The 72,089-nt window shown below is 44.5% G+C and overlaps 1 protein-coding gene across 1 annotated transcript; it reads right to left on the bottom strand.

Moving 5' to 3' along the window:
• Positions 1–1,267: 1,267 nt before the first annotated feature.
• On the bottom strand, positions 1,268–23,398 carry LOC120931585 (outer dense fiber protein 3). The gene is made up of 7 exons (XM_040343170.1): positions 23,198–23,398; positions 12,258–12,413; positions 9,211–9,414; positions 8,995–9,096; positions 6,341–6,462; positions 6,096–6,236; positions 1,268–1,904 (listed from the first exon to the last, which is right to left on the bottom strand). Exons 2-7 carry the CDS (start codon positions 12,364–12,366, stop codon positions 1,812–1,814), a joined length of 771 nt encoding a protein of 256 aa, XP_040199104.1. The 5' UTR covers positions 12,367–12,413; positions 23,198–23,398; the 3' UTR covers positions 1,268–1,811.
• Between the last annotated feature and the right edge of the window lie 48,691 nt (positions 23,399–72,089).

A 72,089-nucleotide genomic window follows, 5' to 3' on the forward strand; every position in this document is an offset into this window, starting at 1 on the left:
GGGTTCACATCTAATACCGATGTGGCTCACAGCAAGGGTCCGGTGTGTCCCTGTTCTCTATTTCAGGGACAAATACGGCCCCAATTTTTGCCTGAATTTGGACCTGAAACAGAGCCAAAAACGCACAGGACCCAATGCAATTCGCTTCACAGCCGCCCATGAGATGTATGAACCAGCTCTCAAAATCCATTGAGAGCCGGTCAGAATCTCCTGTCATGCGAATTGGATGCAAGGAAATCCGCATCCATTTTGCACTAGTGTGAACCCAGCCGAATACTAATTTTTAGCCTTAGGAGAGTGGGTTGGTGGCACTGGAACCCTGGTTTAATGGTTTAGATTGTTTGGACAATGGGCTGGCAGTTTCTGCACACCAAGGGGGCTCTTTGGTCACCTTGAGCAGCTGTGACTGGAATTAACCTCTTGGTGTCGGCCACACGCAAAAATGCAGCCTCATAACAGGTTGGCCTTGGTCCTGAGCGGCCACATATTTGCATGCATTAGTGTAAATACAGCTGTGCTGAGAACGTGCGGCCTGCACACTCCTGGCACAGTTTCTAGCAGCTAACGGAAAGTTCCCAATCGTTCCTTGAGATCGTAAGCTTTCCGATCATGTGACCGATGTGACAGCCAATCACGGCGGTCACATGATCATAAACCCCATCCTGCCTTCGGGCATCTTAAACCCCATCCTGCCTCCGGGCATCCTAAACACCTGAAGGGCTGGGAGGCACCCGCTCCAGGGGACCTCAATTGTGGCTGCCACAACCAGTTCCCGCCAAGCAGCAACACACCGCCAATATGAAATTACCAGTTTCAATTTAAGTCAATATATATATGTCTCCTAAAAATCTGGAGGCAGGGGGCATGTGTTGACCCCCAAAAGGCTCTGGACATTATCAGCAACAGTCTGGCACTTTTTAGTCCAATCAACTCCAGTTGTATATGAAAAGGGTTACATTGCCAAAGTGAATCAAGGGGCTCAACTATAGTTTACTGTACACACTCTCCAGTGATGTCTGTGTAGGCTTTTTCTTCTTCATGAAAGTTGCATTTAATGGAGAATTATGGTGTATAAATTCCTGAGTAATATGTCATAAGTAATACGTGACTTCCTAATAAGATTCTTGTGTTGAACTGGCAGATGCTAATGTTTTTGCCATCTCAGAACAGATTGGTGATATTAGATATTGCCAACATAAAATTATATAAAAGCAGGGTAGTTATCTGCAGAAAAAAAGTTAAATAATGGATTGCTCTGCTGATAGTATATGTTACCAGAGATTTTTGACCTTTATTTATGTTAAATAGGAAATTCTTAACCTTATTTAAACATACACGATATGATATTATGCATTTGATTCCAAAGGGCATTTTTTTCAGTTGAAACTGTGCAAACATTAGTTTGGCACTCCAAAAACATATTCTGCAATTCCAGGTTTCTGACACACAGGTAATTAAAATACAAAACAAGATTTTTTTTTTACAAATTGGTCGGTCAACTTTAATTCTTAGTAGTCAAACATTGCAAAAATGCACAGCGCGCTTTCATCATTTTGGGGAATCTTGTAAAGGATTGTGAAATGTGAACTGCATATAAATGAATTTAAACATGGAGACATAATAAAACTTATCCTATGACCTTCCAGAGGACCACACACCAAGGTGCATGTCTGAGTTGTTGCATTGTACTGTGTTGCAGAGCTACCACACAGCGAAGGACATTACAGTATGTCTACAGAGTGCGAAAACGCAGACAGAGCCATCCTCTTTTCTGAAGGTAGATCTGTGATGGACTGGTAGATTTTTGCTGCTTAGTCTACTACATCCACAATCAATGGTGCCACATAATCGGAGTGTCTGATTCCAAAAGAAAAATTAGGGGCTTGGGGTCTAGACATGACCACCTAAAGAGAAAGAACAAATGTCAAACACACTTAACATCTACTGCTACAATCCAGCAATGAGCACATACATGTGATCCCAAATATGGTACATCATTTAGTTTGCATCTGCAGTACAGTGCTAAAGTTTTCTTTTACTTTTGTGTATTTTATATTCCACTGAAAATATACCAGCAAAACAACATCCATTGCTAGAAATCCTTAAAGTACTTAACATATAATTTTTTTATTTGTTGTGTGTATGTGGATCCAATGTTGGTTTAGAGAAAAAAGAAACTGCAGAGAAAGGTGCAACACAAAAAGGCATGTCTGACCTGGCACTAACACAAAAAAGGAAAACTGTTGCCTAAAAGAAATCTGTAGGATAGAAATATGTCAGCTGCCATCCCTTAAAGAATATCTAAAGGTTCATTGTTTTTTTTGGGGTCCCTCTTCTGGGGTCCCTCAGTGGCGCTCCTGGCTCCTCCTCTTCTCAAGTGCCCCGTTGGAGAGCCACTATCCCTCAGTGGACTCGTGTGGGCAAGCGCCCGTGTCCTGCTGCTGCGTCCATTGACACAGACAGCAGAACTCCCGCATCATTGCATTTGATTGACAGCAGCGGGAGCAAATGGCTGCACTGCTATCAATCTATCCAATCAGGACCTGAGACACCGGCTGGAGCTGGTGTGCTCGTCCCAGTCACTGGAAAGACCGGGTTCAGGTAAGTAAAAGGGGGGCTCTGGGGGGCAGCTGAATCACAGGACATTTTTCACCTTAATGCATAAGCATTAAGGTGAAAAATCTTGAGGGTTTACAACCAACCCCTTTACGCTTGCCATACATTAAACAATTTTCTTGTTCAATTTCCTTTAGATTCATTTTTAACTATGTAGTACAAGGCCTTGCCTAGTTGCATACAAATTGAAAGTGTTTAAGTTTGACCTTGTATTAAATTATATGGTTTTGGTAAATCTAAAAGAAAGCTTTAGAAGACAATTGTATAATAGGGTCAGTTGACATATGACGTTTGACAATTCATGGCCTGTTCATTGCGTGTTAATGTAACTATGTGGTTATAATAATTAAAGACAGAATAATCAGATTCCATTTCTCAGGCTCTTTTGACACAGGTGGCCAGAGTGTGGTAAAAACTGGCATTTTTTAACCTATATAATGAGGCTCCTAATCTTTCTGATTATATGAGTAGTAGGATTAGAAAAGGATAAACACATCTCATTAGAAAAAGAATCATGTATGTTAGAGTAGAAACCCACCATTGATTTTTAAACTAGTAATATATATGACAGCAGGGCTCAAGTCCTGCGGGAACGCGTGGGAACGGAGTCCCTGCACTTTTTTCACAGCAGGAACGCAGTTCCCTTTGCAGGACTAGAGCAGCTGAGCCGCCCGAGCCAATCCTTCACTAAGCGGCGATGCCCAGCTTGAGTCACTTGCTTAAAGTTCTTTCTAAATCCCGCGATCACTAGCGGCCGGCCTCCGCAATGTCTCCTGGGAACAATGACAAAAGCTCCCAGGAGACATTGCGGCATCGAGGAAGTGACGGAATACCCGCACACTACCCGATGAATCCATATACAGGAAGCGGCCAGTAACATAAAGGGTTACTAAGGTATAGTGGATTGAAAAAAAACATGCGGTTTAGTAATTATGCAAATGAGCGTATAATTTTTTATTTTTTTTGGTTGGGGAGTGGATCTTGGATGGGAGTTCCCACACTTTTTTCCCCAGGACTTGACCCCTGTATGACAGCATTGCTAAGATGATGTGTCCCATATAAATAAGTGTTGCAACATAACCAGTCTGTATGCTTAAGAAAGTCCAAATGGACAAAACGCATCTGAGTGGAGTTTGGTGGCATTACCAATATGGCTGGTGGAGTTCCTGCAAACCTTTTATGACAATGCTAGTGGAAGACACAATTAGAGAGCGAGATACAGACAGGCTGCTAGAAAGGAACAGGAGGGTATAGGAAATTATACCGGCTGTTCCTGGATTCTTATATATAGTGCTAATGGGCACTCATGAAATGTGAGTGCAATTCTATAGATACTTTTAATACATTTAAAAAGGTTTTTACACTTTCATTGTATTGAATGTGACTATATAAATGACAAAGGATATATTTTGTAAAGAAGAAACGGGAGATAGAAGCAGACATCTATGATATATCTTGTGGAGTAAAAGTGGTAGTCTACAGTCTGGAGGAACGGTATCCCCATGTAGCAAAAAAGCTGGTGAATGCAGTGTCATTATTTTAGGTGGAGGGATCACTGTGTCTGGCAGAATTTATGATTTCTTGGCCATTTTTCGGAGAATATGAATGATAGCACAAAAACATTTCTTTCACTCATGGTTAGTGTTTGGCTGAAGCAATTTATTATCAATCAACTGTGTTTACTGGTTTTAAATCATAATCACAACAGAAACTATCCAAATGACCCTGATCAAAAATGTACATACCCTGGTGATTTTGGCCTGATAACATGCACACAAGTTGACACAAAGGGGTTTGAATTGCTATTAAAGGTAACCGTCCTCACCCGTGATCTGTTTGCTTGTAATTAGTGTGTGTGTATAAAAGGTCAATGAGTTTATGGACTCCTGACAGACCCTTGCATTTTTCATCCAGTTCTGCACTTCTGGATTCTGAGTCATGGGGAAAGCAAAATAATTGTCAAAGGATCTGCGGGAAAAGATAGTTGAACTGTATAAAACAGGAAATGGATATAAAAAGATATCCAAGGTAGTGAGAATGCCAATCAGCAGTGTTCAAACTCTAATCAAGAAGTGGAAAATGAGGGGTTCTGTTGAAACCAAGCCACGGTCAGGTAGACCAACAAAAATTTCAGCCAGAAATGCAAGGAAAATAGTTTGGGATGCAAAGAAAAACCCACAAATAATTTCAGGTGAAAATACAGGACTCTCTGAAAACATGTGGTGTGGCTGTTTCAAGATGCACAATAAGGAGGCACTTGAAGAAAGATGGGCTGCTTGGTCGAGTCGGCAGAAGAAAGCCATTACTACGCAAATGCCACAAAGTATCCCGCTTGCAATATGCCAAACAGCACAGGGACAAGCCACAACCTTCTGGCACAAAGTCATTTGGAGTGATGAGATTAAAATGTAGCTTTCTGGTCACAACCATAAACGCTACATTTGGAGAGGAGTTAACAAGACCTGTAATGAACGGTACGAAGGTGGATCGCTGATGTTTTGGGAATGTGTGAGCTACAAAGGCACAGGAAATTTGGTCAAAATTGATGGCAAGATGAATGCAGTATGTTATCAAAAAATACTGGAGGAACATTTGCATTCATCGGCCAAGAAGTTGCGCATGGGATGTACATGGACATTCCAACATGACAATGATCCAAAACACAAGGCCAAGTTGACCTGTCATTGGCTACAGCAGAATAAAGTGAAGGTTCTGGAGTGGCCATCTCAGTCTCCTGACCTCAATATCATTGAGCCCCTCTGGGGAGATCTCAAATGTGCAGTTTATGCAAGACAGCCCAAGAACTTACAGGAACTGGAGGCTTGTTGCCAAGAGGAATGGGCAGCTTTACCAGATAAAGAGCCTCATCCACAAATACAACAAAAGACTTCAAGCTGTCATTGATGTTAAAGGGGGCAATACACTGTATTAAGAACTGGGGTATGTAAACTTTTGATCAGGGTAATTTGGGTAGTTTCTGTTGTCATAATGATTTAAAAAGAGTAAACACAGTTGATTGATAATAAATGGCTTCAGCCAAACACTAACCATGAGTGAAAGAAATGTTTTTGTGTTATTCATATTCTCTGAAAAATGGCCAGGAAATCAGAAATTCTGCCAGGGTATGTAAGCTGTATGTAATGCACAACTGTATGTGATGATTTGTGGTTAAGATTTAAAACACTAAATTTAATTTACAAAGGACTTTGGATTGTACATGTTGTATATATGATGAATTGTCACAAGGGAAATTTAGTTAAAAGTTTAGAATTTGCTGAAGTGGATTACTTCTATGTTGGATATATTTTTCTGGTTACTATGGTTATACCACAAAATAAGAGCTGCATATTTATTGATATATCTTTTACAGCATTATTCACACTTTAAAATTGCAAGTTTTTCTTAGGATGTACAGCTGATACAAGAACATGATTCCATTGTAGCATATTGGTTAATCTCAATCTCATTAAGAATCTTACCCTTTCTGGGCTATATGCTCCTGGACCTGGTTTTTGTGTGGTGTCTCCAGGCAGGGAGTTTCTGGCGGTCATACTGTATTGTGGAGATTTAAATCTATATGTTGATGGCTCAACAACGCGGTAGGTTCCAGGTCCTGGTGTCTGAGATTGGAGAGGTTACATATATTTTTAGTATATAGATGGCAATAAAAATGGAGCTTGAATATAAGAACTATTACTACAGACAGAAAAATAAGACCACTTACTTTCTGCAGATCTTCATGGAAGCTTCCTATCTTGCTTCGTCCAGTCATAGAGAAGTTTGGTGCTGATGATCTGTTAACAATTTTTGGCCCAAGCACAGATGGAAGCATATATGCTGCAGGGCCTAAAATACAAAAGGTATAGCAATTGTGACAAACAGTGCAAGAAAGCACAGTATGGCCTGAGACAGCAGGTACGTGTGTCCCAGGCTGGTGCTTTTGTTGGGGTAAAAGGGCTTCAGAGGAAAAAAGCTTTGGCCAGGAGCCTGGATACCTGTAATTTGAGGGTTCTGGGGTTTGGCTACTAAAAGAATGAATTAGTTCCCAGGCCACCACACTGCCCATCCAAATAAAGGTTTTGTTTCAGCTGGATCATAAAAATGTCTCCCCCTTTCCACTTTTTGCTTCCTCACAATTAAAGATGAGCTCTGGCGTGTTTGCATGCTACACGTGCAGAGCCCCGCCAGGAAGTGTGCACGGCGCTGTGTTAATCACAGCCAGGGAGACATTTCCCGATCTCATTGGGACAATGTCTCCCTGGCTGTGATTAGCGCAGCGCCGTGCACACTTCCTGGCGGGCTCTGCATGTGTAGCATGCGAACACGCCAGAGCTCATCCTTACTCACAAGCAAATTGTTACCCCGCTCTTTGGTGAACTGGATTACAAAGTTTTATAATTTATCATTTTTGGTGGTATACAGGTTGGTGTTCGCATCAGTGATATTACAGGAAACCCTAGGAGAACACCTCCCCAGTGTTCTCTGTGCACATAAAATATATTCTTGCCTGAGATCCCCTTTACTACTTAGCAGAAGGACATCCCAGCCAGGATAGACAAAGAGAAGACCTGTTGCAGGACTATTTTAGAAATTACTGAATGCAGTGGCAAGGTACATTTCATATCCACATTCACTGGTTGGTGGGTTAGGGTCCCAAAAGAGCCGTGTACCTGTATATAAAACTGATTACAGGGGCATGTCCACAGGGTGGTGATAAATAATGAGTACTCAGAATGGGCTGGGGTGGTAAGTGGGGTCCCTCAAGGATCTGTCTAGAAACCCATTCTGTTTACCTTATTCATAAATGATATAGAGGTTGGTTAACATAGCTCAATCTCAGTATTTGCTAATAATACTAGTTTTGTATTATTAGCAAATACTGAGATTGAGCTATGTTAACCAACCTCTATATCAGGGCAATAACTTCACAACAAGATGTTGATAACTTACAAGAAGACCTAAATAAAATAATGGGGTGGGCAACTTCATGGCTAATGAGTTTTAATGTTGAAAAAAGTAATGGATTTGGGTGCTAAAAATATGAATGCAAGTTACTCGCAAGGGGGAGAACCACTGGGAGAATCCAGGATGGAAAAAGATCTTGGAGTCCTAGAAGATGACAGGCTCAGCAAAGGCATGCAATGCCAAGCTGCTGCAAGCAAAGCCAGCAGAATATTAGCATGCATCAAAAAGTAGATTTACTCGAGAGATAAAACTGTAATTCTCCTGCTCTACAAAACTCTGGTCTGGCTGCATCTTGAGTATGCCGGCCAGTTTTGGGCACCAGGATGTGCTGGAACTAGAGAAAGTCCAGAGAAAAATAACAATGCTAATAAAGGGACAAGAGAACCTCAGCTATGAAGAATGACTACAAGCATTAAACATATTCTCTCTGGAGAAGAGACGCTCGAAAGGAGATATGATAGCGATGTACAAATACCTTACTGATGGCCCTAGGATAGGGAAAAAACTCTTTAGTGGGAGGGAGTTTAAAAAGACACGCAGCCCTTTCATTGAAACTGGAAGTCAGAGAAGCGGTTTACCAAAAACTGCGTAGAGGGTTCTTAACTGTCAGAGCGGTAAGAAGAATGTGGAACTCCCTTCCACAAGCAGTGGTATCAGCAGGGAGCATTGATAGTTTAAAAAAACTATTAGATGGGGACCTTAACGATCGTGACATTCAGGGATATAAGAATTACTTCTGACATAAACTCACACACAGCACAGGTTGAACTGGATGGACTGGTGTCTTTATTCAAACCTTACCAACTATGTAAAAACAAAAATGTTTATTCAGGGCTGCACATCAGTCCTGAAGAGCCCACTACCCCTCAGAACTGGACATGGGTGCTTTGGTAAGGGTATCTCTTATATTGGGGACTATTTTGTAATCACAACGCCAATGCTGATGGCATACAGACATGTATTAGCATGGCTGGGAGTCTGGACTGCATGTAACATGCCAACTTTTAATGGGAATACCAATTATTTTGGTTGTTGTGATAGGCTATTAGCACTGGGACCAATTTTTTTTATTTAAAATAAAATTAACAGGGCTGAACAAAGGAAGACTGACAGCAGCACATTCACTGATCTCACATTAGCTTCTAAGAATGTGCTTCAGATATTCTCCAGGTTGAACATGTGCCAAAAACACAACTGCTGCAATATAATATAGGGACTGCTCTGCCTGTACTGAGTGTAAAAACTTTTCCTGTAGAACTGACAAGTAAAGCAGTCAGAGTTGTCTTTGCAATGGTAATCTATATTGCACGCTTCAGATATTTTGTTACCTCCAATTCCCCAGTACCCCAACTGGTACACGTTGGCTAGTGGTCATTTTAACTGATATTTTGCGTAATTAAATGTCACACTTACCAGGTGTTTGGTCATTGCTAAAGGTCTTTGTTCTTGCCCCTAGTGAATATATTGGAACTGATCGATAAGCAGATTTTCCAGCACGCTCAGGAGAGTAACTACCTGTTAAAAAGACATAAACACACACATAGGTGAATTTGGAGGATTTTTCAAACAAAAGCTCTATATCACAAACAGGTGGTTTTCCTGCATACAATTATCTTATTACTTATTTACCTGGTCCTGGAGTTCTGAAAATATTTAGATCCTTTGGTCTTCCATAGAGTGAATATGCGGGTGTGCCATCTCTGCCCCTCATGGTGATATTAGCTGGCACCAAATACCCAGGTCCTGGGGAGCAGTTATCAACAAACTTGAAGCGACGGCTACCAAAGCTATATGCAGGTGCTCTGTATTTACTAGGATCATGCTGGTTGTAACCTGCAAAGAGATCCATTCTGTAAATTAAAGCAGTTTCAGGGAAAATACTTCATAATCATGGTAATGTAATTTCTTCATACTGTATTTGCCTATTGAAGCCCGTCAACATTTTTTTTTTTCTAACTGCAAGATAAGTAGCCTTAGCCTTGAGAGGTTGAAGAGGGCATGGTCAAGTCCAAACATTATAGGAAAACAGGATATATACATTTAAATCTAGCTACTTATATCTCTGGGTCTACTGATTTTTAGGCCGCATGCACGCAGAATGTAAATATGCAAGTGTTTGACTTTTTTTTTCTCAGTCTGTAAAGCACAGCATTAAACCCCTATTTTCAATGCATATTGTTGGAAAGGTCAATTCGGTCGGTCGCAGGCTGGTCCGTAAGTTGAGCTTGGAAATGTCATTGGTTTTGTTTGACATACGTCGCCCTTCCAGGGCTCCTCCTTGCTGCAAAGACCAGTTATAGGTGGGGGCAGTGGCCACTTGTTTGCACCTCTATGTTAGCCTATGTGGCTATGGACAGATACAGTATTGTGCAGAAGTTTTAGGCAGATGTAAAGAAATGCTGTAAAGTAAGAATGCTTTCAAAAATATGTATTTTAATTGTTTAATTTTATCAATTTATAAAATGCAAAGTGAGTGAACAGAAGAAAAATCTAAATCTAATCAATGTTTGGTATAACTACCCTTTGGCTTCAAACCAGCATCAATTCTTACACTTGTTCACTTTGTACATTTGCACAAAGACAGAGATTTTGTATTTTTACTTAGTGTAACCAATTATACCAAGAAGCTAATGATCATCAATTTCACATGTAGGTTGAAACACAGTCATTAACTGAAACAACTATGTAGGAGGCTTAAAACTGGGTGAAGAACAGCCAAACTCTGCTACTAAGGTAAGGTTGTGGAAGACGGTTTCATTTGACAGGTCATACATCATGGCAAGACTAAGCACCTCAACAAGACTAATGCCGCGTACACATAATCGGAAATTCAGACAGAAAAAAATTGAGAGCTGGTTCTCAATTTTTCAGACAGGAAGAGTTCTTGGAGGAAATTCTGATCATCTGTATGCAATTCCGACACGCAAAAAAAACATGCATGCTCGAAATCATTGAACTTAATTTTTCTCTGCTCATTGTAGTGTGGTACGTCGCCGTGTTCTTGACAGTCGGAATTTGGTGTGACCGTGTGTATGCAAGACAAGTTTGAGCCGAAATTCCATTGGAAAAAAAATCCACGGATTTCTTGTCGGATTTTCCGATTGTGTGTACGTGGCATAAAAGTAGTTATACTGCATCAGCAAGGTCTCTCCCAGGCAAAGATTTCAAAGCAGACTGGGGTTTCAAGATGTGCTGTTCAAGCTTTTTTGAAGAAGCACAAAGAAATGGGCAATGATAGGGTCGTAGATCCAGTGGTCAGCCAAGGAAACATAATGCAGCTGACGAAAGGCACATCATGCTTACTTCTCTTTGACATTGGAAGATGTCCAGCAGTGGCATCAGCACAACACTAGCAGAAACAAGTGGGACCCAGGTACACCCATCTACTGTCTGTAAAATTCTGGCCTGAAATTTTTCCTGAAAGAATTGTGGCCAAAAAGCCATACCTCCAATGTGGAAACAGGGCTAAGCGACTTAACTATGCATGAAAACATAGAAATTGGGGTGCCGAAAAATGGCAGCAGGTGCGCTGTCCAAATGTGAAATATTTGGCTATAGTAGGAGGCACTACACTAAAATGTAATATTCTGGAAAAATGAAATCAATGAATGACCAAATGGTTGATGCGCTTAAATGCATGTGCAGCTTTATTCTGCCAGGAGCAAAGACAGGGAAAGTGGCCTTAAAATGCATATTTTCGTTGGTTCAGCTTGGACCAATGTTAGTATGCCTATGCTATACCTGACACCATTACTTCATGGATCTACGCTGTCCTATGGATCCTGTCCCATGGGGGTCGCTCATATGGCACGGACAGCATTTACAGAATGACATTTTTCTCAGTAAATGCAATTTGTTCTCTAATTGGCCGAGGTGGAGAGAAGGGGCACTAACATTACGATCCCCCAACTCTTACAATCAGAGAATAATTGCATTAAATGAGACAATTCTGTGAATGGGGCGCCCCCCTGGGTTTACTATGCAGCAAGGTAGCCACTCAGCACAGGGCCAGTAAGACAGTAGTGACTCCTACAGTTAATCTCCACTTCTACGGCATCTCTCTATTATTTATGCAATAATACCTAGAATTTAGCTTTAACCACTTACCAACCAGGATATAGCCAAAAGATGTCTACAGTGCAGTCGTCCAGTTCTGGGAGGGCGTCCATGGATGTCCTCTCAGAACCCCACCCCCTGGGGTATGCATCAGACATGCTTTGTTACTGGTCTGTTCTTTGGACACAGCTGATCACAGATCAGAGTAAAGGGCTAATTACAGCGGCCCTTTACCATGTGATCATCTGTGTCTAATCACAGCTGATCACATTTAAACAGACTTGATGAATATCAACAGTCCTTTCCCGACACACGCTGTGTCTGTGTAAGGAAAGGAGAGCCAATAACCGGGAAGACTGTCAGTACATATTTTACACTGATCTTTAAGGCATTGATCAATCAATGTAACCCTTCTTATACATTTTCTGCATATATTCAGCTTGCAACAGATGTAAAAGTCATTAATTGTTTGTCCCAATACAGCACAAGTGATTGCAAAAAAAGGCGTTTGCAGTTTCTGCTTTTCTTTCCTTTTTTACTATTTAGACAGACACAAAAATACAGTTGCAAGTTTCCAAACTAACAAGGCCCTACTAACCCTGTATAGCTTCAGCATTTACCTGTGTTCCCTGGCAATCCATATTTAGGTCCCGGGCTGCTATAAAGAGCTGCAATTGGCCCTCGGGGTCTGTGGGGCTTCCAGGGTCCAACCTGAACTTCGGCCGTCATAGTGAGCTTACGATCGGGATGTCACCATACACAAAGACGTTGAATAACTAAAGAGAAACAAATGTTTATTGATAAACTATACTACAGTGGTCAGATATATACAGTGTGTGATTCAGAGGAATTCTAATTTTCTTCTTGTAATAATCAAGACTGATTACATAATGTGGGCACGTTTACACAAAGGCCCCGTCACAAGGACATTCCATCAGTCAGTTTTTGACTTATGATTACATAGATCAAAAATGACTACTGTACAATGTATCCTATTGCGCACAGGGTGTGCCATGTGTCCGGGCACACCCTAATCACCCAGTGTGGCTCAAATTCCCCCTGTGTAGACCCCTGAAATTTCATCAAAGCCCCCCAATGGGGCTTGCAATAAAAAAATAATTGTAAAAAATAATAAAAACATTTAATAATAAAAATACAAAAGTACTGACACCAATATCTGCCCTACTGACACCATCCATTGCTCTGCTGACACTGTCAGTGTATATATATATATATATATATATATATATAAATGGATCCACATCTGTTTACATTTGGCCACCAATCAGGATTACATGGGTCTGTTTTTCTTGCATTACAAGATGGAGAAAAAAACGAAACAGAATTGGAATGAACATGAATATCACACATGTTTCATGTGCTGATCTGATTCAGAAGGGATATCGTGGATAGATTCTCTACTGACATGAAATGGATGAGTCCGTGTGAAAAAGGTCTACACACGATCGGAAAAAAATAAAGTTCAATGATTTTGAGCATGCGTCAAATTGATTTCCCGAGCATGTGTTTTTTTTGTGCATCAGAATTGCATACAGACGATCAGAATTTCGATCGTTTTCTTGTCAAAATTTCCGATCGTGTGTACGCGGCATTACTGTGTGCCCCTACAGCAAATTACAGTTATTTTCTGATCCAAGGTCTGTTACATATCATATGTGGAATATATTATAATATATATTGTTACACTGAATTAATGTAAATATACATTAACTCAAACTTTGTAGCTAATGAAGTAATTAATAGTCATGAATAAAGCATTTGCAAAATTTACGTACTTTAACACACTAAAAAGTAATGCATCTCATCTATACTGTAAATATTAACTGTTAGCTTTGTAGGTGTTATGAATAAAAAATCCCAGCATGCACTACCAGTCAGTGTGACAATTTTTTTTTTAATTAACAGCTTCTTTTTAAAGTTAATATCTAGGCTTTTTTTTTTTCCTTTTGGATAGAGCGGGGAAGAGTAATTACGCGTACAAACCGATGAGAACGGTCTGATGGACCGTTTTCATCGGACCAAACCGATCGTGTGTGGGCCCCATCGGTTATTTATCCATAGTTTAAAAAAAATCAATCTTGTTTTAAATTTAACCGATGGATACCTAACCGATAGAAAAAAAATGATCGTTAGTAGGCACGTCCATCGGTTAAAAATCCACGCATGCTCAGAATCAAGTCGACGCATGCTTGGAAGCATTGAACTTTTTTTCAGCACGTCGTTGTGTTTTACGTCACCGCGTTCTGACGCGATCATTTTTTTAACCAATGGTGTGTGGGCGCGACGGACCATCAGTCAGCTTCATCGGTTAACCGATGAAAACGGTCCATCAGACCGTTCTCATCGGATGGACCGATCGTGTGTACGTGGCATCAGACTCTCTCCCTGGAATTCATAAATTCATATCACAACTGCGGAAGGGAGTTTAAAAAGATACGTGGCCACTCATTAAAATTAGAAGAAAAGAGATTTAACCTTAAACTACGTAGATGGTTCTTTACAGTAAGAGTGGCAAGGATGTGGAATTCCCTTCCACAGGCGGTGGTCTCAGCGGGGCATTAATGGTTTCAAGAAACTATTAGATAAGCACCTGAATGACCACAACATACTGGGATATATATTACAAGGTAATACTGACATACACATAGGTTGGACTTGATAGACTTGATGGACTTGTGTCTTTTTTCAACCTCACCTACTATGTAACTATGTAATTGTTGGCTTTTTGTGACAGATACATCTACCCAGTGCCGATCCTGACCTCCCTGGGGCCCTAAGCAAAATGTCACATTAAAGTTGAGAAGCAGGGGGGGGGGTTGGCGCTGCCGACAGTGACATGTCACATTAAAGTTGAGAATCGGCAGGTGGGAGTGTTCTGCTGTCGGATATTATATCTTACATTAAAGTGAGAAGCTGGGGGTGCTGACTTCTTGCTTCTTCTCCGATGCAGCCAGAAGCGTGGTGGGGGGCCCGAAAATGACTTCTCACAAGGCGGGGCCTCTAGTAATTTGGGGGGCCCTCCACAGCTTTGCGGGGCCCTAAGCGGCTTGCATAGTGAGCCTATAGGATGGATCGGCCCTGCATCTACCTGTCTGAAACAGGTACATGAATCTGTCGCATGGATGCCAGCACTGAGTCTGGAGTGTCCATACCAGACATTCCTTCCTCAGTGCAGCTCAGCAATGCTAGGCTCGCTATTTAAGCCAATGGCAGCTATGGAATCTGCCCACTGACGTCCACTGTCAATCACAAAGGAGGTGGACCTCATGGAGAACTAGTATTTCATAGTTCCCCTTTGGGCTCTACCCACCTATCTTGCACAGTGTCCATGGAGTTGAGATTGTTGGATGGGCAGAACCTGATGAGGAACATGAGGTCACATGGAGTGGGCAGATTGCATAGCTGCTATTCAACACAATAGCGGCTACAGAATCTGCAAACTGCGGTCTGCTGTCAATCAAAAAGAGGGCAAACCTGATGGGCAACCAGTCTCTCGGCATTGGTGGCCTGTATCCAAACAACCAATGAAGTAAATACAAAACAGATTGCACAACCCCCCCTTAACTTTGTCCTGTGCGTATGACAGCTTTTAGTTTTATTATCTACGAACTGGAGGTAATTATTTTTAAATTTGTCACAGCTATAATGACCCAGTACAAATGTAATGTAAATATGGAAACTACAAGAGTCTGTTGTACATGGTGGGACTGTTAATTAAAGTAATGCAAGGTGCAGGACATTTTAATAGAGATCATACCACCAGAAACAAGTTGCTTCATTGAATTCCCCCCTCTGTCTGGTGTGTCCCCATTGGGGAGATTCACCGCTCCATTTGTACTGAGGACAATGGTTTCAGAAAAATAAATGTAGGGAAGTTTAGGGAAATCCAAAATATTAAAGCCGTCCACAGAACAAGATTCAGGGGAAAATCTTCCAGTTGGGACACCTTTCATTGAGACAAATGTCTAAGGCCTCGTACACACGACGGTTTTCCTCGATAGAATCCATCAAGAAACTTGGTGGGAGAGCTTTTTTGCCAAGGAAACCGGTCGTGTGTACGTTTTTCATCGAGGAAACTGTCGAGGAACTCGACGAGGGAAAAAGAGAACAAGTTCTCTTTTTCCTCGACAGGAGTCTCAATTTCCTTGTCGTGTTCCTCGTCAGGCTGGTTTTCGACGAGAAACACGTTCGTGTGTATGCTAAGAAACCCGGGCATGCTCAGAATAAAGTATGAGACGGGAGAGCACCTTTGGTAAAAGTAGCATTTGTAATGGAGATAACACATTTTTCACGCTGTAACAGACTGAAAAGTGAAAATCGTCTCTTACCAAACTTTTACTTAACACGCAGTAACATGAGATTAGCAAAAGCAGCCCCAAGGGTTGTGCCAGTGGAATCGAACTTCCCCTGCCATTGTATGTGTTGTACGTCACCGCGTTTGAGAATGAGGAGATTTTGTCTTGACCGTGTGTACGCAAAGCAAGCTTGTCGACAAGCCTAACAAGGAACTCGTCGAGGAAAACAATGTGTCTTTTCCGACGAGTTCCTCGGTCGTGTGTACGAGGCCTAAGAGGGAAATCGTCCTCACTTTTCTCAAATTTCCTGTTGCACTCCTGGAATGTTAAGTAAAATTTCCCCAATGATACAGACAACAAAAAATTACCTGGCAGGGGTTTAAAGTCCTCCCTGCTCTAACCAAAACAAAAAAGTTAAATAAAACATTTTTGCTATACCTATGTATGTTTCTTAGGCATAGGGGTGACTGATCTGAACACATGTACTTGCGCTCTTTTTAACTTAGCAATTTTTGTATGGCTAGCTCAGGTCATTTAATTTAAAAAATGATACCATGTGGGCTTGTTTAAAATAGTTATTTTGCTTTTGTTGTTTTTCTCCAATCATTTTTGCCAATAATGTACAGTGCCTTGAAAAAGTATTCATACCCTTGAAATTTTCCACATACTGTATTGTCATGTTACAACTAATGTATTTTATTGGGATTTTATGAGAAAGACCAACACAAAGTGACACATAATTGTGAAGTGGACAGAAAAATTATAAATGTTTTTCAATTTTGTTTACAAATAAATATGTGAAAAGTGTGGCGTGCATTTGTATTCAGCCCCCCTGATTCAATACTTTGTAGAACCACTTTTCACTGCAATTACAGCTGCAAGTTTTTTTGGGGATCTTTGCAAACACCGCTGAGAAACCCAACGGGAAAACCGAGGAACGGCTTGGTCCCTTTTTCCCTTGGTCGAGAAAACCAGCCGTGTGTAGGCTTCCTAGCAGTGTCTCCCTATGGGAAAACTGCCGTTCAAAAAACCACCGCGATTCACGATGAGAAAATTTAGAACATGTTCTAAATTTTCCCGTCGTGATTCTCGGCGGTTTTCTCATCCAAGAGAAAACATGACAGTTTTCTCGACGATAAAACTGATCATGGGTACACGGCATTACACATGACTATTCTTTGATCTAACCCATTCCATTGTAGCTCTGGCTGCATGTTTAGGGTCGTTGTCCTGCTGGAAGGTGAACCTCCGGCCCAGTCAAGTCTTTTGCAGACTCTAATGCCTAGTAAACACGGTCAGTTTTCCCGACAGTCAAAAGACCGCCGGGAAAACCGAGAACCGACTCCGTCCCTTTTCCCCTGTACACGCAGCCGGTTTTCCCGACAGGAAAACTGCCAGGAGAACTTTGGTCGGGAAAACCAGCCATGTGTACGCTCCCTTGCAGTGTTTCCCATAGGAAAACTGCGGGGGAAAAAAACAGCGATTTGAGGCGAGAAAAAAGAGAACATGTTCTCATTTTTTAAACTGCAGCTTTTCTGTTGGGAAAACTGCTAAGGAGCATGCACACGGCCGGTTTTCCTGGCCAAAGGAAGACACGTCAGTTTTCCAGTCGAAAAAAAACGATCCTGTGTTATAGGCATAAGAGGTTTTCTTCTAAGATTGACCTGTATTTGGCTCCATCCATCTTCCCATCAACTCTGACCTGCTTCCCTATCCCTGCTGAAGAAAAGCATCCCCACAACATGATGCTGCCACCACCATGTTTCACGGTGGGGCAGAGTGATGTGCAGTGATGTGCAGTTCAGAGTGATGTGCAGTGTTTGTTTTCCGCCACACATAGCGTTTTGCCTTTAGGCCAAAAACTAACATCTTGGTCTCATCTGACCAGAGTACCTTTTCAATATGTTTGCTGTGTCCCCCACATGGCTTCTCACATACTGCAAACAGAACTTCTTATGGCTTTCTTTCAGCAATAGCATTCTTCTTGCCACGCTTCCATAAAGGTCAGATTTGTGGAGTGCACAACTAATAGTTGTCCTGTGGACAGATTCTCCCACCTGAGCTGTGGATCTCTGCAGCTCGTACAGAGTTACCATGGGCCTCTTGGCTGCTTCTCTGATTAATGCTCTCCTTGCCCAGCCTGTCAGTTTAGGTGGACGGCCATGTCTTGGTAGGTTTGTAGTTGTGCCATACTCTTTCCATTTTCAGATGATGGATTGAACAGTGCTCCGTGAGATGTTCAACCTAAACCTGCCTTAAACTTCTCCACAACTTCCCCTGACCAACTTCCATTTGCGGCAATCGCATGATCGCATGGTTAAAAAGATCATGGGTTGCCGTGCCCGAGCAAACGCAGAATGCAGGGCCGACACTAGTGTAAACCGAACCTTAGGGAGTATGTAGGAGAAATCTGTCTATAAATCTCAGATATCTAGGGTCTGCTACTGACATGTCCAATGTCATCATGCCAAGAACAAAACAGCTTCCTCAGAAAGAAGGTTGTGTAGATATATATATATATATACACACACACAGGACTATTTTTTCCTCAGAGAATAGGCGCAGGAACTTCCCCATTCTGAGTCACCCTTTTTCTCCGCCCCTACACACCTCCGAACATCATTCCTTGGCTCCACCCCCTACCCACCTCCCAGTACTGCCCCTTTAGAGAATACAGCACCAAGTATCATTTTGTGGTGCTAGGTAATTTGGATGGAATTTGGTAATAACAACAACTAAAATTTCCTGCCACATTTCCTTTTAGACATAGTGATTGATAGCCCTGCCCTACTGCTCCTGCGCACAGTAATTCTTAGATGTATTGGCTACATTAGTTTTCTTTTTTTTACTTCTTTGCCTTTATTTTCACCAGTTAATCTAACCGGTAAGTTTCTTATATTTTAACTTCCTTTAACAGACCAGTCTGTCCTGGAAAAGTGACAGTTAGATGGAACCAAAGGCAGATAATATTTACCTCTGCTTCACTGGTTCAATGCCCTCAAGGTCCCTCGGTGGCGTCTGCATCCTCTACCTGTCTTTTTTCAAGTGCCGATTTTCAGCCATCTTGATTGGCCAGTGCGGGATGAAGTCAATGCGCATGCACAGCTCCATTTACATTCTGCAGAGGATTGCGAACCAGCAGGTAAGTATTTTATTGTGGAAGAGACATTGCACGTCTCTTCTGCAATAAAAAGCCTGCTTTTTGGGGAACAAAATGCGTTTAGTTCTGCTTTAAAGTGTGTGTTACCCCAACATTGCATATTCCTGATATCTGCCTGCTATACCATGTACAGTGGAACCTTGGTTTACAAGTAATGCGGTTAATAAGCGTTTTGAATAACGAGCAACTTTTCTTTTTAAATTCTGACTCGGTTTGTGAGTGTTGTCTCGCAAAACAAGCAGAATTCAAGCTAATGGGGTGTGCAGTACCGCATTTGACCAGAGGTGCGGGGGCGCCATTGACACTCGAAACGGTTCGGAGCTGTTCTGAGTCGTTCGGAAACACTCAGAATCACTAGGAAATACTAAAAAATACTCTGTTCCTGAGGGTTTCCAAACCTTTCCTAGGGATTCCGAGATCAGCCGAGCTGTCCCAGAGTATTTCCAAGGCTCTCCGGCGCCCCCCCACCTCTGGCCACATGCTGTATTGCATGCCATAGACGTCAATTCGGAACAAATTATCTTAGTTTCCATTGACTTATATGGGGAAACTTGCTTTGATATGCGAGTCCTTTGGATTACAAGCATTCCCCTGGAACGGATTATGCTTGTAATCCAAGGTTCCACTGTACTTGTATGAAAGAGTATCCTGATCTCTTTGTATTGCTTCACTTATGTGAAATCCCTGGTGTTCCTGCCAGTCCCTCTGCTTTCCTATTAAAAACTGACCACACAAAACAGGAGAACACACTGTGGTCAGTTCTCTAGCTTTGCTGGGAACTCAGTGTACTCTCCTCCAATGATCAGACTTGTCTTGTCCTGTCACCCCTCCCCCCGCACAGCCTTTCACTGGAGTGATCAGTGTCCTGTTGCTTCTCCTCCCCAGCTCTTATGCAGCTGAGAACACAGGGGACAGAGGGAATGTGATCACTTATAAAAAATGGTATTTATAATGTTTTTTTTTTTCTATCTATACACAAGTGTTTCATTTCTATTTTAAAATGAATGAGTTGTTTTACAAGGTGATCGTTTACAATCACTTAAAATGGGTTGTAAAGCTTAGTGTTTTTTCACCTTAATGCATTCTAGGTGAAAACACACCTTGCAGTTGCCGCAACCCCCCAGCCCCCCCCCCACCCGCGAACCCCCATTTTATATGGTTGCTTTCCCCCGGCTCTTGTCGGCTCTTCATTGGATGATTGATAGCAGCGCAGCCATTGGCTCGTGCTGCTGTCAATCAAACCAATGACGTGGCGTGATGGGGGGCGGGGCGGAGTGATAGACTTAGCGGCTATGGCCGTCGACTGTATCACACGGGAGCGCGCCCGCAAGGTAACCCCCTCAGGAGAGTATGACATGTTTGTTATTTTTTTTTTAAAACCCTGAACCTTTTGTTTCCCTTTAAGGCTGGGTTCACACTATAATGCGGAGCGGCTCACAGCAGGAGTCCGGTGCATCTCCATTCACAGTTTCAGGTTCGATTTCAGCCCACATTTTTGGCTGAATTCGGACCTGAAATTTACCAAAATACGCACAGGACTCGTGTGGAAATTGCAAAGGAGCTGCTGCAGAGATGTGTGAACCAGGGCCGATCCTAGGGTCACAGGCGCCTGGGTGCAGAAAATTTCTGGCGACCCCACATGGGCGTGGTAATTTTACTAACTCCTCCCCTTTACAAATGTTTCTATGGCAATGACTCAACCACAGAGATGCTCCCCCATGAAGTCTTCATTAACCTGGGATCCTTACATGATCTCTTAACAATAAACAAAATACAGGAAGAGAAGCAGAGTACTTTATTGGGACCTGGAGGGAGGCCTCTCTGATGGACACTTAGAGGCTTATTTTAGAGAGTCTGTTAGAAAGAGCCCCCAGACATACTACAGACATGATACTGGAGATGGTCAGAGACTGCAGACATAGTACAGGAGATGGTCAGAGACTGCAGACATAGTACAGGAGATGGTCAGAGACTACAGACATAGTACAGGAGATGGTCAGAGACACATCAGTTCTGGATGGACACACACCTATGCTCAGAACACTAGTTCTGGACGGATACAAACAAGGAAAGAAGGAGGGAGGGGAGAACTCTGCCACTTCGGCGCCCCCACCTCTGCAGGCGCCTGGGTGCAAAGCACCCTGTGCACCCTGCCTAGGATCGGCCCTGGTGTGAACCGGCTCCATAGAGAACCGTTCACAATTTCCTGCTATGCGAATTGGATGCAGAGAAAACAACATCCAATTTGCAATAGTGTGAACTCAGCCTAACACTTTTTTTTAACAGGTACATCAACAGTTTTTTTTTTTTTTTTTGGGGGATGCATGTTTACATGAATGAATAAAAGATAACAACTTCCCTGCTAGTGTTAATTTGTTAGTAAAATCCATCTAAATCTGCTAGTCCACCTAACACTACCTTCTCCCCAGACTGAGCGAGTCCAAAAGAGTCTCTGGGCTAGATTCACATAGATTTCGGCGGGCGTAGCGTATCTCAGATACACTACGCCGCCGTAAGTAAGAGCAGCAGGTCCTGTATTTACAAAGAAGTTGCGCTCTAACTTCTGGCGGCGTAGTGTAACTGGGCCGGCATAAGCCCGCCTAATTAAAAATAGGCTGGTTGGGGGCGTGTTCTATGCAAAATACTATTGACCCCACGTATTTGACGTTTCTAACGAACGGCGCATGCGCCGTCCGTGGACGTATCCCAGTGCGCATGCTCCAAATTACGCCGCAAAGACTCATTGGTTTAGACGTGAACGTAACTTACGCCCAGCCCAATTCACGGACGACTTACGCAAACGACATAAAACGTGAAAAATTCTATGCGGTTCCGATGTCCATACTTAACATTGGCTGCGCCATGTTTTTGGTGCTTTATCTTTACGCCTGAAAACGCCTTACGTAAACGGCGTATCTTTACTGCGACGGCCGGGGCGTACGTTCGTAAATAGGCGTATCTAGCTGATTTACATATTCTAGGCGTAAATCAGCATACACGCCCCTAGCGGCCAGCGTAAATATGCAGTTAAGATACGACGGCGTCGGAGACTTACGCTGGCCGTATCTTAGCAACATTTAAGCGTATCTCAGTTTGAGCATACGCTTAAAGTTGCAATGGCGCGGATTCGGACTTACAACGGCGTATCTACTGATAAGTCTTTATGAATCTGGCCCCCTTCCCCCCCCCCCCCCCCCCCCAGAGTGCAGACACCCAGAGACAGGAATGCAGGTTAAAATAAAGGGGAGGGGGAAAGCTTAAAAAAATAAAAGTAATGAAGCTAAGCAGCTTACCACAAAGATTGTGGATATATTACATTTTTGTTTCTGACTTCAATACCGCATTCATACAATAACAAATACTGTATTTATTGGCGTATAACACTCACTTTTTTACTGTGCTTGCGTGTAATACGCAGGGGGCTGTGGTAGGTTTTTTCCCTGAAATTTTCCTCTTAAAGCGGGAGTTCACCCATAAAAAGTTTTTTACCCTTAGATGGATGCTCATTTTGTCTTGGGGAATCGGCTAGTTGTTTTAAAATCGAAGCTGTACTTACCGTTTTAGAGAGCGATCTTCTCCGCTGCTTCTGGGTATGGTCCTCGTTCCTATTTTGATTGACAGTCTTCCGACAGGCTTCCGACGGTCGCATCCATTGCGTCACGAGTAGCCGAAAGAAGCCGAACGTCGGTGCGGCTCTATACGGCGTCTGCGCACCGACGTTCGGCTACTTTCGGAAAATCGTGACGCGATGGATGCGACCGTCGGAAGCCTGTCGGAAGACTGTCAATCAAAATAGGAACGCCCAGTCCCGCAGCCCATACCCGGAAGCGGCGGAGAAGATCACTCTCTACAACGGTAAGTACTGCTTCAATTTTAAAACAACTATCCGATTCCCCTAGACAAAATGAGCATGAATCTAAGGTTAAAAAATGTTATTTCCGGGTGAACTCCACTTTAAAGTTAGGGTGCGTGTTATACGCCGATAAATACGGTATATTAAAGAGCAAGCTTTGAAAATGTGAAAGCCAAATATGACATTAAATGGAATTATACAATATAATAATAACTTAAAATGTGTACTCACCACAAATACGCACTGATCAAAGTTCCTGCGGCTGATTTTTATAGCAGCACTGTAAATCCCAGGACGAGTTCTGTCAGGGGGTAAATGAAAGTTGAACTCTAGAATACAGGATTTCTGCAAAGGGATATTAGTGGAAATCACATTCAGAAGTTATCAGCAGTATTTTAGGTGACTGGTCTGCCTGCCTCCTATTCAGCAAAGTATGACAAAACCTCAGTCTCTGTATCCCAGTCCATTCACTAAACACTGTGTCCCTGGTTACCAGGCTTGGAGGCTGTTACTAAAACAAACCATCTTCACTCAATTCACTTCACTCCAAGATGCAAACATACAAAGGGACTGAAAAAAAACACAGGGACAAATAGTCGCCCTAGAAGTTTTAGGGCTCATACACACAATACATGCAACTGCAAATTTCCTCTAGTGTAAAAATCTGATTTTTTTTTTCTGTGCTAAAGTTGCTGGTGGTGAAAAAAAAATGGAAGGGATGTGTTTGGCCATACTTGGGTGCATGTCAGTGCTTGCAATTTTGGTTACCTGCACAAGTACCTATGACGTGTTCCTGCAGCGCTAAACTTCCAAGGGCAGCCAATCATTTTTTATGGCAGGCTGTACGGGCCATCTATGGCTCACTGGGCATGGCAAAATGCCAGGATTTCTACGCTAGAGGAGATTTGCGCCTGCGTGCATCTGTGTGCATGAGATCATAATGACAGAAAAAAAAAAAAAAGTGCAACACCGTAAAGAGAAACGCCATTTCGCTGGCCAAAGACCAGGCCACTTTTTGCGATTCGGCACTGCGTCGCTTTAACTGACAATTGCGCAGTCGTGCGACGTGGCTCCCAAACAAAATTGACGTATTTTTTTCCCCACAAATTGGTGGTATCACCTCTGCGGTTTTAATTTTTGTTGCGCTATAAACAAAAATAGAGTGACAATTTTGAAAAAAAAACAATATTTGTAACTTTTTGCTATAATAACTATCCCCAAAAATATATAAAAAAACGTTGTTTTCTCTCAGTTTAGGCCAATACGCATTCTTCTACATATTTTTGGTAAAAAAAAATATCGCAATAAGCGTTTGTTGATTGGTTTGCGCAAAAGTTATAGCGTCTACAAAATAGGGGATAGTTTTATGGCATTTTTCTTAATCATTTTTTTTTTTTTTATAGAATTGGCAGCAATTTGTATCATGACTGCGACATTATGGCGGACACATCGGACACTTTTGACACAATTTTGGGACCTTTGTCATTTTTACAGCGATCAAATAAAAATGCACTGATTACTGTAAAAATTACACTGGCAGTGAAGGGGTTAACCTGTAGGGGGCGCTGAAGGGGTTAAGTGTGACCTAGGGAGTGCTTCTAACTGTTAAGGGGCATGACTTTCCGTGACACATCACTGATCGCTGTTCCTGATGACAGGGAACAGACGGGGAGATGTTGTGTTTACACTGACATCTCCCCGTTCTTTAGCTCTGTGACCCGATCGCAGGACATCGGCGGACATCGAGTCCGCGGGTCCCGCGGGCACGTTCACGGAGCTCGCAAATTAAAGGGGATGCATATATAGGCCCATTTGCGTAGCCGTGCCATTCTGTCGACGTAAAAGTGAAGGTCCATAAAGACATGGATGAGCGAGTTTGGGGTGGAGGACTGGGACTGGCCGGCACAGAGTCCTGATCTCAACCCAATAGAACACCTTTGGTCAGTGCCTGACCTCACAAATGCGCTTCTGGAAGAATGGTCAAACATTCCCATAGACACACTCCTAAACCTTGTGGACAGCCTTCCCAGAAGAGTTGAAGCTGTTATAGCTGCAAAGGGTGGGCCAACTCAACATTGAACCCTACAGACTTAAAGCGGTTCTCCACCCTAAAGTGGAGTCCCGCTGATCGGAACCCTCCCCCCCTCCGGTGTCACATTTGACACCTTTCAGGGGGAGGTGCAGATACCTGTCTAAAGACAGGTATTTGCACCCACTTCCGGGCCGGCATTCACGGGCAAAAGACGGGCATTCCATCACATCCCGTCACCCCCCCCGTTGTGTGCTGGGAACACTCGGCTCCCAGCACACAGCAGGAGCCAATCGGCGGGCGCGGCGCGACTCGCGCATGCGCCGTAGGAAACCGGGCAGCGAAGCCGCAGCGCTTCACTTCCTGGTTCCCACAGCGTGGATGGCGGGGGGAGCAGCAGAGAGACGAGCGATCGCTCGTCCTCTGCTGCGATCGGCGCTGGACTCCGGGACAGGTAAGTGTCCTAATATTAAAAGTCAGCAGCTGCAGTATTTGTAGCTGCTGGCTTTTAATATTTTTTTCCCATGGCACATCCGCTTTAAGCCTCGTACACACGCACGGTTTTCTCAGCCAGAAACAGCAAGAAAACTGCTGGCAGAGTAAACCGTGCGTGTGTACGAGGCTTTAAGGTTTCTCATCGAGAAAACTGCCCAGAATATAGACGTGTCGTGATTCTCGTTTTCCTGCCGAGAAACTGAGCGTGTGTATACTTACCTGTCTCCATGGAAACCCGCCCATGCTCGAAATGACTTTGACAAATGCGCGGTAGCTTCCAAGGCATAGGTAGGGCGAAGCAAGATGGCGGCGACGGCATCGAATGTGACGAGCGCATGCTCGTCTTAGTCGATGACGTCACCGCATTCGTGCCACTCAAAAGAACGGTGGTTCTTCTGAATCGTACGTGTGTACACTCGGCCGGCAAGAAAATCTTGCCAGGAATCTCATGAGGAAAAACAAAGGGCCAGATTCACAGAAAAAGTACGCCGGAGTATCTGCCGATACTCTGGCGTACTTTCAAATTTGCCACGTCGTATCTTTATTTGTAATTCACAAACAAAGATACGACGGCATTTGGCTAAGACTCGACAGGCATACGGCTTCATACAGCTTCGGATCTTAGGATGCAATACTTCGGCGACCGCCGGGTGGAGTTTGCGTTGTTTTCCACGTCGGGTATGCAAATTAGCTGTTTACGGCGATCCACGAAGGTACGCGCGTTCGTCGCATTCTCTTACGTCGTCGCTAGTCGGTTTTTCCCGTCATAAAGTTGCACTTGCTATTTAGGTGGTGTAATATTAGACAGCGCATGTTAAAGTATGGCCGTCGTTCCCGCGTCGAATTTTAATTAATTTTTTTTTTTTGCGTAAGACGTCCGGGAATACGAAAGGACGTAACGCACGTCGCCGTTCAAAAAACACGTTGGGGCGCTGTAATTTTGCGCAAAGCACGGCGGGAAATTTCCTAACGGAGCATGCGCAGAACGTTCGGCGTGGGAACGCGCCTAATTTAAATGGTACACGCCCCATTTGAATTAGGCGGGGTTGCGCCAGATGGATTTACGTTACGCCGCCGCAAGTTTACAGGCAAGTGCTTTGTGAATCAAGCACTTACGCTTAGAACTTGCGGCGGTGTAACGTAAATGACATACGTTACGCCGCAGCGCAAGTACGTGAATCTGGCCCAAATTTTTTTCCTGACTAGGATCCTGGCCATGTGTACAGAGAAGACTGGAGTGCCATTAAAGTTCATGTGCATGTAAAGGCAGGCGTCCCAATACGTTTGACAATATAATATATATTGATATATATATATATATATATATATATATATATTATATTGTCAAACGTATTGGGACTTATTTTATATCTATATATATATATATATATGTATATTTATATATAGATATAAAATTGTTTTATTTTATTTTTTGTATTTACTTAGTCATAGTTTTAGGTCTAGATCAGTTATCGATTTGTGGTCAAACCTTAGTAATTAGTAACTAGCTTGTTTTATTTACTATGTGCTATCTTGCCAGTTCTATAGCAACAGGCACACATTCCAAAAGAGTATGAGGACAGTATATTCCGGTGCACATGTACAATACAGGTATAGTCACTGACCTCAGGTAATTAGTGTTTCCACATAGACAACCTCAAGACAGAACTTAATCCTCGCACTGATCATTCTCTAAACCAGTCTTATGTATTTTTACTTCTGTCCCCATATAATCCCTACATATAGTCCCTACATATAGTCCCTACATATAATCCCTACATATAATCCCTACATATAGTCCCTACATATAGTCCCTACACAATGACACTGTAGCACAGTACCTTGTGCCCCCAGAGAAAGGAAACCCCTCACACTTGTTTCTCTATCTGACACAGCAGTCTCCCTCCCCCCCTCCAGCGTTCACTTTGTTCTCTCTCGGCTCAGACTCGTTCTCGCTCAGGTTGTCTCCACGGTAACATCCAACGCTGAAGCACAGGTAGCCTTGGTTCACACCTGAGTGATCTGAAGTACTTTTCTAGAAGCTCTTATTCGATCGACATGAGAATGGGAATATAAGCGGTACCCCTAAACTGACAAAAATATATAATAATGTGTAATAAAAAACACAAAACTATGACATTTTCTGGTAATAGAAATGGCTGAGGCACTTTATTGGTTTATTTATCATTAAAGCGGAGTTCCACCCAGGAAAACAACATTTGGCCAAAAGTACTAAAAAAATAAAATAAAATAAAAGTGAAAAAAAAAAAAATTTATACTCACCCGAAATACCTGTTGCTATGCGGAAGTCCGTAATCTGCCTCTTCGGCACCGCGGAATGTTTTCTTCTTCTTCTTCTCCTAGTGAATGGGGCGCGCTGCTTTCTGGGAACTGTGTGTGTTCTCAGAGAGCAGCCGCCCATTCACAAGCCGGCGCGAGACTCACACAGGCGTAGTAGGAAATGGGCAGTGAAGCCGTAAGGCTTCACTGCCTGTTTCCCCTAGTGTGAATGGCGGCGCGGGACCTGCATCGATCGTGGGATCGGCATCGGGGGGGCCATCAGCGCGGGCACGTAGGACAAGGTAAGTGTCCTTAGTAAATGTCAGCAGCTACACTGTTAGTAGCTGCTGACTTAAAAAAAAAAAAAATTGCGGGTGGAATCCCGCTTTAAACGGTACAGAAAAAAATAAATAGAGTAAAACCAAACGTAATAATATTTTATCATTAACAAATAGTGTATTTAGTCATCAAAGCTCAAGCTTTAGTAGAAGAAAACCATATAAGACAAAAAGGGCCAGATCCACGTAGATCGGCGTAACTTTAAATGGGCGTAGCGTATCGTAGTAACGCTACGCCCAACGTCCATACATACATCCTCAGTGCCAAAGAGAAGGAGTTCCTTGTTCCTAAAGCTCCCAGGGTACCGGTAATGTATTACCTCCCTAAAGTGCACAAGGATCCTGTTTGCCCCCCGGGTCGTCCGATCATCAGCGGTATTGACTCCGTTACGTCCCGGGTGGGCAAATACGTTGATTTTTTCCTCCAGCCACTGGTGGGAAAGATGCCTTCCTTTTTAAAAGATACGAGACAAGTTATCAACACTTTGTCCAGCCTAAAAACATCTCCCGATATGTGGTTGGTCACCGCTGATGTCATGTCACTTTATACGGTGATCCCACATAATCTGGGATTGGAGGCGGTTTCTTATTTTCTTGAGAGGGACTCGGGCCTGCCTATGGTCCAGATTTCCTTTATTATGGAATTGCTGCAATATGCAGCTTCCCATAATTTCTTCTGGCATAATGGCCAATACTATAGGCAGGACCGAGGAGTGGCGATGGGGGCTAAATATGCCCCCAGCCTGGCCAATTTGTTTATGGCCAAATGGGAGGAGGATGTCGTCGATGTGGTCTCTAGGCCCCAGATAATGCTGTGGGCCAGATACATTGACGACGTCCTCCTCCTATGGAAAGGGTCTGAGGCCGAGTTGTCTTGCTTCATGTCTTTTCTGAATAGGAATGATAGGGGTATTGTACTTAAACATGAAGCCAGCCAGGCAAGTATCAATTTTTTGGATCTGGTTATTTCAATTGATAAAGAAAAATTTGTCACTTCAACTTATTTCAAAAGCTCTGATCGAAACTCATTCATCCCGAGTGACAGTTGCCATCATAAGACCTGGCTAGGAGCAGTACCTAAGGGGCAGTTCCTTAGGTTGAAGCGAAACTGCACCAATCATGACACCTTTCTTGAACAAGCTGGAGTTTTGACTCAGCGTTTCATAGAAAAAGGATATTCCCCCGAATCTCTTCATGAAACTCTGGAAATGGTCATTAACACCGACCGAGAGGAGTTACTTAGGGTCAAACCTAAAAAGAACACCTCGGGAGACTTTAAGACCCCTTTTGTGACTGACTATTCCTGTCAGCATGCCAGTGTGAGGCACATAGTAGCTAAACACTGGCATGTCCTGAAAAGTGATACATTTTTGAGTAAGATCTTACCAGACAAACCACAGGTGGTCTTTAGGGGGACACAACCACTTAGAAATAAACTGGCACCGAACGTCCTTGATCCACCCGAGATCCAGTCTATGTTTCTATCAGGTCTGGTGGGCTTTTTCAAATGTGGCCGTTGTAATACTTGTGCAGTGAATAAAGGTATCCCTAAGAGGACCACAAGCTTTTGCTCTAGCCTTACGTCCATCAGTTACCCTATTGACACTTTTATCACATGCTCAACGATGGGGGTTATATATCTTCTCCAATGCCCCTGTGGGCTACAGTATGTAGGGAGGACCAAGCGGGCCCTACATATACGTTTGAATGAGCATCTGACGAATATTTTGAGTGGTTTTCCGAATCATTCGGTCTCAAAACATTACCTGTTGGTACATAATAAAAATCCTGCAGGTACCACATTTGTAGGGATTGACAAATTCCGGGCTCACTGGAGAGGTAATGATCTGGTCAGGAGCATTTCAAGGTCAGAAATGATGTGGATCCATACGCTGAGAAGCTATGAACCCCATGGACTCAACATTGAAGTTGACGTCAACTGTTTTATAGAAAATTCTTGAATTATTCTTCCCCTTTAAATCCTTCTTGATTGATTTTTTATTCACATTTTTTTATTAACAGATTGTCACTAAGCCTTATCTTTTTGTACTAGGTTTTGGTTTTATTTGAATTAACACCTCTAGTCTCTAATTGAGAGTGGTGTCACTTAATTTATTGCAACTTTATTGCATTTTTGTCTATTTTTATAAATATATACATGGACACCTTTTTAACATTGTGGTTAAAATTCAGCACATTGGGTTAATGTTTAGAGTATAGTCTGATGCCAAGATTTGATTTATGGCAGTCTGACTATATGAATATATACTGTATTTTGTTCACTGTTATGTTGACATCTGAGTATGACCTCTTTCATTGGAGCTAAAATCATGTTTATCATATGTCACTCATTTGTTTTGTTACCCATCATATTCTATTATATTTTGTCACCCATTATATTCAACCATTGGGTGCCTTTCTATATTTACAGTGTTGACGTTGTTATCTGACGACTGCAAGCCTGCTGTAATCTATGGTCTATTTGAAACTTTTAATTTGGGTTTGTTCGGCCCCACGTACGGATGCTCTGATGGTGTCTCTGTAAAAGTTTATGGCCCATAATGTGCTTAAAGTAATTTATGCCTTAGAGCAATTTGACTAGAGTTTTTATCCTTTTTCTTTTTTTTAGTTTTAAGATTTTTTTATTTCCGTGTTGATCACGCTCACAGCGTGTCCTATATTAGCCTGTATCCCGTGGCAGCATTCGTTTTAATGTTCAAGCGCCTTTTGCCCTTATGGCTTCCCTGATGTAAGATGGCGGGCTTGCATTCGTTCAGGACATAGATTCGACACGCCCCCTTGTACTCCACTTGTGTATTTAACGCGGTGACGCGGCACGCATCCTCATCCCCGTGATCAAGTCTTCCTGAAGACGAAACGTTGGGAGGCTGACGTGCTGACGTCACCGCGTATTGAGGACGTACCTCGTTTGTTTGCCGGCCGGCTGCTTCTGTCCTTGCTGTTTTTAAACGTCTTAATTGTAAGTGTTCTACTTACTTTATTTTTAATAAATCCTGACGGTACTTCACTATGTGAGTCTGTATATATTTTTCATGGGACCTGGCTACCTGATCTCTGGATTGAAAGGACCAGTTTGATACGCTTCTCTGCTGACAGCTGTAACACACTACCATGCATTATTGATCCCTTGAGGGTCGCTTAGTTCCGGGCTGAGTCCATTGATGTGGGAGCTTCTCAACCGTCCTACGTTGGATCTTCAATTGGTTACATCACGGATTGCTTATTTTGATCCATAGGGATCTATCCTTCCGGTAAGGGTCAGCTTGAACGTGTTTACCCTGATATTGATCCAGAATTAGCCACGGAATCGGATTTGTTCCCTATTGTTTGGACAATTGCACATTTTCACACCAATTTTGTATGTGTACATTTATTTGGACTATTTACACAGTTGACATTTCGGTCATCATTACGAGGTGTTTTTAGCACAACTCCTTTTTATTTTTTTATTTTATATGGTCACTTATATATAAGGTTTTTAGCGCAACTCCTATTTTTTATTATTCGTTTTTATGTTGTATAACATTTTGAGTTTGCTGCTTCTTTTGAGTTTGTTTTTGGTATGCACATTTTTTCACCTTTTATGTCCATACATACGTGAGGAACAGCGGTCACTGCTAAAGGCGCTACTCACAACACATGGAAGATGAGTACCACAGCCACAAGTGCTAATAATAATTTAAAAATTATGCATATACCATTGTTTTTTTCATAAGGAAGGAGGTACATGTAAAATAAAACAAAAATTAAAGTGTTACTAAACCCAGGACTCTGCATTCCCTGAATCTGGTCTCCCACAGTACATGGAATATCGAAATGCAATTATTTTAGTAAATATAAACTACTAAATACCTTTTCTAATCAGCAGTATATAGCAGTCTTGTGACTTATATCAGTGTCTGGTTAAAGCTTGAAGGAGGAGTTTTCATTCTACTCTGACTGTACCTGTTTACACTAGCTTAAAAACAAGGCTTCAGACAGGTTCTCTGAATGCTAGTCAAAGCCCCTGTCACTAAATAAAATGGGCCCGGAGGTTCCCAGGGGCCCGGAGGCCCACATGGCCCCAGATGGCAACCCCCTTTTTTTTTCTTTTTTTTTTATAAAATATATATTTTTATTTTATTTTTTATTAAAGGGCCATTTTTTTTTTAGGGGTCCGGAGGTCCCCAGGGGCCCGGAGGCCCACAGGGCCCCAGATGGCAACCCCCCTTTTTTTTATTTATTTTTTATAAAAAATATATATTTAATATATTATTATTTTATTTTTTAATAAAGGGCCAATTTTTTTTTTTTTAGGGACCCGGAGATCCCCAGGGCCCTGGATGACAACCCCCTTTTTTTATAAAAATTGTTTTTTTTATATTTTATTTCTTATATATATAGAGGTTTCTTTTTTTATTAAAGGGCCCAGAGGTCCCGGATGGCAACCCCCCTTTTTTTGTAATTTCTTTTTCTAAAAAAAAAAAATGTGTGTGTGTATATATGTATATATATGTATTTTATTAAAGGGCCCAGAGGTCACCAGGGCCCCAGATGGCAACCCCCCTTTTTAAAAATAAATACATTTAAATATATATTTTTTATATATATTTTTTTTCTTTTTATTAAAAGGCCCAGCCAGAGGTCCCCAGGGCCCCGGATGGCTACCCCCCTTTTTTATATATATTTTTCTTTATTTCTTATTTTTATGTAAAGGGCCCCCCCCCCGCTTCTCAATTCGTGGAAGCCTCCCCGCCTCTCAATTTCAGGCGGCAGCACCCCCCCCACCGGTTCTCTTCTCCAGGGGGCCCCATAATTCCTGATGGCGGCCCTGCCTACATAGCTTTAGCGGTGCTTCAAAGCATCTTCAAAGCCTTCATAGAAGTCTATGGCAAAGCTCGCTTGAAGCCCCACAGAAGCCCCACCGAAGCCTCGCGAAGCCTTACCAAAGCCCCACCAAAGGCTCATAGAAGCCACACTAAGGCCCCATACACACCATAGAATCCATCCGCAGATAAATCCCAGCAAATGGGTTTCAGCGGATAGATCCTATGGTGTGTACACGCCAGCGGATCTTTTTCCGCGGATATATCTCCCCTGGGATGGATTCCAGCAGATCGGATATTTGCTGACATGCACAACATATCCATCTGCTGGAGTCCTTCCCAACGGATGGATCCGCTGGTCTGTACAAACTCACCGAATCCATCCGTCCGAAGGGATCCCCCGCATGCGTCGTAATGATTTGACGCATGCGTGGAATTCCTTATATGACAGCGTCGCGCACGTCGCCGCGTCATAATCGCGGTGACGGCGCGACACGTCATCGCCAGAGGATTTCGGCGCGGATTTCAATGCGATGGTGTGTACACACCATCGCATGAAAATCCGCCGAAATCCACGAGAGGATTTATCCGTGGAAACGGTCCGCTGGACCGTATTCGCGGATGAATTCTATCGTGTGTATGGGGCCTAAGCCTCATCGAAGCCTCATCGAAGTACCAAGCAAAAGCAAGGTGTAAACAGGACTGTAAGCTAATCATTTTATTTAGTGACAAGTGCAAACTAGCCCTAATGCCGCGTACACACGATCGGATTTTCCGATGGCCTAAACTCAGATGGAATTTTTTGTCGGAATTCCGTTCAAGCCTTGCATACACACTGTCAGAACAAATTCCGACCGTCCAAAATGCTGTGACGTAAAACACTACGACGAGCCATGAAAAATTAAGTTCAGTGCTTTGGAGCATGCGTCGACTTGATTCTGAGCATGCGTGGGTTTTTTCTCCGTCGGAGTTGCACACAGACGATAGGAATTTCCGATCGTTTTTTTTTTCATCGGAAAAAAATAAAACAACATGTTCTATTTCTATTAGAAGAAAAAATGTGTTGGGACTTTCAAAGGGGCAGTGGCTAAAATTAGACCACTGTCTCCATCCCTTGTAGTTGCATAAAAATGGGAGGGGGAGGAGAAAAAAGAGGGGGTAGGGACAAAGTGTAGAAATGTATCAGCGTAAAAAACGGCATAACATTGGGTCTGTAAATGAGACCATGGCTAGTAGTATATACCATGGTTTGTATCCCTAATGCTTGTAATAAAAAAGAAGGCATACATAAGGGGAAGGGAAAGAGGGGGATTCATTATATTCCGGTGGTTTGTTTCACGTTAAAGTCCCACAATTCCTATTCCTTTTCTTTCCCGTCTCCCCTCCCCCTTTTTCCCTTCCCCTTATCTATGCCTTCTCTTTTTTTTTTGCAACTCCGTCACATTTACAGACCCAATGTTATGCCGTTTTTTACGCTGATACATTTCTACACTTTGTTCCTCCCCCCTCTTTTTTCCCCTCCCCCTCCCATTTTTATACATGTTCTATTTCTAAACACAGACGAAAAAAATTACAATGGGACCCACACACGATCGGAATTTCTGATGAAAAAAGTCCATCAGACTTTTAACATCAGAAAATCCAAACGTGTGTACGGGGCATAAGAGTTAAAAATATGTCTGCAGAAAGCTTACTTAAAATAAAGTATAGTTATGGTCCATTTAAATGTGAAATGGCTAACTAAAACACATCCTTACTCAAACTACCCCGGCAACAAAATTCTTTAATACTATAGCATTTTTTTTTTAATCAGAAAGATTTTTATTGTGAAAAAAGCAAAAAGGGCACAGACATAGCAAATAAAGTGACCCAAAAGAAAAAGGGCTACACAGGATACATTGACAGTTGTACAAAAACACAATCTCAACAACATTACTGAAATAAGCACCATGTACAACTTCCATTCCGCCCCTCGCTACATCTTCCAGGAGAAAAAAAAAACAGAGATATAAAACAAAGAAACAATAACAAAAAAAAAAAGAAAAAGGGGGGGGGGCAAAAAGGGAGGGGGGGAACAAAAATAAAACAAAAACCAGCACAGCCTGATGACACCAACAGATCATTTCTCAAGCCACCCGTCCTGTTACCCTCGTGCCCAATAGTTTTAAGAAATAGTCATATCCTAATGGTCCACCCATCCAAGTCATTATCCCTGTAACAACCTATTAAGGACTAGTTGTGGAGGAGCTACCTCCGGGAACCCAACCAGCACTGCCATTTATTATCAAATTTTTGTGATGCTTTCCTATGGTAGTATGTATTCTTTTCCCTTATGAGAATCCTATTAACCTCCTGGATCCACTGCCGGTGATCTGCCGTGCTGGTTCCAGGTGTCCTGGAAGTTCCAGCGCATGCGCGAACTGATGCGGGAAAGTTCCTTCAAGCACTGCGCAGGTGCAAACTTGCTGACGGAAATCCCCGAACGGTGGCCGGCATCCAGGGCGACGTGGATTTTGAGCTAAGTTGGCAGTCGGCCTCACGTCCTCGCTGCGCTCGGAAGGCTCGCTTCGCTCGCTCGGCCTCCTGGCTCTTTTTTTAACATCCTCCAATCCACGGGGATGTTAAAGAATGAGCCTGGATGCCGGGCGAGGTTCGGGAATTTCCATCGGGAAGTTTGCGCCTGCGCAGTCAGTGAAGGAACTTTCCCCACAGTGGAACATTGAGGACAAGTCACCGGCTTACAGGAACCCGGGTAGACAGACAATATCTCGCTAAAAGCTTTCTTGCCAAATAAAACAATCTAAGCAGAGCAGTGTAAACATGAGGCAAATATAAGTCCTCATCTAGACCCCTGAGCAAGCACACCAGCGGATTCACAGGCAACTGAACCTGATAGGTAGAATTAATGACCGCGACCACTGTGTTTCAATACCTCACGAGCTTGAGGCACCTCCACAACATATGGATAAGGTCTCCCGAATGAATCTGACACTTGGGGCATATGGGTGTGTCACGTCTACCCCAGTGATGTAATTGTACCGGAGTCCTATATACTTTCAATCTGTCATAAGATTTAATGCCTGCTGCCTCCCATCAAGAGCAATCCCGAAGTTTAACTAGCTCAGTGTAAAACCTGTTTCGCCAAATGGGTGTACTAGGCAGGAATCCCGTAATCCCTATTCTTCTTTTAATACTATAGCATTTAGCTGTGACTGAACATTCTTCATAGACTCAAAGAATTAGAGAATGCTGAGATAGTGCTAACATAGCAATTTACTATATCGTATATCATAACATTCCCACAACGATTTCTTAGCTGAATAGCAACAAGGGGAAAAAAAAGTTAGGGCACAACAAGGGATAAGCTGGAGAGGATTAACAAATGCAGCAACAAAAATGCTTTGCATTGTAAGTGATAGGGTTGGCCTTGTTATTTTCAGCAGTCAGCAAATTTTAACAGGATTGTATATATGGGGAGTTTTATCTAGTTTTATCTTAATTTTGTCCTTTGTTAAAGAGTAACCTCAGCCCGATAATATTGCAGACCTACCGCCCAGTGGCAGCTGGTGCTCCAATTTTTTTTGGGGGGGGGGGCGCAAACAAACGAAAAAAAACCCCATCAATTGCAGCCTCACTGTGCCTATCAAACGCAGCTACTGTGCCCATCAATTGCCACCACTGTGACCATAAAACTCAGCCACTGTGACCCTCAATTGCCGCCACTGTGCCCATCAAACGCAGCCACTCTACCCATCAATTGTCACCACCGTGCCAGCAATTGTTACCACTGTGCCATGCCATTAATTGTCGCCACTGTGCCATGCCATCAATTGTCGCCACTGTGCCATCAATTGTCGCCACTGTGCCATCAAACGCAGCCACTGTGCCATGCCATCAAACGCAGTCACTGTGCCATGCCATCAAACGCAGCCACTGTGCCGTGCCATCAATTGTCGCCACTGTGCCCATCAATTGTCGCCACTGTGCCATCAATTGTCGCCACTGTGCCATCAAATGCAGCCACTGTGCCATGCCATCAAACGCAGCTACTGTGCTGTGCCATCAATTGTCGCCACTGTGCCCATCAATTGTCGCCACTGTGCCCATCAATTAATGCAAGTTTGCCCCCTCAAAAAACACCAGATTGCTTCCCCCCCCCCCACGTCCCCCGGCACTTACCTTTCTTGGGTCAGCCATCCTCCCTCCACGCTCCCTCGATGTCTTCTTCCGAGTCCCGCCCTCGATGTCGCTTCAGCCAATTAGGTTACCGGTAACCAGACCTGGTGAACCTGATTGGCTGACACGCGTGTGAGTGTTAACCAGGGAACGCACAGCATGTGTGTCCCCTGGTTAACTATTTGGAAGCCGATTAGAGCCAACAGGCTGTAATCGGAAAGCCTATCAGAGCGGCATGAATCTATGTATTGTAGACTTGAGTGACGGCGCAGGGGAGAGAGGGTGGCGCTCTGCTAAAAATGCCAACGTTGCAAAACTTGTCCTGGGCATTAAAGCAGAACTAAACTCTTATGCCCCGTACACATGAGTGGTTTTCCCAACGGAATTCCTCTCAAGCCTGCCTTGCATACACACGGTCACACAAAAGTTTGGTGACATTTTGACTGCCAAGAACGCGGTGACGTAAAAGACTACGAGGAGCCAAGAAAATGAAGTTCTATGCTTCTGAGCATGTGTCGATTTGTTTCCGAGCATGCATGTTTTTTTTGCGCGTTGAAATTGCATATAGATGAATGGTTTTCCTGCTAGGATTTTTTCCTGACGGGAAAAAAGTGATCCCGATCTCTTTTTTTTTCAGCAGTTCTCCTGTTGGAAAAAGTCTGATGGAGCATACACGCGGTCGGGATTCCCGACCAAAAGCTCTCATCAGACTTTTTCCAACAGGAAAACTGATCATGTGTACTGTGCATTAGCATTAAAGTGATACTGAAGTCTTTTTTTGTTTGTTTAAAAATACTTACCTGCATTGTGCAGTGATTTTGCACAATGGCGCCTGCTGTGTGTCTCAGCCAATTTAGGAGGGAGAGTCCCGGACAACTGTATCTCTCGTGCCACATTGCTGGATCAAGATGGGGCTCAGGTAAGTAATAGGGGGGCTGAGTGGGGCTGCTGCACACAAATGTTTTTTTTTTATCTTAATGCATTAAAAACCTTCTGCCTTTAGAACCACTTTAACTATTTGTAATCCTTATGCTGCTAGCCTTAGTAAATAGATAGGAAGGTATATTATATTTACCTGTTTTACATTTTTTTTTTATTTGTTTTACATTTCTTCAGTTGCTTCCTGATTTCTGGCCTAGGTCAGAATTAGGTCATAGAGTACATCATATACATTTTTCCCCCTTGAGGGCCCTTGTGACAGCAATAAAGCTAAGTGCAAAAAATATTTTAAGTGTTTTTTGCACCCTCTAATGTAGTGTAGGTACATTTATGTTTAGCTGGCAGCCAAGCCTGTGTTTTGAATCTGGGTCAGGGTGAGTGACCTAGGAAGACTGGATGACTCATGAGGCAGAACCTCTGTTACCTCCCTTTACTTAGTGGAACTTTGGAGAAACTTACATAAAAATGGGAGGGAGGTTAGTAGGAGCTGCCTGGAGTATTGATGAGGGCCCCAACCAATCCCCAGCTAAATGGGCTGACAGGGGGAGGGCACCTCTTAAATACTATGGGGCAGACAATCAGGGGCAGTGGAGTTTGGGTGTAAGCTGGGGGTGGAGTGCTGAGGAGGCTGTCAGAGGCCCTTGAGGGTAGCCCCTAATCTCGAGGGGGAGTGACCTTTGTTCTGGGGCTCGGGTGCTGGAGGGTTCCGCTCAAAACACACAGAGTCCTGTCCAGAGGCACGGGAGCAGGTGTGAGGACAGCAGAAGCCAGCGAGCATGTCCAGGAGATCTTCAGGGAGAAGACAACAGGATGGCTGGTGAGTAAGACAGTCGGGGAGGACTGAGAGACAGCCTGAGAGGGCTGAGGAGTGGCATTCTGAGTCGGTTGTAGAGTCAGTCTGGGAAGACTGTAGGAGATTAGCCAGGAGAGCTAGTGAAAATGGCAGCTGCAGCCAGGATGGCTGGCAGTGCCTGAAGAGGTTGTGCTGGGATCAGTATCCACAGGAAGGTAGCTGGACCCTGGAACTTTTCTACACACCAAAGTGGCCCACGGTCCCTGCCTGTAATGGGCTTTTGCTGGACCTAAACAGTGTTCCAGCTGGGTGTTTCTGCAAGCAAGTGAAGTGCTGGAGGAAGAAGAGTGTACAAAGAAGTGTATATAGTTAAGCGTCCCTGAAAATATTTAGTTTCAGTCAAGTGGGCATTCCATAAAAAAACCCTATCCCATTCAAGTTATTAACCCCTGAATAAAAATAAAATAAAAAAACAAAGCTGCAAGGACTGTATCCCGTCTCAGTGAGCCTGTGTAAAATTTGGTGTGCCTGGCTGTGCAGGGTGGGGGATCCCTTTTCACCAAAAAGCAAGGAAAGAGGCGCCTCTAAGTGTAGATGTTTTAAAACAATTTTAATGAACAGATAAGTATAGGCAACTCACATTTGGTAGAGTTCAAATAGGCATTGTACAAAATCCGTAAGAGAAGTCATCAGGTCAGTCACTATGCTCCTTTTCCTGCTGTGGCCCTGTGCTGTGTGAAGACATCGTTCATCGCTGTTAGGTGTTGAAGCCGGCGGTGGTGGGGGAGCTTCAAAGCAAGGCTGGAGGTTTAAAATTGCAGCAGTCCGAGGGCAGTGATGTCACTGGCGTGCGACGCGTTTCTGAGCAGGCGTACTGCGATGACGCGGCAGTCGCACTCCTTTGTCAAGCTGACTGTGTGGGGACTGGAGCTGAATTGTATAGGAGGACAATTCAGCTCCATTCCCCACACAGTCAGCTTGACAAAGGAGAGCGACTGCCGCATCATCGCAGTACGCCCGCTCAGAAACGCGTTGCACGCCAGTGACGTCACTGCCCTTGGACTACCGCAATTTTCAAACCTCCAGCCTTGCTTTGAAGCTCCCCCACCGCTTCAACACCTTACAGTGGTGAACGATGTCTTCACACAGCACAGCGCCACATCAGGAAAAGGAGCATAGTGACTGACCTGATGACTTCTCTTACGGATTTTGTACAATGCCTATTTGAACTCTATCAAATGTGAGTTGCCTGTACTTATATGTTCATTAAAATTGTTTTAAAACATCTACACTTAGAGGCGCCTCTTCCCTTGCTTTTTGTTCACAGTACTGGAACATGGTTTCTGTTTCTATATGATGGCAGCCCTGAGTTTGTATTTGTGATCCCTGCAACAACATTCCTCCATCCATCCCTGGACTCTCTCCCATTTATACCTCCTTGAGCTTGGACTCTTTTATATTGTACACTTCCTTGTACACTATTTTTACTATTACCATTACTATTTTAAATTTTATATTACCGAGGAATTCTTGTATTTAGTTCATGCACATTTTACTTGTGTACTGTAGATCCCTTTTCACCAGTGGCCTCTAAGAGGGATGCAGTAAAAAATAAAATAAATAATAATACCCCGCTGCCCAGTGCACACACATACACTATGGGCCAGATTCACATAAAACTCCAGCGGCGTAACGTATTATCTTTACGTTACACCGCCGCAAGTTTTCAGTGTAAGTGCCTGAGCACTTACCTGTAAACTTGCGGCGGTGTAAGCCCGCCCAATTCAAATGGGGCGTGTACCATTTAAATTAGGCGCGCTCCCGCGCCGGACGTTCTGTGACGGTGTATCAGGAGATACGCCGTCGTATCTCTTCTGTGAATCTGGCCCTATATTACCAAATATATTGGGACACCTGCCTTTACACACACATGAGTTTTAATGGCATCCCAGTCTTGAGCCCTGTACACACGGCCAGGAATCTCGTCAGGAAAAAAACGTTGGTTTTCCTGATGAGATTCCTGGCAAGCTTTCTTGTTTGCCGAGTGTACACACACACCATTCAAAAGAACCGCCGTTCTTTTGAATGGCAAGAACACGGTGATGTCATCGACTACGACGAGCATGCGCTCGTTACATTCGATGCCGTCGCCGCCATCTTTCTACACCCTACACTTTGCCTTGGAAGCTACCGCGCATTCACCGAAGTATCATCAAGCATGAGCAGGTTTCCATGGAGGCAGGTAAGTATACACACGCTCGGGTTTCTCTGCAGGAAAACACTGCTGAGAATCCCGATGAGAAAATTGAGATTCCCGACGAGAAAATAGAGAGCAGGTTCTCTATTTTTCTCGTCAAGATTCCCGGCAGTTTTCTCGACGAAAAACCATACACACAAACTTCTCTGCAAAAAACTCTGCCAGCACTTTTCTTGCTGTTTCTTGCCGAGAAAACCGTGCGTGTCTACACGAGGCCTTAGTCCGTAGGGTTCATAATTGTGTTGGCCCACCCTTTATTATTATTATTATTGTTTCAGGTACTTATATAGCGCTGTCAATTTATGCATTGATTCACATATATATTATACATTTACATTAGTCCCTACCCTCATGAAGCTTGCAATCTAAGGTCCCTAACCCACATTCATACATACTAGAGCCAATTTATACATTAACCTACCAACATGTCTTTGGAGTGTGGGAGGAAACCGGAGTACCTGGAGGAAACTCGCAAAGGCACAGGGAGAACATGCAAACTCCAGGCAGGTGGTGGTGTTGCTCGGATTTGAACCAGCAAACCTTTTACTGCTAGGCAAAAGTGCTAACCACTACACCACTGTGCTGCCCACCCATTGTAGCTGTAACAGCTTCAACTCTTCCGGGAAGGCTGTCCACAAGGTTTAGGAGTGTGTTTATGGGAATGTTTGACCATTCTTTCAAAAGCGCATTTGTGCTTAATGCTCCAAACTTTGTGGGAACAGTTTGGGGATGGCCCCTTCCTGTTCCAACATGACCAAGCACCAGTGCACAATGAAGTGTCCATAAAGACGTGAATGAGTGCATTTGGGGTGGAGGAACTTGACTGGCCTGCACAGAGTCTTGATCTCAACTGATAGAACACCTTTGGGATGACCTAGAGCGGAGACTGCGAGCCAGGCCTTCATGTTCACATCAGTGCCTGACCTCACAAATGAGCTTCTGGAAGAATGGTCAAACATTCCCATAGACACACTTCTAAACCTTGTGGACAGCCTTCCCAGAAGATTTGAGGCTGTTATAGCTGCAAAGGGTGGGCCAACTCAATATTGAATCCTACGGACGAAGACTGGGATTCCATTAAAGTTCATGTGCGTGTAAAGGCAGGCGACCAATATTTTTGGTAATATAGTGAGAGATCAATAATTCTAGGTCCCTAAATTAAAGTAATCTCTAAATGGATGCACTGTACAGACATGTATTGATAATTTTAGGTACTGCAATTTCTCTCCATTTCACACACACACAGGGCTAGATTCACGTAGAGTTACGTCGGCATATCAGTAGATACGCCGTCGTAACTCTGAATCTACGCCGTCGTAAATTTAAGCGTATTCTGGAAACCAGATATGCTTAAATTAGGCTAAGATACGAGCGGCGTAAGTCTCCTACGCCGTCGTATCTTGGGGGGCAATATTGACGCTGGCCGCTAGGTGGCGCTTCCGTCGTTTTCGGTGTAGAATATGCAAATGACCTAGATACGCCGATTCACAAATGTACGTACGCCCGGCACTATTTTTTTACGTCGTTTACGTTAGGCTTTTTCGGCGTAAGGTTTCTCCCGCTATTAGGAGGCGCAGCCAATGTTAAGTATGGACGTCGTTCCCGCTTCAAATTTTGAATTTTTTACGTCGTTTGCGCAAGTCGTTCCCGAATAGGGCTGGACGTAATTTACGTTTACGTCGAAAGCAATGACGATTTGCGGCAGAATTTCGAGCATGCGCACTGTCACTCTTTCACGAACGGCGCATGCGCCGTTCGTAAAAAACGTAAAATACGCGGGGTCACCATTAATTTGAATTAAACACGCCCCCCTCATACTCATTTGAATTAGGCGCACTTACGCCGGCCCCATTTACGCTACGCCGCCGTAAGTTAGGAGGCAAGTGCTTTGTGAATACAGCACTTGCCTCTCTGATTTACGGAGGCGCAGAGTAAAAACGATACGCTACGCCGCCATAATAATGCGCCCGGCTACCTGAATATAGCCCACAGTTTTGATACATTATGTGTTATCTATTTACCTCATCTTTTTTTTTTATACCAAAAAAATTGTGAATTGTGTTTGTGTGCTCTAAAATAAATTTTTGTGTATTCTCCTTAAAACATAGATTTGATAAACGGTTGCTACGTAAAAATTGCAATTACAATTTGTTTTTCTAATCTATAATATTCTGGGGGTTTTAAGCGTTTCTGTAGCTAAAAATGCTGATTTTAACTAAATAAAGACATTTCCTATGAGGAAATTGATATGTTATCTATAATTGCTTTATGTTAGAAGAAGCATGTTAAATGCAAGTTGAATATCTTGTTAATATAGGTGTTTGAATTTACTGTTTGTTGCTATTGTTAACTCAGTGTTAGCTATTTCAAGTCAGTGCTTCTGTATTGAGTATAAGACACGCACAAAGGCAAGTTAAGCAGTTTGAAAGATTGAGAGGCAAACACGTTGTTCACTTGAGGTATCTATTGTGCTGCCGCCTGTAAGACAATTGTTGCCAATAGTCACTGAAAGGATAGTGATTTGTTTACACAACAAAATCTACCAAGGTGTACAATTTACCGCTACCCAGATCAGTGGTGTAACAATAAAACTGGGAACACGACTACTAATGTAGGAAGAAAAATCACAGCGAGGGAATATTTGGGGCCATTCATACTTTCCCTTAACCACTCAAGCTCCGGAAGGTTTTATCCCCTTCCCGAGCAGAGCATGTGTCGCTATTCAGCACCATGATACTTTAACTGGCAATTGTGTGATCATGCAACAATGTACGCAAATGAAATTTATATAATTTTTTCACACAAACAAAGCTTTCTTTTGGTGGTATTTGATCACCACTTGGTCTTTTAATTTTTTATTATATAAGCGAAAAAGACCAAAAAATTGGAGAACAAAAATGTATTTTCTGTTATAAAATATATACAATAAAAGCAAAATTTAGGCCAAAATGTATTCTGCTAAACGTGTTTGGTAAAGAAAATCCCAATAAGTGTCTATTAATTGGTTTGGGTGAAAGGTATAGCGTCTACAAACTATAATGGCATATATATTTGAAAACCAATCAATCCTGATGTACTGATGACCTATCTCATTTTTTGAGGCCTGAAAATGTCAGGACAGTAAAAATAACCCCAAAATGACCCCTTTTTGGAAAGTAGACAGTCTGAGGCATGGTGAGTTTTTTGAAGTTGTCATTTTTTGGAAATGAGGGATTTCTGTTTTTTTATATAATCTTTATTTTGATTTTTTTTTGAGAGAAAACATACATACAGTCAGCCAACATGGCTCATAAAAAGAAGGAAGACAAAGACATTGCATGACATAACAGATCATGTACCAGGTACCCATGTACAACATAGGGGCAAAAAACATTCCAAGGGTGCGCCTATACCTGGGAACACATCTGGGGGAATGATTAACGACATATGAAAGCCACATTATAAATCCGCTCCATCGTGGATCACCCCTGCCGTCTCTCCCTGGCACACCCCTGCGGAAGGCAAACGCCTCCACGTAACCTTAACAATCAGAACATACCTCCAGGTATCCGACCCACATGCAATAAGGGAACGGGGGAAGGGAATTGTGAGGGAGGAAAACCAGACATTAAGGCCTCATTCACACGGACGGACCGTTCAGGTCCGCCTGTCAGTTTTGACGGCGGACTTGAACGGCCGCTCCATGCATCCCTATGGAGCATCGGATGTCAGCGGAGACATGTTCCGCTTAAAACAGACGTATAGGGGGCACGTCCCCATCCGTCCATGCGGATCGGATTGGGTAAGATCTGATGAAAACGGACATGCTGTCCATTTTCATCAGATCGCTCCATAGGAGACAGCGGTGCCCGACAAGCCTCTCCCCGCTCAGTGAGCAGAGAGGAGCTTGTCATCCGTCGGCTCGGCGGAGATCTGCAGACCGATCTCCCGCTGAGCTGGCAGACTCCGTCGCAACGGAGTTCGACGGAGTCCGCCTTGTGTGAATTAGGCCTAAAGTAATAGAATAACGAGACAAAACAGAAAACAAAAGGTGGGGGGGGGGGTAACATCTGCTACAAATAACACAGATTGTAAAGAAAACTGTAGCAAATCCATCTAGGCTATATCATCCTTCATTATCGGAACCCCTGACATTGACTCTCCCATCAAATCTAGTCCCCTCGCCAGAGGAAGTCACCCCCGGAGAGGGCCCCGGAGCGAGCAGCGCATCCGGCCCTGCGTAATGTATCCAAGTAGCCCAAATAGAATAACATTTGTCATATTTGTCCTTGCACTGCGCCATCCACTTCTCAGCCGCCATAATTTTATTCACCAAAGCCACACACTCAGAACGGGTTGGTACCTGAGGCGTCTTCCAATGAATCGGAATCAACCGACGGGCCGCGTTGAGCAGATGGGGCAGTGTGGACTTGCGATACTGACTAACCGGAACAGTGGGGAAGTGGAGTAAGGATTCCAACGGAGAATCCGGTAACTCCACATCCAGGATGAGCTTGATCTGTGCGTGGATATCCTGCCAGAAGGGTCACAGCTTGGGGCACTCCCACCAGATGTGGAGGAAAGTGCCCCTGTGGCCACAGTCTCTCCAGCACGCATCAGAGAGAGAAGGGTAGATCTTAGTAAGTTTGGAGGGAACCCTGTACCATCTGGTCAGTACTTTATAGCTATTCTCCTGCATCCTCGTATCCACCGTGCTGGAGTGTGTAAGTCTATACATGTGGTCCAGCTGGGGCTCAGTGACTTGCCTGTAGCGCCACTCATCCATAGGGAAAGAGCCGTACTGTTCCCTCAGCATGGCCAAAGGCAGCATGCTCTGGTCCTAAACAAACCTGCTACATCTGGACTCCCCATCCGCTGCCCAAGTCCGAAAAAAGGACGGGTGTTCCCCCGGATTGAACCAGGGGAAGCCGCCAAGGGGTGCCAATGGGGAGGTCGGCAAAGCGAGCTCCCCCTCTTTGTTCAGGCATCCCAGATCGTCAGAGCATGAGCGGACAACGGGAAAACCAGCGCTGACAGACTCCCTCGGCACCCACGGGGCATGGGACAGGTTGCGCCCCACCAGGAACTTGTCTAGGGGCACCCACAGTTTGTGCTGAACATTATGGTACCAATCTAAAATGCGCTGTAGGGCCACAGCTTTGTAGTATATGCAAACCACCGGGACCCCCATCCCTCCCTAGCCTCCACCAGCAGCTCGGAGCACACAGAGCACATCGAGCCCGTGCAGGAGCCTAGGGAACAGAGTACAATTCTAGCAGATGTACAAAACAAAAGACACAAAAAAATGGGAGAACAAATACACATAAACAAGGTAAAACAAAATGCCCAAAGGGCACAACCTAGTGCAATAGCACCACTGGTCGGGGGCCGCCCCCACCTCCCAAAAACTGAGAGACGGCGGAGGCCAGCATGCAGAGGCAGTCCCCAAAAAGGGAGCATAACTCCAAAGGAGTTGACCTATTGGGGGGTTAGTGACAAGGCACAAAGAGCGAGTCCGTCATGCGTTCCGCGGGTCACAAGTAAAGTAGAGCCCAGGGGAGAATAATGTAACGGCAGCTTGGGGGGGTTTTGTCAGATAATGCCGAAGAACATCTCAAGGGCCAGCAACATCAGAAGCAACAGTTCACGCTTCTCCCTGTGGGGAATGGGGAAGCAGAGTATGGCCAGGCGGGCCCCTCCTGGGGCCGCGGCGACGCTTGCGGCGGCGAGCCGGGAGCCACTGTTCAGGGTGGTTAAGGAGAGGTATGTCCGGCGTTGTCCTCCAATCCGGAATGTGCACTTGAGGAAGCCCCAGGGACTCCAAGAATTGGGGCAGGTCATCTTTGTTGCGGAGAGTATGCGTCTGGCCATCTTTAGTAGCGGAAAGGCTAAATGGAAAGCCCCAACGGTAAGATAGCTGGGCATCCTGCATGGCCCCCAAAAGAGGCTTGAGGGCACAGCATTGCATCAACGTGCATCTGGACAGATCCGGGAAAAAGGTTAACTGGGAACCATCAAAGTCCACATGCCTGACCCCTCTGACTTGATTCATAATGCATTCTTTAATGGAATACTTGTGCAGCTTACAAATAATGTCCCGAGGCTTATCAGGATCCTCAGAGGGAGGACGCAGGTCACGGTGCGCCCGGTCAATTTCAATGTAGTCAGGTGCTTGACGGCCTAGGATTTGCTTAAAGACCCCCTGTAGAGTAGGGACAATATCCCTCGGGCCTGTCGCTTTAGGCCCCATGCACACGAGAAGCAAATGCAAACTCATCTAAACACAAGTTTTCAAACGCAAAAAACGGCGTTTAAAACGCCCGTTTTTGCCGCGAATTTCGCGGCGTTTTACCGCGTTTTACCGCGTTTGCGTTTATAAGCATTTGGTTAAGAAACATCATAAGACCCTCCCTAAGCTCAAAAAACAGTATTATTTAACCATTTCAGCTATTTTGTGAGACCAGAGCAGCTGAGAGAGCAGCAGTGTACGTGTATTTAGCGTGTCACTTGCCACGTCACCTGCCAAGTTGTGAATTGTCCACTTGCCACGTCATCTGCCACGTCACCTGGCCACGCCACCTGCCACAAGTTGTGGATTGTCCACTGGCCACGTCACCTGGCCACGTCACCTGCCATGTCACCTGGCCACGTCACCTGCCACAAGTTGTGGATTGACCACTTGCCATGTCACCTGGCCACGTCACCTGCCACGTCACCTGGCCACGTCACCTGCCACAAGTTGTGGATTGTCCACTGGCCACGTCACCTGCCACATCAACTGGCCGCGTCACCTGCCACAAGTTGTGGATTGTCCACTTGCCATGTCACCTGACCACGACACCTGCCACAAGTTGTGGACTGTCCACTTGCCACGTCACCTGCCACAAGTGAATTATGCACTTGCCAAATCACCTGGCCACGTCACCTGCCACAAGTTGTGGATTGTCCACTGACCACGTCACCTGGCCACGTCACCTGCCATGTCACCTGGCCACGTCACCTGCCACAAGTTGTGGATTGTCCACTTGCCATGTCACCTGGCCACGTCACCTGCCACGTCACCTGGCCACATCACCTGCCACGTCACCTGGCCACGTCACCTGCCACGTCACCTGGCCACGTCACCTGCCACAAGTTGTGGATTGTCCACTGGCCACGTCACCTGCCACATCAACTGGCCACGTCACCTGCCAAGTTGTGAATTGTCCACTTTCCACGTCACCTGGCCACGCCACCTGCCACAAGTTGTGGATTGTCCACGTCACCTGGCCACGTCACCTGCCACAAGTTGTGGATTGTCCACTGGCCACGCCACCTGCCATGTCAACTGGCCACGTCACGTGCCACAAGTTGTGGATTGTCCACTGGCCACGTCACCTGGCCACGTCACCTGCCACATCACCTGGCCACGTCACCTACCACAAGTTGTGGATTGTCCACTTGCCATGTCACCTGGCCACGTCACCTGCCACGTCACCTGGCCACATCACCTGTCACGTCACCTGGCCACGTCACCTGCCACAAGTTGTGGATTGTCCACTGGCCACGTCACCTGCCACATCAACTGGCCACGTCACCTGCCAAGTTGTGAATTGTCCACTTGCCACGTCACCTGGCCACGCCACCTGCCACAAGTTGTGGATTGTCCACGTCACCTGGCTATGTCACCTGCCACGTCACCTGGCCACGTCACCTGGCCACGTCACCTGCCACAAGTTGTGGATTGTCCACTGGCCACGCCACCTGCCACGTCAACTGGCCACGTCACCTGCCACAAGTTGTGGATTGTCCACTGGCCACGTCACCTGGCCACGTCACCTGCCACATCACCTGGCCACGTCACCTACCACAAGTTGTGGATTGTCCACTTGCCACGTCACCTGCCTCAAGTTGTGTATTGTCCACTTGCCACGTCATCTGCCATGTCACCTGGCCACCCCACCTGCCACAAGTTGTGTATTGTCCACTTGCCACGTCATCTGCCATGTCACCTGGCCACCCCACCTGCCACAAGTTGTGGATTGTCCACTGGCCACGTCACCTGGCCACGTCACCTGCCGCAAGTTGTGGATTGTCCACTTGCCATGTCACCTGGCCACGTCACCTGCCACATCACCTGGCCACGTCACCTGCCACAAGTTGTGGATTGTCCACTGGCCACGTCACCTGCCACGTCAACTGGCCACGTCACCTGCCACAAGTTGTGGATTGTCCACTGGCCACGTCACCTGGCCATGTCACCTGCCATGTCACCTGGCCACGTTACCTGCCACAAGTTGTGGATTGTCCACTTGCCATGTCACCTGGCTACGTCACCTGCCACATCACCTACCACGTCACCTGGCCACGTCACTTACCACAAGTTGTGGATTGTACACTTGCCACGTCACCTGGCCATGTTACCTGCCACAAGTTGTGGATTGTCCACTGGCCACGTGACCTGGCCACGTCACCTGCCACATCACCTGGCCACGTCACCTACCACAAGTTGTGGATTGTCCACTTGCCACGTCACCTGGCCATGTCACCTGCCACAAGTTGTGGATTGTCCACTGGCCACGTCACCTGCCACAAGTTGTGGATTGTCCACAATGCAATGCAAGCAATTCAATTTTTTTATGTTTTTTTTATGGTTTTTCATCATTTTCCATCATTTTTGAGATTTCTAATGTAAAAAAATAGGTCACCTTTAAAAACGCCTATAAACGAAATCGCGGCAAAACGCTGGTACCGCGTTTTGCCGCGATTTGCCGCGATTTGCCGCGATTTGCGTCTAAAACGCGAAAGCTGAAAGCGTCTGAACCCAAAATTTTGGGTTTGGAAAAACGGCCCTAAACCCAACTGCTTTGAAACGCCAAAAAACGTGATTGTGTGCATGGACACATAGGATAACATTAAATGTGTTCAGGGGCAGTTGAAAAAAATGCCCAAATGCCTCTGAACTCGAGTTTAGCAGCGTCTCGTGTGCATGGGGCCTAAGGTAAGCCTCTGATGCGAATATTAACCCTGCGCCTCCTGTTTTCAAAATCATCCATCTGATCAAGCAGGGCCTCAAGCCTGTGATCCTGCCCCCTACAATGTTCAGTAAGAGCCTGTAAAGCAGGGGTAGTCTCTTCCCACTGTGTCTCTAATGTCTCCACTCTGCCTCCAAGGTGAGCTGTATCAACCCTTAAAATCCTCAATGTCCTGCCCCAGGGCCTTCTCCACAGTGTGAGCAAACCGCTCTAAGTCTGCTTTAGTGGGGAGGGAGAGTATGTGTGAGCGGATGTCCTTATTCTTCCAAGGGTCATCCCCAGTCACAGGCTCATCAATGGTTTCAGAGCCGGAGGGGGAAAGGAAGTGAGGCAGGGCAGAAACAGGCACATGAGGGGAGGCAGCCCTGGCAGCGTGGGAGCTGGGCGCCATCTTGGCTGTACTTGCCGTGTCTCCCCGCGGTGTCCGCTGAGGCTGCGGGGATTGCCTGCGCTTCGGTGGCATCGTTTGGTGCTTAACCTCCCTGGCGGTATGATTCTGTCAGAAAAAACATGCTAAAAGCGGTACCATTATTTGCAAGGAAATTTGGCGTTTTATATTGTAGGTCTGTAATTTTTAGAAATAACTCACTTAAATCTGACCAAACAAGATTCTAATAGGCATCCCGGGTATGACATTTTTTTAAAAACAAAATTATAAATTATAATATAATAAATAATTATAAATAATTATAACAAATAATAATATAATTATAATAAAAATTATTCAATAATGTAATCAAATCAAAATCACTGAAATTTGCTCAGTTGCAGAATTGTTGCTGTCATTATTTTTTTTTTTTTATGACGGATTTCCCCACAAATCGCTATCGCACAATTCTGCAAGTGATTATAATTTATTATCGCTGTTTTTTAGCTGATCTAAAACTATTTTTGACATAAAGGGACACTTTTGGTTGCTATGGACAATCTACAGTTTGCAGGGAGAAAGAAACGTTTTTATTATATAAAATGACATGCATGACACAGGACAGACCACTAGGGACAAGGGGGGTGTGTTTTTTTTACATACAGTACTGTAATCTATAAGATTACAGTATACTGTATGTAATGTGTTTGTTTACTTTTTTGAATTTGGCGCCTTTTTCCCCCCCCGTGCGTCGTAACGTCGCAGGGAACGGAGATCGGCGTCACACGGAGGCACTGTGTGAATCGAGCGAGGTCCCGCTCGCTCACACAGCGCGGTGGCATCGCTGGATCCAGGGACAAGGTAAGTAACTTTGCCTGTGGATCTAGCGAGGCAAGCCCGAGTCTGACTCGGGGTTACCGCTCGCAGCAGGAAAATCTAACCCCGAGTCAGACTCGGGAAGACCGCCAGGCAGGTTAAGTCCTCCCAGGGAAACCGCCGTACAGGCTGAGGAAAAGCGCAGGTCGCACAGAGCTCAGGGAGAGCACATCCTCACTGGTTAATGCCGCGGCCACGCCCCCCAAGGGATTTCTGTTTTACATTGTTATTGTTTATACAGTGATGGTCACCATTCATGAACAGCTTGCTTATGGTTGTGATCTGTGATTGGATAAGTTACAGGTAGCACGCAACTTTAAAATTGCATTAGTGTGAATGGAGCCTTAAACACATGCACAAGGAAGATTCACCTACAGTTAACGTTTGCTGAATGTCAGATTAACCAGTTCCCAACCTTGCTATAGTTATCCAGTTCTGAGAGGGCATCCATGGGCATCCCCCCAGCACCCCCCTTTTGTGATCTCTTAGGACACAGCTGATCAGATCGTGGTAAAGGGCCAATCACATTGACCCTTTCCATGTGATCAGCTGTGTCCAATCATTTGTTACCTCATGCGCTGTAAGAGTGTGAGGAAAGGAGAGCTGGTAACTGGAAAATGTGACAGCGGACATTTACTCAGATAATCAGGGCACTGATCTTCAGCCCTATCAGTGTAAGCCCCATTAGTGCCAATCAATGCCCATCTATCAGTGTCCATCAGTGCTGCCTATCAGTGCCCATCAGTGCAGCATATCAGCGCCGCCTATCAGCGCCTCCTCATCAGTGCTGTCTATCAATGCTCATCAGTGCCACCTATTAGTGCCCATCAATGCCACCTATCAGTGTTCATCAGTGGCGCCTAACAGTGCCCATCAGTACTGTCCATTAGTGCCACCTATCAGTTCCCATCAGTAATGCCTATCAGTGCCACCTATCAGTGCTCATCGGTACCGCCTATCAGTGCAGCCTATCACTGCCCAACATTGCCCACCAGTGTTGCCTCATTAGTGCCCATCAGAGCCGCCTCATCAGTGCCCATCAGTGCAGCCTCGTCAGCGCCCATCAGTGCCCATCAAGGAGAAAAATTACTTATTTGCAAAATATTATAACAGAAACAAAGAAAACCTTTTTTTCTCAAAATGTTAGGTCGCTTGTTTAGCAAAAAAAAAACAAAAAAACCCAGTGGTGATTAAAACCACCATAAGAAAGCTCTATCTGTCTCAAACAATATGCCATTTCATTTGGGTACAGTGTTGCATAACCGTGCAATTTTCATTCAAAGTTTGACAGCACTAAAAGCTGAAAATTGGCCTGGGCAGGAAGGGGGTGAAAATGTCCAGTATTGAAGTGGTCAAAACTTAAATCATTTATATTCATGTGCACTTTGAATTTCAATGGTTTCTAGCCTTCTCCAATTATTCAAAAAAATCTTGAAGTTTGAAAACTACACTATTACTTTCTTGAATTCTATGACACATATTCACTATGCTTTGTTGATAGGCACAGCTGTGTCACACATTTTACAGAGCCAGGCTTCTGAACTACAGAGGTGCTCAGAGGAGGAGTTTTCGGGAGGAGGCGGAGTCAGTACAAGAATCACAGCTTGCAGGCAGCAATGTACCATGGGATACAGTATGTAAACCTTACATATTGAAAGTAAACACCAGAGGAGACGCTACAAATCAAACAGGGATTCCAGGAAAAGAAAAAAAGATTGCCAGAAGACAGGCAGAACTTACAACATGAAAGGAGAGCATAAGGATATGTACTCAACGCACGTTATAACTCTGTATCTAAAGATTAACACCAGTCTGGTTAAGGGTAAAGACATACAATATATTGTAATGGATTAAAGGAGGTATCAATATGTGCATATACTGTAGAGACAGGTAGAATGTACATCTAATACAACTCTCCAGACAGAAGAACAGTAGTTTAAAGTAATGATCTTAGCAGTTAAATAGATCTATACTGGGTTAACTGCAAATCAGTATTACGCAATGGTACAAACTGCATTAACAGTAATGGTAAACAGTGTTAGCTTTCCTTCTACCATTATACTATACTACTAGAATGTACCCCAGGAGTGACTAGACCAGCCATGGCCCATCTATTAGAGGCGCAGTAGAGCCGCCCCCCCAATCCATGCGTCTGGCCCCTAATCTACATGCAGGGTGCCAGACACATGGATTCCAATGGATTTTTTTTTTTTTGGAACACGTGATTAGTGCCAGAGGCTCTAATTGGCTTAAAAAAAGAGTGGGCTCGGGGGGCAGAGCACTGCGTCCTGAGCCCATCCAGTCGCTATTGTCTTCCTGGTTCTCCTCCCGGCCAATCAGGATGAAGGAAGGAGCTGAAGCTGCTAGATAAGTATGGGGATGGTAGGGGGACGGATGAGCGAGCGAGCGACCGATCAACCAACCAGTGGCGGTGGCGATGGGTGTCTTGTTCCGCCATCCCCCCAAAATATACAACACCAGCCGCCACTGGACTAGACAATAACCCAAATTTACTGCAGCAGTAACCCTTTTTCTATAGGCAATGACTGTAGACCTTGTAGTGCAGCTTAGCATAAGAGACAAGACGATACCCTGGATCTTTAGCTGGCTAACATTGGGACCCAGTCTTTATGATAGTGCACGTGAATACAGTCCCAGTGGAATCTGCATGCACTGGTATAGGCTGCTGGTTAAGTGCTGAATGCCTAGATGCTCAGTCTCTGATAGCACAAGGCCCCTTTACCATTCCAGTGATACAGTCGCAAAAGTCCCACTGTACGAGTGTTCCCTGTATTGTCCCAATGTGACTCCGGTCCTCACTTCTCCAGAACCAGAGAAAATATTAAATGTTTAGATATGAGGATGGAGAGCAGGAATAAACTGTGCAGTCAGTTGAAGAAAGGAAAAACACCTTAGGTTTCTTTCTGAGCTGCTGCTGATTGCTTTCTGAACTTAACTGTTTTTGCATTTTTATTGACTTGCATGAGGGAAAAAAGCACTTCTGATGCTAAAAAAATGACCATGTACACAAACCCTTTGTACTTCTCCTTTAGAAAAACCTAGCCTAGAAAAAGGGAAGATTGTTTATTGCCCATTACACAAAATCAGCTTCCAAATCTTAGCCCTACAGTCCTGACTTGAAAACAAATCAATGATACTCACTTCTTTGTACTTTTTCATGTACTTCCTGTGACAGACCCTGTGACCCTGTGACAGACCCAACTGAGACAGGGACTTTTGCAGGGAACTAGGGGCTTGCCTCTTACCCACTGATTATGGCCCATGAAGAGAGCAGATCATCCTCTAATGATGGACAACGACGTGATGGATACTGAGAGTGAGGCTTAAATTAATTCTCTGAATAAGGACAATAAAGTTTCCTTTCTGGAGTGGATGAAAAGATGTAATATAATCTTATACAATTTAAAGAACTTCAGTGAATACCTCAATATTGTGCCACATCCCTAAAAATGTATAGAAACAAACATTTCCCTGGGAACCAGACTTTAGAGGCACTATATACAATTGCAGTATAGTAGATAAAAATATACTTTTATTGAACATACATGAATAAAAACATTGGCATTAAAAGTATATGCCAAAAATTTCTGTGAATACACAAACTAGTGAATGAAGATATGCCATCATAAGATGATCTCCATCCAATGTATTTCAAAGTTACATTACAGCTCCTTCATCAGAATTGATTTGACGCATGCGTGGAAGCATTGCACTTCCGTGTTTGAGAACGTCGGTGTCTTCTACGTCACCGCGTTCTCTGTCCGCGGGGATTTTGGTCTGATGGTGTGTACACACATCAGACCAAAAGCTCACAGGAGACATGTCCGATGAAAACGGTCCGCGGACCGTCTTCATCGGACATGTCTCCTCGTGTGTACGGGGCCTTACAGTCATTTGCAAGGTGTACATATAAACATTCCACGTTATATTAAAAGAAAGAGCTCCTGCTTATCTGGCCCGTTATCATAAATGTCACAGATTGTGTAGTGGATTGGGAAGTCATAGTTTCAAAAGAGCATCACCGTATGCTCATCTCAACAGAGGAAAACCAGAACCCACTGAGGCCTCAAGGATGAAATCCTATAGATGGGACAAAGTGTTAACACTTGTCTCCAAAAGAGTATGTACAGAAAAAAAAAAAAAAAAAAAAAATTATATATATATATATATATATATATATATATATATATATATATATATATATATATATATCTATAAAAGAGGGTATAATAACTACTTGCCCACAAATATAATTGAGGGGTGCTTGTGCTCATGCATTCATTACCAGGACAGGACCCCTGAGATGGCTGAGGTTAAAAGGGCGTGCTGAAAAATTGAAATAATGAATATATACTGTATATACATATATGTATATTTGCACACACCTACACATATGGGTGGCAGAGAAATATAGATTTATGTAAAATCTCTGTTTTGGGTTGTTAATCAGTTTCAGCTGCTTTCAGGTGCACTAGATGGGCAACAATGAGACAACCTCCAAAACAGGAGTGTTTTTTCAGGTGGAGGTGTCTGACATTTTTTCCTCTACTCATCTTTTCTGACTGTTTTTCACTAGTTTTGCATTTGGCTAGGATCAGTGTCACTACTGGTAGCACGAGGCGATACTTGGACCCTATAAAGGTTGCACAGGCAGTCCAACTCCTCCAGGATGGCACATCAATACTTGTCATTGCCAGAAGGTTTGCCATGTCTCCCAGCTTAAGAGCATGGAGGAGATTCCAGGAGACAAGCAGTTACTCTAGGAGAGCGGGACAGAGCCGTAGAAGGTCCTTAACCTACCAGCAGGACCGGTATCTGCTCCATTGTGCAAGGAGGAACAGTATGAGCACTGCCAGAGCCCTACAAAATGACCTCCAGAAGGCCACTGGTGTGAATGTCTCTGACCAAACAATCAGAAACAGACTTCATGGGGGTGGCCTGAGGGCCCAACAGCCTCTAGTGTGCTCTGTGCTCACTGCAGGACACCGTGGAGCTCAATTGGCATTTTCCATTGAACACCAGAATTGGCAGGTCCGCCACTGGTGCCCCATGCTTTTCACAGATGAAAGCAGGTTCACCCTGAGCGTATGTGACAGACGTGAAAGGGTCTGGAGAAGCCGTGGAGAACTGTATGCTGCCTGTAACATTGTTCAGCATGACTAGTTTGGTGGTGGGTCCGTGATGGTCTGGGGAGGCATATCCATGGAGGGACGCACAGACCTATACAGGCTACACAATGGCACAATTTCAGCAAAATGGACTAGCTTTCTGCATAATTTTTTCCACTTAGATTTTTGGGGTGACTTTGAATTCAGCCCTCTGTAGGTGAATAATTTTCATTTTCATTAAATGATGTTGCCATCCATTCATTCCTAACACATTACCCAGTCCATATCAGTATAGATATCCAGCATGAGATTTTTGCCCGTTGAGATCTGATATGTTTTCAAAGTGTTCCTTTAATTTTTTTGAGCAGTGTATATTTCTACATACTCTTTTTGAGACAAGTGTTAACACTTTGTCCCATCTATAGGATTTGATTCTTTAGGCATTAGTTGGTTCTAGTTTTCCTCTGTTGAGGTAAGCATACAGCAGTAAAAGCATAATGTGCTAGTATGCATCGCATACTAGCACATTATGTGACAAAGCCTGCTCTATCCTCGCTGGAGGCCGCATCCATGTTCACCCCTCTTCCTTCGGGGGCCGCAAGTCACGGCACTCGCTAGTAAAGAAACGGCACGGAGGACCGTTTCTTCACAGCGCATGCGCCGATGTCATCTGCACAGTACAAAGTAAATATCTCCTAAACGGTGCACGTTTAGGAGATAATTACTGTACCTAATAGGTAAGCCTTATTATAGGCTTACCTATAGGTACAACTTGAAAATTGAGGTTTACAACCTCTTTAACCACTTAACGACCGCCCACTGTATATATACGTCCTGTTTTTAAAGATGGATATCTCAGTAGCTGCTGCCACAACCGAAATATCCATCTCTTCAGTGAGCGGTCCTGTCAACGATAACGGCGGTCTCCGCGGTGGATTTGCCGCGAGATCGCCGTTATCAGTGGCGGGAGAGGGCCCCCCCTCCCACAGCTCTCCCGCGCCCTCCGCCGCTTACCGGAGCCGTCGGTAGCGGCGGAGGCGATCGGGTCCTTTCAGCTGCTGTGTGGGGATGCGAGTGAGGGCAAGATGCCCCCCCCCCGTCCCCATAGCATTGCTGGGCGGAAGTGACGTCAAAGCGTCAGTCCCGCCCATGCGTCTTAAATAGACATTTTTTGTTGTCATTTTTTCAAATGACAAAATTTCCATTTTTTTTTTTTTGCATTTAAGTCTAAATATGAGATCTGAGGTCTTTTTGACCCCAGATCTCATATTTAAGAGGACCTGTCATGCTTCTATTACAAGGGATGTTTACATTCCTTGTAATAGGAATACAAGTGATAATTTTTTTTTTTATTTCAGTGTAAAAAATTATAAAATAAATAAAAATAAATAAGAAAACCAAAAAAAAATGTTTAAAGCGCCCCATCCTGACCGCTGCGCAAATACAGTGTGACAAAAAGTATTGCAATGACCGCCATTTTATTCTCTAGGGTGTTAGAAAAAAATATATATAATGTTTGGGGGTTTTAAGTAATTTTCTAGCAAAAAAAATGTTTTAGTCTTGTAAACACCAAGTCTGAAAAACACCTTTAGGTAGATTCAGTAAGAGTTAGGCTGACTTATCAGTAGATAAGCCGGCCTAACTCAGAATCTACGCCGACGTATGTTTAAGCGTATGCTCAAACAGAGATACGCTTAAACATATCTAAGATACGACGGCTTGCGCCGTCCTATCTTAGATTGCAATTTTTCGGATGGCCGCTAGGTGGCGCTTCCATTGCGGTCGGCGTAGATTATGTAAATGAGTTTGTACGCCGATTCACGAACGTACGCCCGGCCGCCGCAGTCGATTTACGCCGTTTCCGTAAGGCCTTAGGAGGCCTAAAGTTATTCCACCTATTAGGTGGAATAACAATGTTAAAGTATGGCCGCCGTTCCCGCCGCGAGATTCGAAATTTTAACATCGTTTGCGTAAGTCGTCCGCGAATCGGGATTTATGTCGACGCCGAAATCAATAGGCCGTGCGGCGTACGTAACCGCAATGCACACTGGGAAATGTAGTCGCCCGGTGCATGCGCAGTGACAAAAAAACGTCAAAAACGTGAGGTACCATTACCATTAAACACGCCCCCCCCCCCAACCCATTTGAATTAGGCGCCCTTACACCCGCCGCATTTACACTACGCCGCCCTAAGTAAGGAGGCAAGTACTTTGTGAATCATGTACTTGCCTCTCTTACTTAAGGCGGCGTAGTGTAAACATGCTAGGCTACGCCGACCTAGATTTGCGCGCCCCTACCTGAATCTACCTACTTCTGTCCTTAAGTGGTTAAGCGATGCATAATTTGTTGGCACTATATATATATATATATATATATATATATATATATATATATATATATTCCTTTTTTATTATTATAATTATAAATAATAACAACAATAATAATGTAGCACACATTTAAAGGGGAGTTCCACCCACAATTTCACTTTTTAAATATAAATACCCCTGTAATACACAAGCTTAATGTATTCTAGTAAAGTTAGTCTGTAAACTAAGGTCTGTTTTGTTAGGTTGTTACAGCATTTAAATAGTTTATAATCTAGAAATAGACCGTGGCCATCTTAAGTGTGGGCATCATGAAGCCAGACTGTATGACTTCCTGGAATTCAGCTTTGCATATCTCGCACATGCTCAGTGCACAAGCAATGTAATAGGTTTCAGTCAGGTTTGCAAGGACTACTGGGAAACATGATGCCTATCCCAGAAACCCTTGCAAATAGCCTAGGCAAATAAGGAGGAGGAAGTAATGAAGGACTACAAAATAAAGGTATTTACAAGCAACAAATTAAATAAAAAGTGTCCATTCTGAACACTATGAGATTAGAGCATGCAGCACAGACAAACATAAAAAAATGGGTGGAACTCCACTTTAAATGCCATACATCACCACTTGTTTTGTTGTTATTTTTCTTTTCACAACTAGATGGCGATAAAGCATAACAATCATAAGTTGTGATAAGCAGAGTCAATGACCTTGTTAGAGTTTAGTGCCTCTGACATTATCAATAACTAAGGCTGAAATCTAACATGTGCTCTGACAGCTCAGCATATTGTTATGTGACAATTGCAAACAACATATACAGTACTTGCCTTTGTTCTTTAATGGTGAAACAGATTGCAGAGGGTTCTACAAAGTCATAACATTTTTATGAAATAGTTTTTTTTTTGGGTGCATTGTCCCTGACATACGTACCAAACCTTTCCTGTACATATTTATAAGTTACCACCTAACACCTCCTACCCACTTTTTCCTTTAATCTTTGTTCGCTGTACGCTCACTGGTTAGCTAACCATTAATGTACAGTGTACTTAGACAACATTACATTTACTTATTTACTTTTATGTGACGTATATGTGCTATGATTTGCATTTAGGTCACTTGACTTACTGTAGAAGTCACTGTAATTTGACAAGAATGCCACACACTCATATTTACCACCATAAATACCACTGACACTGCAACAGTTTACTGTCAATTTTGCAGCCACTAATCCAAAATAATGGTAAAAAATTATTATGGTATAATTACATTCCACGTACAATATACTATATAACTAAATGGTAAAGATAGTTAGGAGACTTCTGGGTGCCTGTAAAAACAGGGTACCCACTCCTACCCCCCAAAAAATACATGCCAAATGTGGCATGTCAGGGGGTCACCAGTACTTAAAGCGGAAGTTCCATTTGTGGGTGAAACTCTGCTTTAAGTTAATCTTTTTTGAAAAAAAAAAAAAAAAACTGTAATAGTATAAACAGGCTGAGCAGCTAGTAGTGATTCAGTGGGATTGATTTACAAAAATTAAGGGCTTTTTTTCAGGGGGAACTTGGGGGAACTCGGTTCCACCACCTCTGGCTCAGACCCTTTGGTGCCTGCTCACCACAATCACTTGTAAACACAGAAGTCTGGTTTCTGTGTTTACAAGCAAAAGCTCTGCACTCTGTGTGTAACCCCCTGAACTCTGCACTATGTATGTAATGCAATCCTGGTATTTAATGCCCCTTTAAGACCCTTCTACTGTTTGTGAAATCTGAACGGGGTCGTGGTTGAGTTCCTGCACCTATTTTCTGAGAAAAAAAGCTCTGCTAAAATTTGTGAGTGTAAAATCTGGTGCAAAGAAACCAATCAGCTTGGTCAAAGCTATCATTCACAGCTGCGCCAGATTTTGCACTTTCCAGTTTTAGTAAATCATCCCCAGTGAGTCAAGTGGTGGTTTCTGAAGAACAACAGAACAAGCATGTAAGCAGTAGTCAACACAGGTATACTTAATAGACAAGTCCTAGTTCCAAGTTGATAGACAGAAGTACTAAGGGGGCACTCTGGAGGAAGGGATGGTGTGCTCTGGAGGTACTAACTTAGTACTTCCCCTTACATCCCCCAGAGTACCCCCTTACATCCTTCAAAGTTCCCTCTTAGTAATACCCTAACTCCCAGCCCAGTCGACCCCTGGTGTCAACCCTCTTAGAAGTGTCACCCGGGGGCGTTCGGCACCCCCCCACTCCCTCATAGCAAAGCCACTGCTCTGGAGGCATTGATATAACGGGGCACTCTGGAGGATGTAAGGGGAGACTCTGGAAGCCCAGAGTATGTAAGGGGGCTCTGATATAGGGTAAGGCTCTGATGTAAGGTGACACACTGGGGACATGGATGTAAGGGGGGACTCCACGAACTCTGATTTATAGGGGGAAAGATGGAGAATTTGATGTAAGGGAGGACTCTGATGTGAACGTAGTTTTAATCCTGACTGCTACACTCCATGGGCCAGATCCACGTAGCGGGGCGCATGTTTACGTCCGGCGTAGCGTATCTCAGATACACTACGCCGCCGTAACTTACAGCGTATTTCCCGTATCCACAAAGAATTTGTGCTGTAAGTAGTATAAAAGTGTCGGCGTAAGGGCACGCAATTCAAATCACTAAGTTGTGGGCGTGTTTTATGTTAATACGTCTTGACCCGACGTAAATGACGTTTTTTTTAAGGGCGCATGCGCCGTCTGTGGGGGTATCCCAGTGCGCATGCTCCAAATTAACCCGCAACAAACCAATGCTTTCGACGTGAACGTAATTCTACGCAAAGCCATATTCGCAAACGTTTTACGCAAACAACGTAAACGACGTAAAATTCTACACTGGCCCGACGTCCATACTTAACATTGAGTACGCCTCATATAGCAGGGGTAACGTTACGCCGAAAAAAGCCTTACGGAAACAACGTAAAAAAATGCGCCGGCCGGACGTACATTTGTGGATTGGCGTATCTAGCTAATTTGTATACTCGACGCGGAAATAGACCGAAGCGCCACCTAGCGGCCAATGTAAATATACACCTTAGATCCAACGGCGTACTAAGACGTACGCCAGTCGGATCTAGCCCAGCTTCAGGCGTATCTTGTTTTGTGGATACAAAACAAAGATACGCCGGAGCAACCTAGAAGTTACGCGGCGTATCAATAGATACGCCAGCGTAACTGCTTCGTTGATCTGGCCCCATATGTTTTTTTTTTTTGTTACTTACTCTGGATCACTGTACTCTATACATTATGCTGTAAATATAAACCTGACCAAGGTGTTCATTGTCTCAACAGGCACAGATTCTGTTCAATACCCCTTTAAGACCCTCCCATTGGTCACCATGGCTCGCTATGCATGCTGCAGAGCTTTTTTTTTCTGTTCTTTCCCAGGGTTCTCGGGGGCTTTCATAATCGTAGTCTTTCTCACATTTTGTCACGCTGTTTTCACGTTTTAATTGTAAAGCCAGGCAGATTACTTGTTGTTAATGTTAACACATTGGGGTAGATTCACGTAGGAGAGCGCATCTTTGGGCGGGCGTAACGTATCCGATTTACGTTACGCCTTCGCAACTTTGACAGGCAAGTGCCGTATTTACAAAGCAAAGTTGCGGCGCCGTATCATAAATGGGCCGGCGTAAGCCCGCCTAATTCAAATGTGGAAGATGTGGGCGTGTGTTATGTAAATTTAATGTGACCCCACGTAAATGGCGCTTTTGACGAACGGCACATGCACCGTCCGTGAAAGTATCCCAGTGCGCATGCTCCAAATTAACCCGCAAAAAGCCAATGCTTTTGACGTGAACGTAAATGACGCCCAGCCCTCTTCGCGAACGACTTACACAAACGACGTAATCGACGGCAAATTCGACGCAGTCCCGACGTCCATACTTAACGTTGGCTGCGCCTCATATAGCAGGGGTAACTTTACGCCGGAAAAAGCGCTACGTAAACGGCGTATCTGTACTGCGACGGCCGGGGGTACGTTCGTGAATAGGCGTATCTAGCTGATTTACATATTCTAGGTGTAAATCAGCGTACACGCCCCTAGCGGCCAGCGTAAATATGCAGTTAAGATACGACGGCGTAGGAGACTTATGCTGGTCGTATCTTAGGCCCGGTACACACGAGCAAACATGTACGATGAAAGCGGTCCGTCGGACCGTTTTCACCGTACATGCCTGCCAGAGGGCTTCTGTACGATGGTTGTACTAACCATCGTACAGAAGTCCGCGCGTAAACACTACGCGGGGCGTGTCCGCGTCGTCACCGCGACGATGACGCGGCGACGTGGGCGGGCCTGCCATTTAAAGGCTTCCACGCATGCGTCAAAGTCATTCGACGCATGCGAGGGACGGCGGGCGCTCGGACATGTACGGTAGGTCTGTACTGACGACCATACATGTCCGAGCGGGCAGGATTCCAGCGGACGGTTTTAAAACACGTCCAGGAATATTTGTCTGCTGGGAAAAGGCCCGGCGGGCAAATGTTTGCTGGAATTCGGCCCGCTCGCGCCTACACACGACCGAACATGTATGCTGAAACTGGTCCGCGGACCAGTTTCAGCATACATGTTTGGTCGTGTGTACGGGGCCTTAGAGAAATTCTGGCGTATCTGATTCTTTGAATTAGGCGCCAAGATACGACGCCTCAGACTCAGAGATACGACGGCGTATCTGGAGATACGCCGTCGTATCTCCTACCTGAATCTACCCCATTGTTTTTATTGTTTAAAGGCTAAGTTTACCTTTAGGAACATTTTATGTGTTACACCAGTGTTTAGCGTGTAACATGTTGCTAAGCATCCTAACCCTCACCCCCCGATCAGCACATTTGTAGTTTTTTGACACTTCCTCCAGCTTTCCACCTGAAAAAGCTGGAGGAAGTGTCTGCGGGAGCCTGACACTGTACTCATGATCCACGGAGCTTGGGTGCAATGGTTTGCAGGCTTTCTTGAGTAAAAATATAAAAACGCACATTAAAATTCCACAACAGTTGTAGGATACTTCCTTGACCGCTGATCTTGTCTTCAGGTCTCTGACAGAAAGACAGACACCACATCATTTTAAGGTCTATATGCGCTATTTCCCCTGGACTATTGTTGGGCCCTTTGCTTAAAATAACTGTGTGTACATTGTATATATGTACTGTTATTAATCTCTTTTTCTATAAAACTTTATTATTTCTATGCTGGTGTGCATCTATACACTTAGGCCTAGTACACACAAGAGGATTTATCCGCGGAAACGGTCCGGAGGTCTGTTTCCGCGGATAAATCCTCTGGCGGATTTTGATCTCATGGTTGTACTAACCATGAGATCAAAATCCCCGCGGAATTCCGTCCACGATGACGCGGCGACGTGCGCGACGCTGTGATATAAGGACTTCCACGCTTGCGTCGAATCATTACGACGCATGCGGGGGATGGATTCGGACGGATTGATCCGGTGAGTCTGTACAGACCAGCGGATCAATCTGTTGGACTGGATTCCAGCGGATCGATTTCTTAGCATGTTAAGAGATTTTGATCCGCTGGAAATCCATCCCCGGGGGAAAAAATCTGCGGAAAAATATCCGCTGGATTGTACACACCAGGGGATCTATCCGCTGAAACCGGTCCGCGGATCAATTCCAGCGGATCGATCCTCTCGTGTGTACGGGGCCTTAGGGTTAATGTAGTCCCTATCCTGAGTGGAGGCACTGCCAACTTTATTACTAAACCCACCCTTCCATTTTGTGGAGGTGCTGGTTCTCTTATTTACCTACAGGTTTCGTGCAATATCCCCCCCACCCCCATCCCATTCACTGATACCAGAGCATTATCTACTAATATTAACCACTTCACGCCCGGTCCTTAGGGGATTTACGTCCGGGAAGTGGTTCTGAAATCCTGACTGGACGTCTATGGACGTCCTGCAGGATTTCATGCCGCGCGCGCCCGCGTGCGATCGGTGCATCTCCGATCTCAGTAAAGAGCCTCCAGCGGAGGCCCTTTACCATGCGATCAGCCGTGTCCAACTACGGCTGATCACGATGTAAACAGGAAGAGCCTTTGATCGGCTCTTCCTCACTCGCGTCTGACAGACGCGAGTAGAGGAGAGCCGATTGGCGGCTCTCCTGACAGGGGGGGGTTCGCGCTGATTGTTTATCAGGGCAGCCCCCCCTCGGATGCCAACACTGGACCACCAGGGAAGCCCACAGTGGACCACCAGGGAAGGAAAAAAAAAAAAAAGGTAGTAAAAAAAAAAAAAAGATGCCAATCAGTGCCCACAAATGGGGACTGACTGGCAACATGGATATATCAGTGCCACCCCACAGTGTCCACCAGTGCCACCCCACAGTGCCCATCCATGCCCAGTGCCCACCTATCAGTGCCCATCTGTGCCACCCATAAGTACCCATCAGTGCCACCCATAAGTGCCGCCCATGAGTGCCCATCTGTGCCGCCTATGAGTGCCCAGTGCCGCCTATGAGTGCCCATCAGTGCCGCCCATGAGTGCCCATCAGTGCCGCCCATGAGTGCCCATCAGTGCCGCATGCCAGCGCTTCCAATCAGTGCCCATCAGTGCCACCTCATCGATGCCCATCAGTACTACCTCATCGGTGCCCATCAGTGCCGCCATGTCAGTGCCCGTAATTGAAAAAGAAAACGTACTTATTTACAAAAAAAATTACAGAAAAAAATTAAAACTTAATTTTTTTCAAAATGTTCAGTCTTTTTTTAGTTGTTGCGCAAACAAAAAAAAAATCGCAGAGGTGAGCAAATACCACCAAAAGAAAGCTCTATTTGTGGGGAAAAAAGGACGCCAATTTTGTTTGGGTAAAGTGTAGCATGACCACGCAATTGCCATTCAAAGTGCGACAGCGCTGAAAGCTGAAAATTGGCTTGGGCGGGAAGGTGCGTAAGTGCCTGGTATGGAAGTGGTTAAAATGCAGTACATAAATAACGTTGCTGTCTTTAGAATGAAAGCTATGGACAATTTAGCTGTCTCCTGACACATACAAATTTATTGTACATTAGCACTCCAGAACAGATTATTTATATATCTACCATCATAGCATTATTTAGCACATTCTGGAAGCGCAGACAGCTTGAGACAGAAGAGAAAAACACTTCCACTTTGATAATGTTCAAACCTGCCACAATGTAGTTTGTGTGCTCATAATTTGCATTTTACAGTAAACTATTCTCAGTTCCAAGCATTGCAAGACAACATGAGATGAGATGCCACTGCATTGTGGTTTATATGTCATAATGCAATTTATTAAGTTAGATCGGAAATTAAGTAAATGAGGCCAGACATTCAGCAATTTCCTGTTAAACACATTCTAGCATTTCATCATGTATATTTCAGTGTACCAAGTTGATAAACTAGTACCAGTTATTAAAATATAGCCCTGGCCAGCACCTCTGCACCCCATCTGTGACCTGCATAATGTCTTTAAAGCCATCCACCTCTGACAGCAGCATCTGACCTGAGTGACAGCTCTCCTCTACTCAATCAGGAGTTATGACTGTTCTATGCTGGCTTCTGATTAGCCCAAACCAGCATATTATCAGCCTTTATTAAAGTAAGAAGTGGGAGAAAGGATAAAATGAGAACTTCCACCACCATTAGGAGTTTTTGTTAGTGATGACTTGGTTGGAGGAAGCATGATGGACAGCTACGAGAACATACAAGTGTGACGTATTTGGCTAATTACAACTCACTGTGTCATATGTCTTGGTTGGCTAGGTTCCAATTAAATACCTTCCCCGTAAAGTGAAAACCAGTCAATCTTGAAGGAAAACAACCCTGTATATTCACTGGAAGAACAGATCCTGAAGCTGAAACACAAATACTTTGGCCACCGAATGCGAAGAGAGGACTTCTTAGAAAAACCCTGATTCTGGGAAACGTGGAAGGGAAAAGAAGAAGAGGACGACAGAAAACAAGATGGATAGATAGCATCATCCAAACAATGAACATGAAGTTAAGCAAGCTCCGGGAGGCAGTGTGTCGGGTCACCTGAGGCCAGGTGACAGATGCACATCGTTGGGGTCAGGAGTGCACCACTAAGGTAGTGGACCCTACGGCTGACTGCTGCAGATGGAACTCTGGGTGGTTAAGGGAGGTAGGTCCACTGGAGCACCAACAGGAATCCTACAGGGAGTTAGAGCATAATATTCCCCAGGACGTGGAGTCTAAGAGCCAGCAGGTGTTCCCCAGAGCCTGTAGTGGCGAGTATGGACTAGGCTGCAACTTGCTCCAGGTCGCGGCCCCCAGCGTCTCCCAGCTGACGCTCACAGTAGGCTACAGGAGGATATAGGGGAAGCAGCAGACCAGGATAACAAGAGATAGTAAGGGGACAAGCCAAAGGTCGGGGCGACTAGCAGACAAGGATAAACATAGAACACGCCAGAGGTCAGGGTCACAAGCAAGCAGGGACAGTCGAGAACAAGCAAAGATTGGTAAAACAGAGACAGACGTAGAGCACACGGCAAGCAGGAAACCAAACACACAATAGCTTAACAAACAATGTTGATCAGCCCGGCTGGCTTGAAGTGCACAGGTTAATATAGAGTTCCCTGATAGGGCCTGGGGTGGAACCATGCTTAGAGGAGAGATTACTTAAGCAGCCAGGTGAGAGTGGCTGGCCTCTAAAGCAGAACACATGGAGGAGAGGTAAGCTGACAGACAAACATTACTGCATAACCATGACACGGTGGAGGACAGAAAAGCCTGGTGTGCTATGGTCCATGAGGACACGAAGAGTTGAACACGACTAAATGGCTGAACAAACAACAAAGTGAATTGGCCATTTACTGGTGGTATGTTGTGCTGTCTAGAACAGGTCTGCCTAAATCACTTCTATGCGCCAATTAGAGAGAGACTGGTCGAGTAAAAATGCCACAGGAACACTTTGGTCCATATAAAAGCGTACCAATGATTATGAATCTAAATTCTAGGAAACCCTTGTTAAAAATAAATCCCATCTATGAGGCTGCTTAGGAAAAATTTTATATAAATGAAAGAATATCTTTAGTCCTGTAGTTTGGGTAAAATTGATTTATAAGAGTTTATCTGACATTTTTCTGATTAAGCAGTTTTCTTGTAAAAGCGGTTTGTTTTCTTACTGAATCCATTGTTATCTATACCACTCATGACAGAGGTTTTTCATCCACTAAACAGAATTCAATTTACAGAACTATCCATGTATTGGTTCACTTCAGGGTCACTGACCTAAGGGTAGTGTACACATCATTCTAGAAATTCCTTTATGTTTTGTTTGTTTTCTGTCCTCAGGGACAAATTAACTTAAAAATGAATTTAAACCAGGTGTAATGCCGCGTACACACGATCATTTTTGGGCTTGGAAAAAACAATGGGCCAGATTCAGGTACAAATGCGGCGGCGTAACGTATCGCCTTTACGTTACACCGCCGCAAGTTTTCAGCGTAAGTGCCTGATTCACAAAGCACTTACCTGTAAACTTGCGGCGGTGTATCGTAAAGACGTCCAGCGCAAGCCCGCCTAATTCAAATGGGGCGTGTACCATTTAAATTAGGCGCGCTCCCGCGCCGAACGTTCTACGCATGCTCCGTTTGGAAATTTCCCGACGTTCTTTGCGCGAAATTACGACGCCCCGACGTGTTTGTGAATGGCGACGTGCGTAACGTACTTACGCTGTACTTACGCCGAAAATATTTTTTTTCAATTTGACGCGGGAACGACGGCCATACTTTAACATGGCTAAACAAGTTAACAAGTTAAGCCATGAAAAAGATATCTTAACTTTGCGACGGGAAAAAACAACGTAACGCACGCGAGTAGCTTCGTGGATCGCCCTAAAAGCTAATTTGCATACCCGACGCTGGAAAACGACGCAAACTCCACCCAGCGGCGGCCGAAGTATTGCAGCCTAAGATCCGACGGTGTAAGTCAATTACACCTGTCGGATCTTAGGGCTATCTATGCGTAACTGATTCTATGAATCAGCCGCATAGATACTCTCAGAGATACGACGGTGTATCAGGAGATACGCCGTCGTATCTCTTCTGTGAATCTGGCCCCATGTTTTTCGGCCTCTAGAAAAAACTATGGTTTTTCCAACTTCATCATTAAAACGACGTTGCCCATACACGATCGTTAAAAAAAATGCTCTATCAAAGCGCGGTGACGTACAGCACGTACGACGGCACTATAAAGGGGAGGTTCCATGCGGAGGGCGCCACCTTTTGGGCTGCTTTAGCTGTTTCCGTGTTAGTAAAAGACGATTCACGCTTTTCTGTCTGTTACAGCGTGATAAATGTGCTTACTCCATTACGAACAGTAGTTTTACCAGAACGAGCGCTCCCGTCTCATAACTTGCTTCTGAGCATGCGCAGGTTTTTCACGTCGTTTTAGCCCACACACGATAATTTTTTACAACCCGAAAAACAACATAGTTTAAAACGTCGTTAAAAAATGCAGCATGTTCGATTTTTTTTTTTTACGTTTTTCAGAACCCGAAAAATGATGTGAAGCACCCACACGATCATTTTAAATTACATTTTACAAGCCGAAATATGATCGTGTGTACGCGGCATCAGAAGTTGAGAATGAAATAGTATTAACTGTACATAGTATACGTACAGTATACGTACAGTAGCTGGTGTTCCTAAAGACCAGTGGTAATGTGTACATCAGAATTACACATTTAGTTTAAATTTGTGGTTACCTGAAATGCAATGTCCATAGAAAAGGTGGTTGTAAGTTTCAAACATTCTTTCTTGTGTGGTAGTTATCTCTTTACGCAATAATGATCCCTTCTTACTTATTGCCTCTACGTGGCTTTTTTTTTCTTTTGAGCAAGCAATATTTTGCAAATAATTTTTATTACCGTATTTGCCGGCATATAAGACGACCCCCTAATTTTCCAGCTAAAATGTTGGTGTTGGGATATACTCGCCGTATAAGGCGACCCCCTTCCTACTAGTCTGTCTGGAAGCTCAGCAGAACAACCGCTTACAGGAACAACCGCTGACAGAAACAGTCTTTTTTCAGCTTTTTTCAAATCTCACTGTGCCATTACATTACATGCCTCACGGTGCCATTGTTTACCTCATTGTGCCATTATACATGCCTCACTGTGCCATTATACATGCCCCACTGTGCCATTGCCTGCCTCATTGTGCCATTAGGCATGCCTCACTGTGCCATTGCCGACCTCACTGTACCATTGCCGACCTCACTGTGCCATTGCCTGCCTCGACGATCTCCCTACCTTCTCCTGTTTGCAGAGTATATCAGTCTGCGGGCGTCCATTATTCAAAAGCCGCGCTTCCTCCTAAGGCTGTTCCGTGATAGTTGGAACACTAATTTTCCCAGCAGAGCCTCTGTTCAGTGTTCCGCCTATCATGGATGTTCTCTCGTCTGAGGCCAAGGTTGAGAAGGCATCCGTGCTAGGCGGAACACTGAACAGAGGCTCTGCTGGTAAAATGAGTATTCCGCCTACCACTGAACAGCCTAAAGGGGAGGCGCGGCTTTTGAATAATGGATGCCAGCCGTCTGACAGACAGGTACCGGCGTATAAGCCGACCCCTGAGTTTTGAGGCATTTTTTTACATGCAAAAGGTCGTCTTATACGCCGGAAAATACGGTACTTGCTTATTTTGGGCTGTGTATGGACAGACTTAGGGCCCTTTCAAACCAGTATATTGTAGTATCAATACACAGTTGGGTTACCGTAGTGAATGGCATTACATGAAAGAAAATGTGGTGGATTCTAGTGCCATTCATTTACAATGGCACTCCAACAGATCTTGGCTGTGCAAAGCACTAATGATTTAGGGACCAGCAGAAGGAACCATAACACTCATGGGGGAAACAGGCATCAGACCTCAAAGTGTGTCAAATGGTGAAAAATTTTCAACAGCACTATGGCCCAGATTCACAAAGCACTTACGCCGATGTATCTAGAGATGCGCGGCGTAATTCAAAAATGCGCCGCGCGTATCTTTGCGCCGTATCCTCAAAACAAAATATGCCTGAAAACCAGATTTTTCCGTCTGACGTAAAACGATTACACTGGCGCATCTTGAAGCGCAAAATACGCTAGACACACCATTGATTTTCTATGCTAATATGCAAATGAGGGAGATAGGGCGATCCACAAAAGTACGCTTGTGCGGCGTAGGCTACGCCCTGTGCGCATCTGCTAGTTTCACGGCGGAAAATTACACCTTATAAAAGCTGCCCTAACTTTACACCAGCCGTGTAAATGTCAGCTAAAGCAACACCATTAGGGAAGAGCTGAACACACACACTTGCAGGACAGCAATCTGTATGCCAACATGCCAGGGGCATCCATGCTCATAGCTATACTAGTGACTTTAGTAACCGAGGGTACCCCCTCTTCTAAAGGGAACAGCAGCCAAGAGACACCTCGCAGAATGCATCTTTGCACAGTAAACACACACATTAATCATGGCACAATGAGAATGCATGCATGCACACCCACTGTGGTCCCTAGCACAGACACATCACATCCTCATCGAATTGGATTAGACCCAAGTACCCCCCATGGTACTAGGGAGCAGCAACGCCACGCCAAGGCTCCAATTATGTCACTGTGCATTCATACACCATTCACATGGACCTGGGATCACTTCTCCCTGGTCCTGGGGATCCCTACTCCACCAAAAATGAGGGTGACACCCTTTTTTCATCAGGAATGTCACCCCCACATTCATACATCATTCACACACATAAACCAAATCATAATCACAGTATAATTAAAAAAATAATAAAAATCAAAAATCAAAAGTACAACCAAAATTAACGACGGCGGCGTGAGCTACGCCTGGGCCGGCCACGGGCACGGCCACGGCCAACCAGGGGAGACTCATGGGGGGGAGCAGGAGAAGGATGAGCCTCCCCTGGTGACTGTCCTCCTGCTGGCCTGCCCTCCAAGGCCACGGCGATTCTGTTCAGGCCCACAGTGAGGGCAGCCGTATTGGCCTGGACAGCCTGGGTGTTTGCGTGGACAGCCTGGGTCAGGGCACTCACCTCCAGGGACACGCCTGCTGTGGCGGTCTGCAGGTCACAAATGCATGTTATGACCGCCAAGGAGTTTGTGCCCACTTCATTGACCGAGTCCTTAATTGAGCCCAGGCTGTCCTCCATCTGGGTCAAAGTCCGGGTGACCTGACCCAGATGTTGGGTCTGCCGGGCCTGCTCCCTCCGCAGATTGGCAGGCAGAAACTCGGCCACCCCCCTGGTCTTCTAGGTAGCCTTCCTGCCTGCAGCTGAGGCTTG

The sequence above is a fragment of the Rana temporaria genome, chromosome 3, assembly GCF_905171775.1.
Source record: "Rana temporaria chromosome 3, aRanTem1.1, whole genome shotgun sequence".
In the NCBI taxonomy this organism is placed as follows: domain Eukaryota; kingdom Metazoa; phylum Chordata; class Amphibia; order Anura; family Ranidae; genus Rana; species Rana temporaria.

Excerpts from the sequence above, each read along its gene's own strand:
- LOC120931585 (XM_040343170.1), bottom strand. The coding sequence starts at position 12,366 with ATGACGGCCGAAGTTCAGGTTGGACCCTGGAAGCCCCACAGACCCCGA. Across the intron at positions 9,415-12,257 it reads TGGATTGCCAGGGAACACAG|GTTACAACCAGCATGATCCT; the intron begins GTAAATGCTGAA and ends ATCTCTTTGCAG. Across the intron at positions 6,463-8,994 it reads TAGCAATGACCAAACACCTG|GCCCTGCAGCATATATGCTT; the intron begins GTAAGTGTGACA and ends TTTGTATTTTAG.